This window comes from Pongo pygmaeus, chromosome X (assembly GCF_028885625.2).
Source record: "Pongo pygmaeus isolate AG05252 chromosome X, NHGRI_mPonPyg2-v2.0_pri, whole genome shotgun sequence".
Classification (NCBI taxonomy): Eukaryota; Metazoa; Chordata; class Mammalia; order Primates; family Hominidae; genus Pongo; species Pongo pygmaeus.
This window is the reverse complement of record NC_072396.2, coordinates 139,376,238-139,448,326: the sequence shown is the minus strand read 5'-3', so window position 1 is coordinate 139,448,326 and position 72,089 is coordinate 139,376,238. Positions and strand designations below refer to the sequence as shown.

At 43.2% G+C, this 72,089-nt stretch overlaps 1 protein-coding gene, 1 long non-coding RNA gene and 1 pseudogene across 2 annotated transcripts; 1 reads left to right on the top strand and 2 right to left on the bottom strand.

Moving 5' to 3' along the window:
• Positions 1-11,408: 11,408 nt before the first annotated feature.
• Positions 11,409-12,960, bottom strand: SMIM10 (small integral membrane protein 10). Its single transcript, XM_054471071.2, has one exon. The coding sequence runs from the start codon at positions 12,795-12,797 to the stop codon at positions 12,546-12,548; it is 252 nt and encodes an 83-aa protein (XP_054327046.2). The 5' UTR covers positions 12,798-12,960; the 3' UTR covers positions 11,409-12,545.
• A 28,606-nt stretch (positions 12,961-41,566) lies between these two features.
• On the top strand, positions 41,567-42,273 carry LOC129024205 (high mobility group protein B3-like; annotated as a pseudogene).
• A 6,811-nt stretch (positions 42,274-49,084) lies between these two features.
• On the bottom strand, positions 49,085-52,914 carry LOC129025067 (uncharacterized). The gene is made up of 3 exons (XR_008497164.1): positions 52,808-52,914; positions 51,938-52,274; positions 49,085-49,605 (listed from the first exon to the last, which is right to left on the bottom strand). It is a non-coding gene; the product is annotated as an uncharacterized LOC129025067 (long non-coding RNA).
• Between the last annotated feature and the right edge of the window lie 19,175 nt (positions 52,915-72,089).

Below are 72,089 nucleotides of genomic sequence, written 5' to 3'. Positions count from 1 at the left end.
TGTGGTTACTTTGAAACATTAATAGGAAAGCCCCAAATATTAGCAAACATCCAGAGCAGCACATTCAAAGAGTAATGCACCATGAACAGTTAATAGAAGGTGGGTTAAATGTTCAGAAATTATTAATTTGCTATATTAGGACACTAAATGAAAATAGTTATAGGACATCTTCAGAGATGCTGAAAATATAAAAATAAGCGGGATTGTATTATTTTACCAGAAACATTTGCTTTTAGTGTTTACCAACACCACAAAATTGAATTGCCACTCCGATCATTACATTACTTTCTTTAACATCATAATCACATATATGCACCATTTACTTAGGGCAGCCAATTTTAATGACACTTCTGTTTCTTTCATGAATCATGTGTTTTTATGAGATACTGCTGTGTGTCAACCCCCCTTGGATGCCCAAAACAGCTCAGCCCAAAGAGGATGTGGCTTGAATTTAAAATACATAATTTAATCATGGGTTTAGAGTTAGGATTTTAAGTAAAACTCTTACTAATTTTTATATACATACATACTACATATATACATACATACTACATACTACATATATACATACATACTACATACTACATATATACATATAATATTGGAACATTTAAGAGAAGCTTAGTTTCACTGTTACCGGTTTGCTTTTTTATTTTTTGAGATGGAGTCTCGCTCTATTGCCCAGGCTGGAGTGTAGTGGCGCCATCTTGGCTCACTGCAACCTCTGCCTCCCAGGTTCAAGCAATTCTCCTGTCTCAGCCTCCCGAGTAGCTGGGATTACAGGCACATGCCACTATGCCCGGCTAATTTTTTAATTTTTAGTAGAGACGAGGTTTTGCCATGTTGGCCAGGCTGGTCTTGAACTCCTGACCTCAGGTGATCCTCCTGCCTTGGCCTCCCAAAGTGCTGGGATTGCAGGCATGCAGCACTGCACCCAGCCTGCTTTTTTAAATAAATAGAATGATTTAATAATCATGATGGATTTATCAAGACTGATATTTTTCATCTCCCAAATCTACACTTCCTCTGTCTTCCCCAACTTGGTAAATGGCAACTCTTTCCTTTCTGTTGCTCAAGCTGAAGGCCTTGCTGTCATCCTTGAATCCTCTGTTTCTTTCATGCCCCACATTAACTCAAGTCTACCTTCAACATACAACCAGAATCTGACCACTTCCTGGCACCTCCACTGTTATGACCTCTGTCCAAAACACCTTTACAGCTCTCCTGGATTATTCTAATAGCCTCTTAACTAGCGTATCTAATTCTTCACTTGCTTGATAATGGCCAGTTCTTGTAAATATCTTTTGTTGAACATATGTACATGTTTCCATTGGGTAAAGAACTTGGAATTACATTGTTGCATCACAGGGGATGCTTATGTTTAACTTTACTAGATAATGCCAAACACGTTTCCCATTTGGTTGGACCAATTTACATTCTCACCAGCAGTGCAAATTCATAGCAACAGCAAGGAAAGTAATTGTATGAAGAGAGGAAACATGACCCCAGTCCCACCCCATTAATGCATCCAGTGCATTTATTTTTTTCTCACCTCTTTTTATGTGGAACATGCCTTCTCCATGCTATTTGAATGACACAGTAGCTTCTAGAAGATCTGTGTACATGTCACTATTGGCATGTGTGTACGTGTCTCTATTGGCGGTAGACTATGAGGCTTCAGTGGGATATGACCAACACCAGCCCACAAGACACAGCAGATGGAGTCTCGTGGGCCATGATGAATAGAGCTGCCTTTCATGGGATGTGAGGTCCAAGGTGTGGTTCAGGAAAGGTAAAGCCTGGGCAAACTGCTCTTTCCTGCTGCTCAGCCCTATTTGCCAGTGCATTTATACCATGGAGTTATGGTGAATGTGAACACACAGGAGAGTTTGACAAGGAGCCAGAATTCAGAAAATGGCAATGGGCAGCTTGGAAGATGTGTGTTGGAGAGGGCACAGACCCACCTCTGCACCCTGCTTCCCTGAGGGTGGCTTGTGGACTGCTCGTTTGAACATGGGGTTCAGCAGCTTTTCTCTGCCTCCTGGAAAACAGTCCCTGACCAGCTGCCAGCAATGCGGGGCCCTAGGGAGCCAGGGCCTAGAGCAGTTGATCCTGTGTATCAGATCCAGATGGTAACTCAGTATTTACCAGGTGAGCTTTGCAGGTGGGCGAGAGTGGGGCGGGGCGGTGGGAGGACCTGCCTAGCCTCATCTAGTGCTCAGTAGTTCTGGTTGTGGTATGGTTCACAGGCCTCTATATGTTTCAAGCTTCCAGGAAATTTAGGCTTTCAGCCTTCTCTGTATGGGTAGAGAATGAGAGTGAACACTTCAAAGCCTTTTGAATAGGCTCAGAACTCCCAAAATGTCTCTGCTACCAATTCTATAAGGTCAAAGCAAGTCACCGGCCAGCCCAGATTCATGGGGGTGGAGAAAAAGACTCCACTTACTAAAGGAAGGAGTGGCAAAGTCACAGTGCAAAGAGCTGAGCATCCAGGGATGAGAGGAACTGCTGTGGCCTGCGTTGGAATCAGCCTACTACTTTATGTATATGGAAATGTGAGCCAATACTTAGAGTAGTATCTTATAAAAGGGCAGTAGCCAATATATAGGAACAAAGTCTGTATTTGAGATAGAAGCTTACCCAAGGAGTGTGAATCTCTTCTAATCTACTGGTGTGAACATCAAATCAAAATGTGGGTCTAAAGGAACTATCTCTAGGTTTGCAAGGGGTTGGAATTTCAGCTCACTCTTCCCTCTCTGTACCCTAAGAAGAATTGAAAATAAAGCAGTATCTTCTGTCTGTCTCCAGGAGAGTAGAAGACAAAATAAACATCTGTCTAGGCCATAATTTAAATGTTGTGCAAAGTTCAGAGGTGAGACTGTGATATGGATAGCATTCTGAGAAGGCCCAGAGTGTTAGTTTCTGTTTTGGTTCCCAACTTAATAAAAAAGGACAAACCGCCAAAAATATTAGAAACCATAGTAGTATTTTGTTCTTTGACAATATATTTCATTGGGGGTGCTAAGGACACTTGAAAATGCATCCTTGTAAGGTTGTTCTGTGCTATTTTCCCCATGGAAAATTCCTTAATATCGTGTACAATGATTCATCAAAATAAAATGTTTACTTAGAATCTTTGGAAGTAGACTCATAGTGGCCCTGAATATATCCTAGCCTAGGGTATTCTCAACTGTGACCTGAGGAACACTGATATGCCTCAGCTGTTGGTAGGTGTTGCTTCTATAGTCAAACCCTTCTGTGAATGGCACATTAGATAAATACCTATTGGAGATCTGCACTGTACTTTAGAATATTAAAGGCTTCCAGAAGCCCTGGAATGAGGAGATTTGGTTGCTGTTTATCTTAGTCTGTTTGTGTTGCTATAAAGGACTACCCAAGACTGGGTAATTTTTTAAAAAAAGAAGTTTATTTGGCTCACAGTTCTGCAGGCTGTATGAGAAGCATGGCACCAGCATCTGCCAGCATCTGCTTTCTGGTGAGGGCCTCAGGGAGCTTCCACTCATGGCAGAAGGCGAAGGAGAGCTGGCGCATGGGGATCACATGACAGGAGAGGAGGCGAGAGAGAGAGAGAGAGAGAGAGAGAAGGAGGTGCCAGGCTCTTGTCAACAACCAGTTCTAGCGGGAACTAAGAGCGAGAGCTCACTCACTCCCGTGAGAATGGTGCCAAGCCATTTATAAGGGATCCAGCCCCATGACCCAAATACCTCCCACCAGGCCCCACCTCTAACACTGAGGATTAAATTTCAGCATGAGACATAGAGGGGCCAAAGAAACCATATCCAAACCATAGCACCATTGTTAAAGGAGTACCTATTAACATCTATATCACTGATTCCTTAACTGGGGAGGGCTTGGGAAGCACCTGTGAAATGTTTTTTTGTTTTATACATGTGTCCAGGCCCTGACTCTGCTCCACACCTCCTTCTGAATCAGAGTATCTAGGGTGAAGCATGGGGGTATGTATATTTTCAAGGATCATGGATCATTCTGATGAGAGACTCTAATTACAAACCATTAAAGGCATGCATGTTTTGTGGAGCTGAGTTTGGAAACTACAGGTCTAAGGCAACATTCTCATTTTGCTGGCAAGGATATTGAGATCCCAGAAGGGGAAATGACTTGCCCATGTATGGATAGAACAAATAATCTAATCTTTGAACCCTTTTCCCCACTATATAAACGGACTCTAGATGGCAGTCTATTTCTTGGTTTTAGTCTGTGCCTGCACAAGCAGAAACATTGAGCAATTGATTGGATGAATTTGAGCATGGCAGTGCAATGGTTTAATCAAATGAGTGTCTATCACTCTACAAGCATGTTCCTTCTGTGGAGTCTATTGTGGCCAATAAGCCAATAACTCTGTCCACAGCAGCTTCTCCTGGGAAACCAACCAGAAACCAACCCTGCTAGCCACCTTAATCTTGGACTTCTAGACTCCAGAACTGTGAGAAAATCAATGTCTGTTGTTTAAACCACCCAATCTGTAGTATTTTGTTATGGCAGCCTAAGCTGACTAACACACATGCAAGGATCTCTGGCTATGGATAATTAACTTTGCAGCTCCCAGAAATGAAATCTACCAAAATGATTCTCTGGTCTAACCAACAGAGGTGCCTGGCATTGGAGTCATCACACTAGCCTAGCAGCCAGAGGAATAGCTCACGTACAAGTCCCAGGCGTGAGCCATTAATTAAACAGACCCAGAGCCTCTAGAATGAGGGATGATCAGGAGAACCTGAGTAAGAAATCTGTTACAACACTTGTGAATCTCCCCCTTGATCTTCCCCCAAAAACACTTGTACCTCATTGACCTTAGCAACTTACAGTGGAAAGGATAGCCCCAAACCTTCAGAAATGAATTGGGGCTGTGCACGGTGGCTCATGCCTGTAATCCCAGCACTTTGGGAGGCTAAGATGGGTGGATCACCTGAGGTCAGGAGTTTGAGACCAGCCTGGACAACACAGCGAAATCCCGCCTCTACTAAAAATACAAAAATTAGCCGAGCACAGTGGCCACACCTGTAATCCCAGCTACTCAGGAGGCTGAAGCAGTAGAATCACTTGAACCCGGGAGGCAGAGGTTGCAGTGAGCCATGATCGCTCCACTGCACTCCAGCCTGGGCAACAGAGTGAAACCGTGCCCCCCGTCCCCACAAAAAAAAGAAAGAAGTGAATTGGAAACTGACTTTAAGTTCATGTTAAAGCCAACGGACCAGAACACTCCTGCAGTAGTGCCTACCTCAGAGTGAAGGGAGCATTTACAGAGGTTTGGGGAAACTGAAGTTTTTCTCTGAGTCTGTCTGCCAGTAAGCTGAGTGAGACCCTAAACCCCTTCTCTGGGATTATTCCACAACTGCCTGGACATGCTCAGCATCAGTCAGCATCCACACCTTGCTTCCAGATGGAGTGTTCCTCATCTGGCTAGTGGCTATTGGGGCTGCCCTGAGGTTCTGTTGCTTCCTCTAACTTCTGTGCTGCAACACATGGTATCATGGAAAGCATGCTAGTTATCTTCTGCACCCTTTGAGGAATGCAGAGCGAAGGCATGGAATGGGAGGTTTCCCCCATCTTTTTCTTTCTAGTTCCACCATATCATGTTCCCTATTCACCCTGCTGGTACAGGCAAGGCTCCTGACTTCAGAAATCTCCAGGCAGAAACAGATGCTAGTCTCCAATATATGGCCACATGGGCTACCTGGGCCCTGGAGAAAGGGGTTATAAGGGTAAGCAGGGGGAAAATGGAAGCTATGAGAGCTCCGCCTCCTCATCAACAGAGGAAATAAATGCAATAGCATATTCTTGTGGGAATTTCAGGGATTTTTGCCACTATTCAAGACTTGGAAAATGCAAATGTTATTCCTGCCACATGTAGTTAGTGTGAATCCACAGCTAAAACAAGGCTCTCCAGCTGGTGTAGGCTACCATGCTAGTAGGTCTGCCCGTTGGCCCTTATCATCTAGCAGATCCAATGGTGCCCAAGATGTTTGGAGTAAATCATAATGCTATATGAGTTTAGCAAACAGAAATTCTACAAATAAAGAAAAAAAAAAAGAATGCCATATGGAGCCTGTGGGAAGCCCCGATAGGAGATTCACCATGGAGGCTGCTAGGATGCAATATATACTATGAACCAGCAACCAATATATAGGGCTATTCCTCCCACTGCCAAGATTAGCAAGTCTGGGAGCAGAGGAATGGAAATAAAGGTGGTGTCTCTCATAATTACACCTGACCCATTGCAACAATTTTGCTTACCATACCTACAACTCTGATCTCTACTAGATTAGAGGTTTAAATTTCCTAGGAAGAAACACTTTTAGTAGTAGACAAAACAATGGTTTCACTGAATTTGAAGCCACTCTTAGATCCCCAGAGCCATGCAAAAAAAAAAAGGTGATTTTGTGGTTTCTGCTATAGAAGGAGGACAGAGAGTAATATGGATGATTCTCAGGGGGTCCTCTAAGGTATTTTTTATACTACAATCCTGAGGGGTGCATGACATAATATTGCAACCCTACAAAGGACTCCCAAGGGCTCAGACTCCTTAGGAATGAAGGACTGAGCCTCCCCAGTGGCTAACAAAGGGAATGTGGAATTGATAGAGAAATCGTAAGTAACAGGACCACCACATGGCTATGTACAGAAATGAAGACTCTACCCTCTACTTATATTTCCCTGTTTATTGTCTTCCTTTTTTTTTTTTTTTTTTGAAACTTTTCTCACCTCTTCTTTCTTTAGTATTATAAATAGGGTACAGTGGTGGTGGTGAATTCACCATTTAGATCATGGGATTATGGAATATCAAATTGCGATAATGGCAGAAGTAGAAAAAGAAAAGACATCACTGGGAGAACGTGAACTATAAACAGAGGCCCCATGACTTCACCTGTGACTATGGTAGCTGGAAATGTTTGTATGTGTTGCCTCTCTCTTGGTTGCATGTGGAATAATTAAATTATGCCAAGAGGCATCATATGAATGGGAGAAGGTTGTTTATACATGCTGGGAATACAAGGAATGAAAAGTAATTATTGTCTATGTTACTTTTTTTTTTTAATATCTAACATCTTCTCTTTGGGGGAACTGCTAAAAATCACCGGGATTCACTTCTCCAGAACAAAGGAGTACTTGGAGGATAAATGCAGGTGACAGACAGACATTAGTATCCAGTAAAGCCCCAAATATTGGATACCCTTATTTGTCCTGGAGCCTCTGCCTGTTAAGAATTTGATTACCTTGCCCAGAATCATTTAGATTATTTGGCTCAACAAAACTTGGCTTATGAACCGCACCTCTAAGTTCCCAAGCATGTTTCACGAAAGGTTTGAAACAAAGCTATTAGATTTGTACTAAAACTACTCAAACTGGGGACTTGTGGTAAGCCATGCCTTGGAAGACAGGATATTTATAACTCTCTGACCACTCCCACCCCTATATTGGGAGATGAGGGTTCTAAAAACAGTCTCTCTGAGTTTCTGGAGAAGGAGATCAATGCCAGTATTCATTCAGGTGACCAGTATCTGTCTGAGTCTGAATGCAGTTACAAAACTGCACCCAAGGAAGAGGTCAAGGATGGCAACAGGAAGCCCAGGCTGTAGATCAGTCTGAGGGAAGTTCGGGGCCTGAAACCTGCATCTCTGCCTGTAAAGCCAGAAGTCTGGGAATATCAGGAGAGGACCTAGAGGAAAGGAAACAGGAAATTATAAAGAATCAGGGTAGAACAGGAATTCGCCTTTGATCTGGCATACAAGAGAGGAGATCCCTCCCATTTGGTGCTTTCAGAGAATTGCACCTTTATGAAAGTCTGAGTTAAAGGACATTTTCTGTTGCTCAGAAGCGTGTTAGTAGTGCTCAAGAGAATTTCAGTTAACTCTACGGTTAAATCTATGCCAAAAGTTGCCAGAGATATTCAGCTCATGAAAGCCCAGCAATCACGAAAGAGAGCAGGTCGATAAATCAGAGGATGCTGTAGTTTCACTGGCTGTCTTGCCTTTTTTTGCGGGGAGGTGGGGCAGCAGTACCGTAGTATGAGAGAAATTACACCTGCAGTGAAGTGGAGGAAATGATTTGAAAAGTGAAACATGAAGCCAAAAAGCCTGTACTATTTGCAAGTTAAAATTTTAAACTGTGAGTAACTTTAGAAATGTGTATATTTTAACATGTTCTGTTAATGGGCAAAAAGGTGTGTTTTCTAAGGAAAACGTGACATTTAACTATTTACAATTTCCACATTAAAACCAATTTGATTTGAGTACCTTTTATAAAGAATGCTTTTAGGCCAGGCGCGGTGGCTCATGCCTGTAATCCCAGCACTTTGGGAGACCGAGGCGGGCAGATCACGAGGTCAGGAGATCGAGACCATCCTGGCTAACGCGGTGAAACCCCGTCTCTACTAAAAATACAAAAAATTAGCCAGGCGTGGCGGCGGGCACCTGTAATCCCAGCTACTCGGGAGGCTGAGGCAGGAGAATGGCGTGAACCCGGGAGGCGGAGCTTGCTGTGAGCCGAGATCACGCCACTGCACTCCAGCCTGGGCGACAGAGCGAGATTCCGTCAAAAAAAAAAAAAAGAATACTTCTGATATTTCATTAAAAATAATTTCTTTTGTTAGAATCCTTGACCGGGCGTGGCGGCTCATGCCTGTAATCCCAACACTTTGGGAGGCCAAGGTGGGCAGATGGCTTGAGGCCAGGAGTTTGAGACCAGCCTGGGCAACATGACAAAACCCCGCCTCTACAAAAAAAATACAAAAATTAGCTGGGCGTGGTGGCATGTGCCTGTAGTCTCAGCTACTCAGGAGGCTGAAGTGGGAGGATCACCTGAGCCCGGGAGGCAGAGGTTGCAGTGAGCTGAGACTGCACCACTGCACTCCAGCCTGGGCAACAGAGTGAGACCCTGTCTGAAAAACAAAAAACAAACAAACAAAAACAACATAAAGAATTCCCATCCTCTTTTTTAAGTGACTATGAGTTCCATCAATTCTCCATAGTGCAGTGGTGCAACGGCTTAGGAGTGCTGAAATGAGGCTGCAGGAATGGAGTGTCTAGCCTTGGTTCCACAAATTCCAGGATCCATGGCATCCACTTGTATCATGAATTTTACAAGAAAATTTTAAAGGATGCCTTCCAATTTCTTTTTCTCTTTCTTTTTTTTTGTGTGTGTGTTGTGTTTTGTTTTTTTGTTTTTTGGGTTTTTGGGGGGTTTGTTTTGAGACGGAGTCTCACTCTGTCGCCCAGGCTGGAGTGCAGTGGCATGATCTCGGCTTACTGCAACCTCCACCTCCCGGGTTCAAGCGATTCTCCTGCCTTAGCCTCCCAAGTAGCTGGGACTACAGGCATGTACTACCATGCCCAGCTAATTTTTTTTTTTTGTATTTTCAGTGGAGATGGGGTTTCACCATGCTGGCCAGGCTGGTCTCAAACTCCTGATCTCGTGATCCACCCACCTTGGCCTCCCAAAGTGCTGGGATTACAGGTGTGAGCCACCGTGCCCAGCCCCAATTTCCTAAATAATAAAAATACGACCAAAAGTTAGTCATGCAATGAATGTCTCATATTAGTAGGAAGAATAATATTGTTTGCAATATTTTATTTTATCACTCTGCCACTATACTTCTCTGTGTTTCTCTCTTCTCTTGAAAATTGTTAGTAATAGTCCCTATCTCAGGGTTGTTGTGAGGATTAAATGATGTATATAGGCCAGGCACAGTGGCTCACGCCTGTAATCCCAGCACTTTGGGAGGCTGAGGTGGGCAGATCATCTGAGGTCAGGAGTTCGAGACTAGCCTGGCCAACATGGTGAAACCCCGTCTCTACTAATAATACAAAAATTAGCCAGGCATGGTAGTGCACACCTGCAATCCCAGCTACTTGGGAGGCTAAGGCAGGAGAATCGCTTGAACCTGGGAGGTAGAGGTTGCATTGAGCCGAGATCGCGCCATTGCACTCCAGCCTGGGCGAGACTCCATCTCAAAAAAAAAAGATGTATATAAAATGCTTAGAACATTGTATGGCATATTGTAAGTGTGCACTGTTTCCATTTATTATTTCTCTATAACTGAGTTGAGTATATGAATATATTATATAATATACATGTATCACTCTTTGACTCAATCACTTGAATCATTGATTAGGTGGCTTCACATTTACTAAATTCATTCCACATCAATAAAATATAATTCCTTATCATTTTAATGGCCACATAGTATTCTATTATATAGATGTACTATTTTGATTTAACCAGCTCCTACTGTTGGATGTAGGAGTTTATTTCCACTGTTCTGCTATTGTATGTTTCTTTCTTTCTTTTTTAATTTTACATTAGTTTCTTAATTAGACCCCAGGTGAACTCATGTTTGCTCTTATGGTCAACACTAAAATTTAAGATTATATAAACATCACTGGGCCCCTGTCCGATTTTTTTTTTTTTTTTTTTTTTGAGACAGGGTGTGGCTCTGTCACCCAGACTGGAGTGCAGTGGTGCGATCTTGGCTCACTACCACCTCCACCTCCCTGGCTCAAACCATCCTCCCACGTCAGCCTCTTGAGTAGCTGGGACTACAGACACGTACCACCATGCCCAGCTAATTTTAGTATTTTTATTAGTGACAGGGTTTTGCCATGTTGCTCAGGCTGGTCTTGAACTGCTGAGCTCAAACAATCCGCCCACCTCAGCCTCCCAAAGTGCTGGGATTTCAGGTGTAAGCCACCGTGCCCAGCCTTCAATTTTTAAGTTTTGAAAATTAATCACATATTTATTGTTTAATTTTTATCTTAACTATGACATTCCACAGATTTGCTCATGAAAAGTTTCACGGTGTGAAGAAGCTCTGGGCTACATGAAGACTATTGGCCATTTTTATTTTTATGTTTTTTTTAATTTATTCATTTGAGACAGAGTCTCGCTCTGTTGCCCAGGCTGGAATGCAATGGAGTGATCTTGGCTCACTGCAACCTCTGCCTCCTGGGTTCACGCGATTCTCCTGCCTCAGCCTCCCAAGTAGCTGTGATTACAGGTGCCCGCAACCATGCCTGGCTAATATTTTGTGTTTTTAGCAGAGATGGGGTTTCCCCATGTTGGCCAGGCTGGTCTCTAACTCCTGACCTTAGGTGATCCGCCTGCCTTGGCCTCCCAAAGTGCTGGGGATTACAGGTGTGAGCCACCCCGCCCAGCCCATTTTTAGTTTTAAAGCATTTCCATATGGCCTGTGGTCTGTTTGGAAACAAGACATTTACAAAGTCAAGGAAATCATAGTTTGTGTGATCACCCAGGAACCTTGTAGGATATACAGATACTACTGAAGAAAGATAGGAAGGCACTTATTTTAACTCAGAGTCCACCTGACACTCTTAGCACTGCCCCCCAAATTTCATTCTAAATGCAATAAATTCATTTTAATGTCTTAATTTTTAATCGAAGCAAAAGCAATACATGTGTATAGTTTTTAAAAATCAAACAGTAAAAAAAGGACATATAATGAAAAGTAATAGAACTGTCCCTCCTTCTCAACTCTTGCTTCCCCAAATCAGAAACACAAACTTTTACACGTGCTTGTTTAGAGATTATACCCCTATTTTTCAATAACATGCCTTTATTACTATTTCTTGACTTGATGACATGAGGCATTTTCTGCTGACTTCCTGCCGCCCCCCTCAGCTCTCCTTCCCCCTGAATATAGTCATATCACTAATTTTTAACTCTTCTGTTGGCTACCTGGTTCAATGAATAGCAAAGTGGAATGCTCTGATTGGATTTTCTCATCACCGACTCCAGAGTCTTGATCCATGTGCCAATATTCAAACAGATTCCCTTTCTCACACTTTTGGCAACTGTTCAAAACCATGCCACATTTGAGGTTGCTTCATATGTGAAACATGAGTTTATTGCACAGTTTTTAATGTTTTTCCCTGTAGTTTCTTTCTGTCATTTTTTTTTCCTTTGGGTTGAAGAAATGTATGCCTTCCAGAACATGTTATTAATGTCCTCCAGCTTATTATTCAATCCATCTATTGCTTAGAATTCATTCCATTCAATTGGGTCTATTCACTTCGATTCTAATTGGGGAGATTTGCCTGCTGTCTGAGCCATTCTTGTTCAGTTTATCTTTCCTTAAGTTTTTAGTTACCTTTCCCCGTTTTTTTTTTTTTCTTATTGCATTCTGTGCCCATTGTCATTTCCTAAAGTTCGTGCTGTTTTCTGTTTTACGGATGCAAAAACTTCTCAGATATTTTTAAGGATTTTCAAATTTTTAAGCTGTATTCTGTTCCTTCAAATATTTCCTTGAGAGTCAATTTTTCATTCTATCTTAGACGATTTTGGTTATATTTCAGGCTTTCCACAAATGCTGGGGTTTTTTTTCTTTTTTTTGCCACCCATTTATACTAAAAGATGAGGCAATGGAAAGAATGAGTGGCAAGTCTGCATGCACGAGCGGAGTTGGTCGCTTTGCTCTAGGGTGGGTGAGCAAGTGGGTGGAAGTCAGCCATCCTGACGAGGAGCCCCCAAATGCCACAAAGCTAGTGGCTCTAAATATATACCTGCAGGTGGATGTTGAGAATCACCGAGGCCAGAATATAGAAGTAAAAGAAGTTTTTGCGCAGCCGCCAGGCCAGGTCGAAGAAGGTGAGCAGCGTGCGTGTGAGCGTCTTGCAGAAGGCGCCGTAGGAGCCGCGGGTCCCCTGCGAGCGCGACAGCCGCACCGCCAGGCCAGACAGGGCCGCCGCCGCCATGGACCTGATGCCGCCTCCCACATAGTGCCCAGAGCCCAAGGCCTCCATCAGGCTCCGCTGACTCACCGACCGTGGGACAGAGAGATGGACGCGGGAAAATACGGGCGGGAGGCCTCCTGGGCGGCTGCTGATCCGAGCTGCGCTGCAAGGCGGAAGCCCTCCTTTCCCGGCAGGGCTCTGGCCCCAGCGGTCACTGGCGCCCTGCCAGGTTCCGCCCCGCCCCACGGGGTCCGCGTGGCCTAGAGTCAGTTTAGCCTGACTGTCCTGGCCCGGGCCCCAGAACCCCAGGAGGGGCAGGGCACGTGCTGACGTGGGAGACCTAGCTTCCTAACCCAGGCTGTCTTTTCTTTAAAATTATGTTTAATTTTTAAGTTTTTTTCAGTTTTTTAAGTTTTAACAAAAGCAACACAAAACTTGCTCAAAACGATATAAAATGTCCTTCATAAGCATGATCTTGAGCAACTCAGAAGCACAAACCCATTTCCTGTTGTCTCATCCCTTTAGGAAGGTTTTTCAATCCTCAACTCTGAGCTAGTACAAATATACAAAACCCGCAACTTTTCTGGACATTAAAATGTGTGCATTCTGCTTGAATAATTCAAGCAATACTTCTGTTTTTGCGATAGATCTTTCGTATTCTTCTGATTGGAAAAGTCATTCAATCAAGTTTTTAGAAATTTTCAAAGCAGAAATATGTAAAACAATAGAAAGCAAATTCCCTGCATAGCTTTACTTTCCCCTCCTACCCTTGCCATGAACTACTATTACGTTTGCTGCATCTACTTCCCGACTTTATGTATTGATATATTGCTCTTACCTTTTCAAGAATGTACATCTACTTCACTCTCTGATGACTGAATAGTGGTCTATATATATGTTGACTAATAGTGCTCAATACTTTATTTAACCAGATCCCTATTGATGGACATTCTGAATGTTTCTAGTTTTTCATATGTCAAAAATTGTTTCAGTGAACATCACTGTACATATGAATTTATAAGTGGCAAAACAGTAGGAATAATATGACCCCATCTTTATTTATGAAAACAATTACATATACATATACATTTAGTGTTCAAAGCCAAAACGTTTTACTAATACATGTGATTGATCAAAAAAGTTTAGAGATCAGGGCTCTATGTTACCTTGAGTGTTAACAGTCTTAATTTTTTTTATTACCAATATGATAGGCAGTACATTTCATTATTCTTCTAATTTGTATTCATTTAATTGTCAGTGCAGTTGAGCAACTTTTCTAAATTTCTGAAGTTTTCAATATTGTTTTTCTGATGGCTTGTAAAACATTAAACATCATATTTATTATGAGAAAAGTAAAATTCCTAGGCTCATAACCCCCTAGAGAGAAAGACTACTAACTAATTTGTATATGTTTTTATCAATTGTTTGCATATATTTATAAGCACAAACATGTATACGCACATAGATATATTTACAAATCGTAAAACAAAAATGGAATCAGATAAACATATGCAGTCCGGGCGCTCACGCCTGTAATCCTAGCACTTTGGGAGGTTGAGGCAGGCGGATCACCTGAGGTCAGGAGTTCAAGGCCAGCCTGGCCAGCATGGTGAAGCCCTGTCTCTACTAAAAATACAAAAATTAGCTGGGTGTGGTGGCACTCACCTGTGGTCCCATCTACTCAGGAGGCTGACGCAGGAGAATCGCTTGAACCCAGGAGTGGAGGTTGCAGTGAACCGAGATCGTGCCACTGCACTACAGCCTGGGTGACAGAGCTAGACTCCGTCTCAAAAACAAACAAACAAACAAAAACCAAATAAAACCAAACAAACAAAACAACATATGCCCCCACCTTTGCTTTTAAACATAATGATATGTCTTGCATATGTTCCCATGTTGATACTTTATTGGCTGTGTGTTATTCCTTATGGATGGCCAATAATTAACTGAACTGTTGATGGATTTTTGGATGGTTTCAGATTTTTTGCAATCATAAGCAATGCTGAGATTAATATTTTGCATGCACATCATTGTACACCTTTCTGATATTTTCCAGGGATACGTTCATAGAAGTGGAATTCTTAGGTCAAAGGGTTTTCATGTAAGGATTTTGATACATATTGTCAAACTGCCTTCCACTAGCTTGTACTGATATATACATGAACATACCGTCAGCGGTTCCTAACAATTGGCATTCACATTCTTTTAATCAGTTGACATTCTGATAGGTGAAAAGGGTATCTCACTGTTGTTTTAATTTGCACATTTTGATTACTAGCAAGGTTGCTCCATTTTAGCCAATGTCTCATTAACAAGGCAAGTCACAGAGCAGATTCAAGAGAAAAGAAATAGATCCACATATTAACAGTTCATTTTTATGTGTATGTAGCATTGCACATCTGTATGAAAGGAACCACTCTGTCAAGTTTTGCCGTCTTACCAGGCACAGTGGTGCTTATCTGTAGTCCCAGCTACTTGGGAGGCTGAGGTGAGAGAATTGCTTGAGCCCAGGAGTTTGAGACAAGCTTGGGCAACATAGCAAGACCCCCATCTCTAAAAATAAATAAGTAAATTAATTTTTTTTAAGTTTTGCAGTCTTAATTTTAATAGCTATTTCCAATTCCTACGTAAAAAGTTGTTCCAGGCTGGGCGTGGTAGCTCACACCTGTAATCCCAGCACTCAGGAGGCAGAGACAGGAGGATCGCTGGAGCCTTAGGAGTTTGAGAACAGCCTGGGTAACATAACGAGACCCTATCTCTACAAAAAAAGTAAAAAATTAGCTGGACACGGTGGCACAGATCTGTAGTCCCAGCTTCTCAGGAGGCTGAGGTGAGAGGATTGCTTGAGCCTGAGAGGCTGAGGCTGCAGTGAGGCGTGATTGTGCCACTGCACCCCAGGCTGGGCAACAGAGCAAGACCTTGTCTCAAAAAAATTAAATTAAATTAAAAAGTTATAACAATTCCCACTCCCTCAGGCAATTTACAAAGCTGTTCATTTCTCCACACCCTCGCCCACATTATTATGTATTATTTTAATATCATAATGTAAAATAAAATAATCTTTCTAATTATTATTATTATTATTATTTGAGATGGAGTCTCGCTATGTCGCCCAGGCTGGAGTGCAGTGGTGCAATCTTGGCTCACTGCAAGCTCTGCCTCCCAGGTTCAAGTGATTCTCCTGCCTCAGCCTCCCAAGTAGCTGAGATTACAGGCATGTGCCACCACACCCGGCTAATTTTTGTATTTTTAGTAGAGACGGGGTTTCACTATATTGTGCAGACTCGTCTCAAACTCCTGACCTCAGGTGATCTGCCCACCTTGGCCTCCCAAAGTGCTGGGATTACAGACATGAGCCACCACGCCCGGCCCTAGTTATTTTGAATTTACCTATATTTGATTACTGTTGTGGATTAATATTATGCTTATTGGTCATTTGTAGTGGCGTCAAAAGGAAGAAGAGCCAGATGGGTGGGATGACTGGTGGCTAGGCAGAAGGCTTACAACTAGGCTGTGGTAACCCCAGGGGCGGTGGCTCTGAAAGCAAGGAAGAGGGCTAGGCAGCCTTCTCCTCGCCTTTTCATATCTCCCTGCCCCTCAGATTGCCTAGGCCTTGGCCCCTTGGCTCATTTCTATATTAAAATGTTTGCCTAGGCCGGGCACCGTGGCTCACGCCTGTAATCCCAGCACTTTGGGAGGCCGAGGCGGGTGGATCAGGAGGTCAGGAGATCGAGACCATCCTGGCTAACATGGTGAAACCCCGTCTGTACTAAAAATACAAAAAATTAGCCGGGCATGGTGGTGGGCACCTGTAGTCCCAGCTACTCGGGAGGCTGAGGCAGGAGAATGGTGTGAACCTAGGATGCGGAGCTTGCAGAGAGCCGAGATCAAACCACTGCACTCCAGCCTGGGTGACAGAGCAAGACTCCGTCTCAAAAAAAAAAAAAAAAAGTTTGCCTAAGGCAGACAGAACAGCACAAGCAGCCTAAAATTGATAAAATCCCAACCAGAGCCCTGGGAGAGACACAGAGTGGTCAAAATGGCCTAAAGTAATGCATTAAGCAAAGGAAATGCACCCTTCTCTCTCATGCTACACACCAAATATCAAACAGTAGAATTAGGCCAAAGTTCTTGTCTTTGGAAAATTATACAAGTCATCTTTTGCTCGTCTTTCTCACGGTAGAGTGCATATACCTTGATTCTTTTGTCTGAACCACTCACTCAATATATATGGGAAGAGGCCAGGCATGGTGGTTCACGCCTGTAATCCCAGCACTTTGGGAGGCCAATACAGGAGGGTTGCGTGAGCTCAGGAGTCCAGAACCAGTTTGGGCAACATAGGGAGACTTTGTCTCTATTAAAAAAAAAAAAAAAAAAGAAATCCGCCACTGGTGGTGGCACATGCTTGTAGTAGTCCCAGCTACTCAAGAGACTGAGGCGGGAGGATTGCTTGAGCTTGGGAGATCAAGGCTGCAGTGAGCTATGATCTCACCACTGCACTCCAGGCTCGGCGACAGAGCAAGCTTCTCTCTCTCTCTCTCTGTCTATATATATATATATATATATATATAAAATATACACACACACATATATACATATATGTGTATATATACATATATGTGTATATACACACATATACATATATGTGTATATACACACATATACATATATGTGTATATACACACATATACATATATGTGTATATACACACATATAATATATGTATATATACACACATACATATATGTATATATACACGCATATACATATATGTATATATACACACATATATATGTTATTTACACATGCTTATGTATGTATGTACATATATACATACATATACATGTACATATAGGAAGAATATAGTACATATACATATAATTTTTTGCACTGCTACCATTGATCTATAGATAGTAGATTAAAATGTAATCTGAGGTTGTTGTAGTGCAAGATACTCAATTGAACACAGGTATTTACCTTCCCAAAACAAATAGAAACAATTATAAAGAAGTATAAATTCATTCATAAAAGCAGTGGAGAGGGTGAGGATGGCAGAGCAAAGACTTTGATAGCTTCCTGAAATGAATGCTGAGTGGATCAAACTGAAAAATAAATCAGAGTATAGTGCACCAATGATTCTCAGGAAAAGGCTGCAGCATAGGTGGAAGCAATTTTCATGGAAGAAGCACCCCCTGCTCTCCAGGTACAGAGAGTGGAAGTGGGAGGATCACGTAAAATGAGATGATTATTTGAAGAACTATTTGGATCTATTTCTTTTCTCTTGAATCTGCTGCATGACTTGCTTTGGTCAATGGGACATTGGCTAAAATGGTGCACGCAAAAGCTGGAAAAGTGCTTTTGCATTGGGTCTTGCTAGTCTTGGAAACCTGCTGCCATCATGCAAACAAACCAGATGTTGAGAGATACATGCTCCAACCATCCCTTTTGGCCCAACTCATGGCCAACCAATCGCTAGAAGTAGTGTCACTGAAACCGACAGCAGCAGACATATGAGTGAGTTCAGCTGATGCAAGCAGAAGAATAGCCCAGCTGAGCCCAGCCCAAATTGTCAATCCCCAACAATCGTTGACTAAATAAATGGTGGTTGTGTAAGCTTTTGGTGGTTTGTTTCACAGCAAAAACTAACTGATAACCATGTCCCAGAATAGAGCTACTGAATGACAATCAAAATGGTTTGACCCTCAGTGATCTCTCATGGCAATTAATTAATCATAGGAACCCTAGGACTGATATACAGACTTGATCTGCTTAACCAAAGGAATTTTGGCAAACAGAAAGTTGGGTCACCATGATAGAGTGTCACAGCTTCTCAGTTCATATATCCAGATTCCCTAGAATAAAAGGGAGACTGAGTACCTTGAGGAAGGATGCTATGGCAACATTGCAATTATGTACTATAAATATTCCCAGCTATCCCCAGAAGAGGTCTGCAGCAATTTACCAAGGTAAATGTTCAAATACACACACTCTTCGGGGATTATGGGACAATAGCTCTGAGCTGTCACTAATCCTGGGAACTCAGAACAACACTGTTGCCCACAGTCAGAGTGAGGGCTTGTGAAGATCAAATGATAATTGGAGTTTTGGCCCTAAATTCAACTCATGGTGGGCTCAGTGGGTCTATAAATCCACTCTGGTGATTTCCCCAGTTGCTGGATTTACAGTTGTAATCAATAAAACTAGCAACTGGCAAAACAGCTCAGTTGGCTTCCTGACCTGCAGAGTGAGAATTTTTATGATAGGAAGGGCCAGGTGGAAGCCTGGAACTTACTCTCCCTTCCAATTATAGCAGTGATAGCAAACACATACATAGCACTTATTACATGCCAGACACTCTTTTAAGCACTTTCCATGTTAACATATTATTCCTCAAAACAGCACTACAAGGTAGGTACTATGATTGTACACATTTTACAGAAAAGGAAATTAAGGCATTAAAAGCTTAAGTAACTTGCCCGAGGTCACTACTTAGTAATTGGTAGAACTGGAATGTAAACCAGAAACTAGTTTCAGAGTTCATGCTCTCAACCACTGTACTACACTGTCAAAATAGTAAACCAAAATCAATATTACATGCAAAGGAAACTGACAGAAATTAGGGCCATCATCAAAACTCAAAAAATTAAGGAGTAGTGATCCCTATTACATTCCTTTTTGATGGACCTGTTCGACTAGAGAAGAATACAGAGGAAGCTTAAATTAGAAGTGGTATATATGGATTGGCCTTGAACGGGTTGTGGAGGCACAACAAAGGTACCTAAGCAGTGGCTCACACTACCAGTGTGTTCATACCTGCCACACTGCCTTCTCTTTCGCAACCCACACTTACGGTTTCATGGGGACTGCTTTGGGCTGAGTTGTGTCCCTGCCAGATTCATATGTTGAAGCCCTAACCCCCAGAATCACAGAATGCGACTGTATTTGGAGATAGAGTTTTTAAAGAAGTAACTAAGGTTAAATGAGGTCATTAGGGTGGACCCTAATCCAACATCACTGATGTTCTTCTAAGAAGAAGGGATTAGGACACAAATACACACATAGGGAATACCATGTCAAGACACATGGAGAAGACAGCCACCAATAAGCCCAAGAATAGAGGCCTTCAGAAGTGACTCAGTCCATTCCTGCCACTATGACAAAATACCTTAGACTGGGTAATTTAAAAATAATAGAAATTTATTTCTCACAGTTCTGGAGCCTGGGAAGTCCAAGATCAAGTTGACAGCAAGTTTGTTGTCTAGTAAGGGCCTGGTCTCTGCTTCCAAGATGGCACCTCAAACACTGTTTCCTCACATGGCAAAAGGGACAGAAGCGCAAAAGGGCCTAGCTAGTTCCCTCAGCCCTTTCACAAGGCACTGATCCCATCCATGACAGCAGAGCTCTCGTGGCCTAATCACCTCCTAAAGGCCTTACCTCTTAATACTCTTGCATTGGGGATTAAGTTTCAACATGAATTCTGGAGGGAACACAAACATTCAAATTGTAGCAAAAAGAAACCAATTCAGCTGACACCTTGATCTTGAACTTCGAGCCTCCAGAACTGTAAGGAAATACATTTCTGTTGTTTAAGTCACCTGTTTGTGGTACTTTGTTATGGCAGCCCTAGAAAACTAATACAGGGACCTCTCTATAACCAGCTATTTGAAGAGCAGAACATTTAAACCTATTTTAGCACATTTCTGCATGACCTAAGGGCACCAGCCAGAGCACATTGTTGTAGATCACAGCCCCACACAGGGGTAGCCCAGAAGGTCACTGAAGAAGAAGAGTCTTTTCTGAGAACATAATTTCAAGTGGTATATCTGGTTGTTCACTTTGCTTGGAAGGAGAAGTGGCCTAAGGTATGGCTCTACACCATATGGTTCAGGGACTTGGAATAAACAAAATTTATAGTATTGGTAACAAGGAGGTTTTGGGGAAGTGGTATGTGGTTGGACCTCTACTAATGGTAAATACATTTGTGTTCCATATAAGTGCCCAACAGAGGGCATCAACTGTGATGGAGGGTCTCAATAACTATATGAACAAGATTACTTGCATTAGAATGTCAACCTCTTTCCCCAACTATCTTGAAGCTTACTCAAGGGGCCAATGTACAAAATGCCCATGGCTGCAGAGATGAAGGCTCTACATGGGCTCAATTGCATGGGCTTCCCCTCACCACGGCTGGTCATAAAAGTTGTGTGTCCGATCCCAACTTCCCAGCAGCAGAGGCCAATACTGAACCCCCAATATATACCACTTCCTTGTGTGGGAGGGCGAGGGGACTACAACCAGCCATCTTGTGGCAGGCTGTTCATAAGATAATAACTTATGGGGCTGCTCTGCCTAAGGAGTAGCCATTCTTTATTCTTTTACTTTCTTAATAAATTTGCTTTCAGTTTGCTCTAAAACAAAAGATAATAACTTATGGGACTTTGGGTATCCTTTTTGGGGGAGAAGTCAGGTTTGATTTGTTTTGGTTCCCTTCCATTGTGCAGGGGACTGCAGTATCAATTTGCTTTCCTTGACTGCAACACTTCAACCAGCAACACTTTCATGGGCGTATTCACAATTATGATATCTCATACCATACTGCTTATGAATAAAGAACTCATTTTATAGCAATAGGAGGTAAGAAAGGCCTAAACAGAATTCACACTAGTTGTACCTTATTCTTCATCATCTAGAATGGTACATTGCCTATTTAACATCCGTTTTCAAATATTTTCTTCCTGTCCCCTTGATTTTGTCCTCTGCTGATTTAGAGATCTGATTAAGGACGGATAACATCTACCAGTAGAAAAAACAGTCATTCCATTGGATTGGATGTTAAGACTTCAACCTAGTTATTTTGAGCTATTTATGTCACTGGACCAACAGGCAAAATATAGGTTTGATCGATGTGTTTGATCCTGGTCATCAAGGGGTTAATTGGTTGGTCTTACATAGGGCAGGCAGGTAAAACTATGAGACTCTGGAAGTCCTCCAAATACTGTCATGTTCAATGGTAAATGTTAATAAAAGATAAGAGCCCTTGAGACCACCAAGGGCTCAAGCCTGTCAGTAATGAAGCTTTATCTCAGCCCACCAGGCAAAGAGAATAAGATAGCTAAGAAACTGGAAGAAGGCAAGGGAAAATGGAATTGGTAGTTGAAGAAAGAAGTTACGTAACTACCAGCTATGGCCTTGTGACTACTTTCAGAAACAAGGTGGAAGTAGCTGTTCATTTTTTTTTTCCTTATTGTGTCTGCGTGTGTGTGTGCATGTGTGTGTGTGTGTGTGTGTAGGGCATTTTCTTCACCCTGCCACTTTACATAAGATACTTTGATTGATGGTAGCTAAACTTCATAATCCAGTCTATAAATTACAGAGTATCAATACAAGATTTTGATGACCTAACGAGGAATAAACATTGTTCAACAATCCTGAATTTAGAGCTGGATTTAATAACTTATGAGACTTATGAGACTTTGGGCATCTTTTAGAGAGAAGTTGAGTATGATGTGTCTTCTACAAGGCATAGTTGAACTATGTTAGGTGGCAGCATGTTATTATTGCTGTTGTTGTTATTTATAATTATAAGTATGGAAAAAGAGTGTATCGGTACCTATGGTTATTTAAATGTAATCTGTTGCTAAAAATGTGTTGGATATCAAATTGTTTGGATAGCAGTGGCCTATATTTCATTAATTTAAATGGGAAAAAATAATAATGTATTCACAGCTTATCCAAACCAATTTTCCCAAATGTCATTAAAACACTCTTTAAAAGAAATCATAGATGACACAAACAAATGGGAACATATCCCTTGCTCATGGATGGGAAGAATCAATATTGTGAAAATGACCATACTGCCCAGAGCAATCTACAGATTCAATGCAATTTCCATGAAAATACCATCATCATTCTTCACATAACTAGAAAAAACAATCCTAAAATTTATATGGAACCAAAAAGGAGCCTGCGTAGCCAAAGCAATACTAAGCAAAACAAATAAATCTGGAGACATCACATTACGCGACTTCAAATTATAGTACAAGGCTATAATTATCAAAACAATACTGATATAAAAATAGGGATGTAGACCAATGGAACAGAATAGAGAACACAGAAATAAAGCCAATTACTTCAGCCAACTGATCTTTGACAAAGTATACAAAAACATAAATTGGGGAAAGGGCACCCTATTAAATAAATGATGCTGGGAAACTCGCTAGCCATATGTAGAAGAATGAAACTGGTTCCCCATCTCTCACTTTATACAAAAATCAACTCAAGATAGATCAAATACTGAAATCTAAGACCTGAAACCATAAAACTGTTAGAAGATAACATCAGAAAAACTCTTCTGAACATTGGCTTAGGGAAAGAATTCATGACTAAGACCCCAAAAGCAAATGCAACAAAAACAAAAATAAATACATGGGACCTAATTAAACTAAAAAGCTTCTGCACAACAAAAGAAATAATCAACAGAGCAGACAGACAATCCACAGAGTGGGAAAAAATATTCACAAACTATGCATCTGAAGAAGGGCTAGTACTCAGAATCTATAAGGTACCCAAGCAAATCAGCAAGAAAAAAACAATCCCAACAAAAAGTGGGCAAATGACATGAATAGACATTTCTCAAAAGAAGATACCCAAACAGCCAACAAACATATGAAAATATGCTCAACATCACTAATCATCAGGGAAATGCAAATTAAAACCACAAAGAGATACCACCTTACTCCTGCAAGAATGGCCACAATTAAAAAGTCCAAAAGCAATAGATGTTGGCATGGATGTGGGGGAAAAGGGACCACTTTTACACTGCTGGTGGGATATAAACTAGTACAGCCACTGTGGAAAACAGTATGGAGATTTCTTAAAGAACTAAAAATAAAACTACCATTCAATCCAGCAATCCCACTACTGGATATCTACCCAAAGGAAAAGAGTAATTCTATGAAAAAGACACATACACTCGTATGTTTATAGCAGCACAATTTGCAATTGCAAAGATATGGAACCAACCTATGTGCCCATCAACCAACAAGTACATAAAGAAAATGTGGTATAATACACCATGGAATACTACTCAGCCATAAAAGGGAATGAAATAATGTATTTTTCAGCAGCTTGGATGGAGTCGGAGGTCATTCGTCTAAGTGTGGTAACTCAGGAATAGAAAACAAAATATCATATGTTCTCGCTTATAAGTGGGAGCTAAGCTATCAGGACACAATGAGAATGATATAATGAGGCCAGGCGCGGTGGCTCACGCCTGTAATCCTAGCACTTTGGGAGGCCAAGGCGAGTGGATCACCTGAAGTCAGGAGTTCAAGACCAGCCTGGCCAACATGGTAAAACCCCGTCTCTACTAAAAATACAAAAATTAGCCAGGCATGGTGGCGGGTGCCTGTAATCCCAGCTACTCGGGAGGCTGAGGCAGGAGAGTCCCTTGAACCCGGGAGGTGGAGGTTGCAGTGAGCCGAGATCGCACCACTGCACTCCAGCCTGGGCGATACAGCGAGACTCCATCTCAAAAAAATTAAAAAATTAAAAAATTAAAAAAGATCAAAATCATATCAAGTGCCATTTCTGACCGCAATGATATGAAACTAGAAATAAGTAACAGGAGGAAAATTCACAAATGTGTGGAAATTAAACAACATGCTCTTGAGCAGCCAGTGGGTCAAAGAAAAATCAAAAAGGAAATGTAAAAATATCTTGAGACAAATGGAAACACAGCATACAAAAACATATGGGATGCAGCAAAAGCAGTTCTAAGAAGGAAGCATATAGCAACAAACACCTACATCAAAAAAGAAGAAACATCTCAAACTACCTAATGTTACACCTCAAGGAACTAGGAAAAAGAACAAACTAAACCCAAAGTTAGCAGAAGGAAGGGAGTAATAAAAATAAGAACAGAGATAAATCAAACAGAGAATAATAAAGCTATAGAAAAATTAATAAAACTAATTTTTGAAAAAATAAAATTGACAAACCTTTACCTAGACTAAGAAAGAAAAGAGAAGACACACAAATAAATGAAATCAGAAATGAAAGTGAAGACGTGACAATGGATGCCTCAGAATTTTTTTTAAAAAGTATCATAAGGGACTATTTTGAACAACTATATGCCAACAAATTGGATAATCTAGAGGAAATGGATGAATTCCTAGAAACATACAACTTACCAAAATTAACTTAGGGAGAAATAGAAAGCCTGAACAGACCAGTAACAAATAAAGGGACTGAAGTGGCTATTAAAACATCCCAACAAAGAAAAACCCAGGAACAGATCGGCTGAATTCTACAAGGCATTCAAAGGAGAATTAATATCAATCCCTTTAAAAACTTTTCCAAAAAAAAGAACTAGGATGGAATACTTCCAAATTTATTTTATGAGGCCAGTATCATCCTGGTACCAAAGCCAGACAAAGACACAACAAGAAAAGAAAACTACAAGCCAGTATTTCCAATGAAAATTGATGCAAAAAACCTCAATAAAATACTAGTAAACCCAATTCAACAACACATCAAAAAGATTACACATCTCGTTATTTAATACTTAATAAACTCACTAGTTTATATGTTTGCGTGCAGTATGTAATACTATACACAGTGTGGAATATGAATTACACTGTCATTCCACACTGTAGCAAATACATTCTGTAATGGAAATATGCCATCAAGTTTTATGTCTGCATTTTAATTTGTTTCACTTTTTAAATTATCATGTATATAATGTCATAGTAATCACACAGTATGGTATTAAAGAAGAGATAAACAAACATATCAATGGAACAGAATAATGAGTCCAGAAATAGACCTGCACTTATATGGCTAATTGGTTTTTTACAAAGATGGAAAAGGAATTGAATGGAGAAGGATAGCCTTTCAACAGATGTGTTGCTATAACTGGAACATCAATAGGCAAAAAGAAAAAGAAACATTGAACCTTGACCTAAAATAACACTTTATTTAAAAATTAATCCAAACTGGATTATACATCTAAATGTGAGACATAAAGCTATAAAACTCTAAGAAGAAAACACAGGCAAAAAGAAATCTTTGGGACCTGGGATTAGGCAAAGGATTATTAGGTACGACACAAAAGCACAATCCATAAAAGAATTGATAAATTTAACTTTATCACAATTAAAAACTTGTGCTCTTAAAAGACATTGTTAAGAAAATGAAAAGACAAGATATTGTAGAGAATTATACAGGGCATGAGATTTTCCCCTACTTATCAGTTAACCTGTTACTGTTTTGTGGATACTGGCAAAAGACATGGGACTCCTGAGTCAGAGACAAATGGCCTTATTACTTATGGCAAAAGCAGTAGCCAGGGCATCAGCATGATGCACATACTGGCTACCCATGTTCCCACTGGTTATCTGTGCTCCCCAAGTCTCACGTTGGTGAAACAAATGACCTATCACGGATAGGGACACAGAGTGGGCTACATAATAGGGGATGAACAGTGAGCTTGGGGAATTCATTACTGTTACAGCAAGTGGAAACAAACCCTCTCTGTCTGAGGGAAGACATCATCTCATTCCTCAAGGCTGTTTCCAGTAATTCAAATACAATCCTGTGAAATGGCCAGGTAGAGAGTGTCTGGGGTCTTCCAGTCTTGTCATAATCAGCAAAAATATGTGCAAGTATACCCACAGCCCATGGTGGATTGACTCTCTCAACAAGCCACCCATCAGCCCAACACATTCTTGGCCAAATATGGAATTATACATGCATATGTCACTCTGATTAATCTGACCAACAGAATCTGGGACCAAATCTGTTTAATTAATCTCAGAAATCATTTTCAACAGAACTCCGTGCTGCAGGACGAGGCCACCTTGCTGTAGTGACCCCATCCACACCTCATAAAGTCCTGGTCTCATTTAACTCTGAAGAAATCCCATGAGGACCACTGGGTCTTCTTTCAAACAGTAAGAATGTGATCTAAGGCTAGTCTGTTATCAACTACAACTCACATACAGAGTTTAGGCTCTCTTGATCAGCTTTGGTGTCATTGCCAATAATTATAAGGAGCAAGAGATGGGCCAAAAAGCAATCCCTATCACCAATGGAGAGACATTCTGTGGCCCACTCTCCCTCACATATAAACATGTAACCCAAAGGGGCACAGTTCAGGATTTATTGTCATCATTACATTGGTTTGATTAAGTCACATGGGTGGTGTCACTAAGTATTTACAGCCTGAATATTCATACATGGTATAACCCAAGGCCATTCAGTTATCAAGAGAAATATATGGCCAGGTGCAGTGGCTCACTCCTGTAATCCCAGCACATTGGGAGGCCAAGATGGGCAGATCACGAGGTCAGGAGATCGAGACCCCGGCTAACACAGTGAAACCCCGTCTCTACTAAAAAAAATACCAAAAAATTAGCCAGGCATGGTGGCAGGTGCCTGTAGGCCCAGCTACTCGGGAGGCTGAGGCAGGAGAAAGGTATGAACCTGGGAGGCGGAGCTTGCAGTGAGCCGAGATCGCGCCACTGCACTCCAGCCTGGGCAACACAGCGAGACTCTGTCTCAAAAAAAAAAAAAAGAGAGAGAGAGAGAAAGAGAGAGAAACATAACTTTGCATTACAATGAAATGCTCTTGCACTGGATCATGTGTCTGTACATATTCACTTTACAGAGCTGTCATTGATGGCATCAGGCATAACAAAATAGTTCCAGATCAGTCATTCCACGTAAGTTTTTCTGTTTTCATAGCACATAGAAGGAAATTACAAACTCAGCAGCAGGTCAGATTGCCAGCACAGCTGCTGCTTGACTCAGGTGGCAGTCAGTGCTGGATCTAGAGGACAAAGAGAACATTAATTGCCTTGCCCCTGTTCCTTGCATCTCCCAATATCTAACGTGTTCTCTCCCAAAGTACCAGGGTCGGCACTTTCCCTCCACTGCCACATAATCAGTGTGTCCCATCCGAGTACCTATAGCTTCACCTTTTCCCCAATCACTCCCCACTTGCCTCCCGAGCTTGTATTCTGATCCTTGCACAGAAGGCAGCCAAGAGGTCACTTTTTGGGGACATCCACATTCAGTGACCAAATTGCCCTACTACTCTGTGTGGGCCAAGTAGAAGTAGAGTCAGAAATTGTTCCATCACTCAGCAATACCAGATACCAGTGGATGGTAAGGAGTGTGGAATGTTCATCAAGTACTTTGACTATCGGCTCATTACTGGGTGACATTTGAGAAAAAAAAAAAAGGTGCACCATTGTCAGACTGAAAATAGGTTGGAAAGCTGAAAACATAACATAGCTAAGACTCAGGAGCCTTAATGGTGTCGTTGGAGTTGGCTGATTACACTGGAACAGCAACATGTAAACTGGAAAATTATTAAAAGTGAAGAGAACATTGGTAGCACTAATGGAGACAGTCAATGTAGTAGTCACTCTGATGTAGCCAATCTGTCAGAAGCCAATAGGGGTCACTGCCCTCAGGCAATGTGGCCTCTTTTGTTGCAAGAAAAACAGGTCAACTTTTGGCAAGAGTCATAAGTCTGACATGTTGTAGTGGCTTCTGCATTGGAAACATCAGGTCCTTTACTCTGTGCCCAGTCCCTGATACCAGATGTGTTGCCATGTGTGATGGCAGTCTGGGCAGTGCGGATCTGATGGCCTGCTTGAATTTAGTTGATCTCATCAGAAAGCAGGCCCTTACTTTGTGCGTCTCTGTGAGTGACCCACATTGTCCCATTAGCATCCACAATTTGTTTCTACAGTTACGATCCCAAAGAGAGGTGTCTTTAGTCTACCAGTCTGTAGTCTTTCTACTGTCTTTGAAAGACAAAAGTCTAGACCATTAGCAACAGTCACACGTCAGTAAAAATATAACAAGTGTTATCAAGGGCAGTATTGGTCAGACTTATGAGAGCAGCCTTGAATTCTGCCCATTGAGTGGAAGTGTAATAACAGCGCAGTCAGGGCCGTTAATTTGGAGGATTCCAACTTGCCAACCACCAGGACATGATCTATACAGTGAAAGCTCTGGACATCAGAGAATAAAGGCACTCACAATAAATGCTGACCCCCACTCCACCCCCATGGTGGCAAATGGCAGGGGAGTTTGTCCCAGTAGTACTTCTCTGCTTGTGTCAGTGCCCTAAATGGGAGAATTTCCTCTGACGCTTTACGAACATTTCTAGTATAAGCATTTATCATATCAATTTCCTCCTATGTTTTAATAACGGTAGATTGAATTAGCATAGAGGCTGTCACCCATAAAGTCACTTTAACTGCTTTTCTTCACTGAGAGTTTTGCTCACACCTTATCAGTTGAGTTCAGATTTTTTTGTTCCCTGTGGGAACACAGACAAAGGAGTTTAACACTTGCACTTCGGGAGTTACAAAAGCAGCTACCAGGAGTTTATCTCCTGTCCAGGAGTTCCAAGTACGGGAGGGGGAACGGGAAGAGGGAGGAGTGCAGCCCATGAGGAGTGGCTGGAGCCATCAGGGAGGCTCCTAGCCTCAGGATGGGTGCCACCTCCTCAGGGACACTTATTTTCTGCCTCCTCACATGCCACAGCTTTACCCTGAATACCTCGATGCCAATGGCTACCTCTGTGCCCAATGCCATCTGGATGATGACTTAGATGCCTGTTTCCAACCAACCCATAAATGTTTGAGTTCCACCCTATCCCACAACCTCGTTCCTCTGCATACTCTTTTTTGGTTGTTGTTCTTTAAAGCACATGAAATCAGAATAGAGTGGCCGGGCACAGTGGCTCACACCTGTAATCCCAGCAGTTTGGGAGGCTGAGGCGGGTGGATCACCTGAAGTCAGGAGTTCGAGACCAGCCTGGCCAACATGGTGAAATCCCATCTCTACTAAAAATACAAAAATTAGCCGGGCATGGTGGTGGGAGCGTGTAATCCCAGATACTTGGCAAGCTGAAGTGGGAGAATCGCTTGAACCTGGGAGGTGGAGGTTGCAGTGAGCCGAGATCACACCACTGCACTCCAGCCTGGGCGAGAGTGACACTCCATCTCAAAAAAAAAAAAAAAAAAAAAAAAAAGAAATCAGAGTAGAGGAAGAGAGAGGCAGCAGGGTGTGTCGAGGGAGAGAGCAGCTCTGCCCCAGTAAGCAAGGCTTTTCGTTTACTTGCAGTTTGGAGTGGTTGCCCACTCAGGCTCACCAAATAAACTTCCAATGTTTCCCATCTACCTAAATCTCTACATTCTCATTTCTGACTTTCTTTCAGCTTAGCTAACCCCTTGACTCAGCAGCCATAGCCATATTCTTTTTTAACTAGGGCTCCTAGGCTTACTGTTCCCATTGTCATGATAATATCCCTTCCTCTGCCCACCTGGAGGAGAGGGATCAAGGAATAAGGTACCAATGAGGTGGCTTGTTTCAGTCTTACTTATTCTCATTAGTTTCTAACATTCACGATCAGGTAATAGTGATATGGTTTGGCTCTATGTCTCCACCCAAATCTTATCTTGAATTGTACTCCCATAATTCCCACTTGTTGTGGGAGGGACCCAGTGGGAAATAATTGAATCATGGAGACAGTTTCCCCCATACTGTCCTCGTGATAGTGAATAAGTCTCATGAGATCTGATGGTTTTATATGGGGAAATCCGTTTCCTTGGCTCTCATTCTGTCTCTTGCTGCTGCCATGTGAGACGTGTCTTTCACAGTCTGCCATGATTGTGAGGCCTCCCCAGCCATGTACAACTGTAAGTCCAATAAACCTCTTTCTTTTGTAAATTGCCCATTCTCAGGTATCTTTATCAGCAGCGTGAAAACGGACTAATGCATGTAATGTATTAGTGCGTTCTTGCCCTGTTACAAGGAAATAACTGAGACTGGGTAATTTATTTATGTATTTATTTTTGAGAGACAGAGTCTTGTTCTGTTGCCCAGGCTGGAGGGCAGTGGCATGATCTCAGCTCACTGCAACCTCCGCCCCCTGGGTTCAAGCAATTCTCCTGCACTAACTTCCCAAGTAGCTGGGACTACAGGCATGTGCCACCATGCCCAGCTAATTTTTGTATTTTTAGTAGAGATGGGGTTTCACTATATGTTGGCCAGGCTGGTCTCGAACTCCTGACCTCAGGTGATCCGCACACCTTGGCTTCCCAAAGTGCTGGGATTACAGGTGTGAACCACTGCACCCAGCCTGGGTAATTTATTTTAAAAAGGGGTTTAATTGGCTCGTGGTTCCACAGGCTGTACAGGAATCATGATGCTGCCGTCTGCTCAGCTTCTTGGGAGGCCTCAGGAAACCTACAATTATGGCAGAAGGTGAAAGCAGGCACGTCTTAAATGCCTGGAGCAGGGGGAAGAGAGAGAGGGGGAAGTGCTACACAGTTCTAAACAACCAGATCTCGTAAGAATTCTATCATGAAAACAGCACTAGGGGGATGGTGCTAAACCATTCATGAGAAACTACCACTATGATCCAATCACCACCCAGCAGACCCACCTCCAGCATCAGGGATTACATTTCAACATGAGATTTGGGTGCAGACACAGATCCAAACCATATCAGGTAGGATAGCAGTGATTCCTACTCCTTCTCACTTCCCCACCATTTGGGCAAAAGAAGTCACTACTGGATCCCAGGAAGTCTTCTTATATCCCCTAACCTGGCATGTGTGGGCATTCATTCTTTCTCTTCCAGAAATCTATGTCTCTATCAATATTCCATCCTTATTGCCAAAACTGTCAAGCACTGTGCAAAATCTAAGATTTTATGCTACTTACAAACTGACAAGTTAGCCTGTTACTGTTTCATGGATGCTGGCAGAAAACATGAGACTACAGAATCAGTGACAAGGGACTTTATTATTCACTGTAAAAGAAATAGCCAGAGTTTGTATGATGCTTGTGCCAGTCTCTATGCACCTCAAGTCCCGTGGGGGTGATGTGAAGGGCCCATGATGGGTGCCTGCACATGCAATGGGCTTGTGTTATAGAAGAACACTGAGCTTGGGAGATTCACTGCTCTTATAACAAGCAGAAGCAAGCCTGTTCATTGCCTGTGGTGAGACAACTCACTCCTCAAGATTGTTCACAGCTAACACAACCCTGATAAATGGCCAGGGTAAAGAGTGGTTGGAGCCTTACCCAGAAAGAATGTGCAGGGATACACATGGCCCATGGTGACTTGCCTCTCCCAACAGATACAGATCAGGGAAAAATGCTGCAAATCACATATCTAACAAAGCACTTCTATCCAGAATATCCAAGCAACACTCAAAACACACTAAAAGAATAACCCAGTTTAAAAGTGAGCAAAAGGCTTGAACAAATGCTTCACCAAAGAGAATATACAGATGAAAAATAAGCACATGAAAACATGTTTAGCATCATTCCATTAGGAAAATGCAAATTCCAAACCACTATTACATTCCACTACACACTTATTAGAACGACTAAAATTTAAAACAATTCCAAATGCTGGCAAAAATGTAGAACAACCAGAACTGTCATATATTGCTGGTGGGAACACAAAATGGTACAACCACTGGAAAAAAGTTTGGCACTTTCTTATAGAGTTAAACATGCATATACCATACATGACCTAGCAATCCCACTCCTAGGTATTTACTTAATGAATTGAAAACTTATGTTCACACAAAAACCTGTACATGAATATGTATAGCATCTCGATTCATAATTGCTAAAAACGAGAAGCAACCCAAATATCATTTGACCAATGAATGGATAAACAAGCACTGGTATATCTATAAAATGGAATACTATTCAGCAATACAAAGGAATGAACTCTTGATATACTTGACAACTTAAATGAGCCTCAAAGGCATTATGTTAAGTGAAAGAAGCCAGTCTCAAAAGGTTGCATACTATATGATTCCATTTATAAAGCTTTTTTTTTTTTTTTTTTTTTTTTGTGAGATGGGGTCTTGCTTTGTCACCTGGGCTGGAGTGCAGTGGGCATGATCTTGGCTCACTGCAACCTCTGCCTCTCAGTTCAAGCAATTCTTCAGCCTCAGCCTCCCAAGTAGCTAAGACTGCAGGCACATGCCACCACACCCAGCTTTTTTTTTTTTTTTTTGGACTTTTTTTTTTTTTAGATGAAATTTTGCTCTTGTTGCCCATGCTATAGTACAGTGGTGCAATCTCAGCTTACTGCAACCTCCGCCTCCCAGGTTCAAGCGATTCTCCTGCCTTAGCCTCCTGAGTAGTTGGGATTATAGGTATGCACCACCATGCCCTGCTAATTTTTTGTATTTTTAGTAGAGACGGCATTGCATCATGTTGGCCAGGCTGGCCTCGAACTCCTGACCTCAGGTGATCCACCCACATGGCCTCCCAAAGTGCAGGGATTACAGGCATGAGCCACGGCACCTGGCCTTTTTTTTTTTTGTATTTTTAGTAGAGATGGGGTTTTGTCATGTTGGCCAGGTTGGTCTCGAACTCCTGACCTCAAGTGATCCTCCCACCTCAGCCTCCCAAGGTGCTGGGATTACAGGCGTGAGCCACCGTGTCCGGCCCTATATGGCCTTCTTAAAAAGACAAAACTAGAGTATTAGAGAGAATGTCAGTAAGTTGCTAGAGTGTAGTAGTTGGGGGAGAGTGTGACTATAAATGGATTATGAAAGAGAATCTTTTGGGGGAGGTAATAGAAATTTTTGTAATCTGATTGTTAAAATTCATAGAACTATATGTCCCCCTGTCCCTCTCCCAAAAAATTCGGTGCCTATCCCAGCTTCTCTTGCCACTAAAGTGTAGACCTATGACTTAGGTTCTACCAATCAGATGCAAGTGTGCTAGGCTTTGATTTGAAACTAAGTTAAATATGGACAGAGGCAGGCCATGGGGGCATCCACTTTCTTGGTGTGCAGCAGCAGACTCAGATTCTGGGAGCGAGGCTCATAGCAGCAGCTTCCTGTGGTAGTAGCAGATGAAGCATGGTTGTGAGCTCTCCCTGGCAACTCCACCAGAGTTGGCCCAAAAAGTCCAGCCTCCAGTTTGTTCCATTAGTTGTTCCACAGATTCTGTATCATACCTAATACCCTGTAATAAGTGTCTGCTAATTTAAACTAGTTAAGAGTGGATTATGTTGTCTGAAAGCAAGAACGCTAATGAACATATTTATGTATGACTAATGGTACTGCTCAATTCCCAGCCCATGTTTCTCATGGCCTGTTTCTCAGACTTACCATTTAACCATGAGAATCAATTATTAAGCTTGACAAGCAACCATTGCCAGAGGGAAACATCTGAATGTCATTTAAAATGGATAGAGAAGGAGTGGTGAGTCCTTAAATGGCTTAGTACTCCAGAACAATTCTCTGGCACTTGAAGTGGTAAAATACTGATTCCAAGCAGACTGATAGACTGATTGCAATAAAGGCCACAGCAGTTTCTCCCATCCCTGGATGCTCAGCCCTTTGCACTGTGACTTTGCCACTCCTTCCTTCAAGAGATGGAGTCTGTTTCTCCACCCCCATGAATCTGGGCTGGCCTGTGGCTTGCTTCAACCTATAGAATGTGGTAGAAGAAACATTTTGGGAGTTCTGAGACTATTCAAGAAGGTTTTGAAGCTTTCACTCATTCTCTTTAAACCCATATGGAGAAGGCTGAAAGCCTATTTTTTTCTGGAAGCATGAAACATATAGAGACCTGTGAACCATACCACAACCAGAACTACTGAGCACTAGATGAGGCCAGGCAGGTCCCGCACCTCCCCATCCCGCTGCCCACCTGCAAAGCTCGCCTGATAAACACTGAGTTACCATCTGGATCTGATACACAGGATCAATTGCTCTAGGCCCTGGCTCCCTAGGGCACTGCATTGCTGGCAGCTGGTCAGGGACTGTTTTCCAGGAGGCAGAGAAAAGCTACTGAACCCCACGTTCAAACGAGCAGTCTAAGAGCCACCCTCAGGGAAGCAGGGTGGAGAGGTGGGTCTGTGCCCTCTCCAACACACATCTTCCAAGCTGCCCATTGCCATTTTCTGAATTCTGGCTCCTTGTCAAACTCTCTTGTGTGTTCACACTCACCATAACTCCATTGTATAAGAGCATTAGCAAGTAGACCGGGCCGAGAGGCAGGTAAGGGTACCCAAGGTGGTTTGCCCAGGCTCTGCCCTTCCTGAACCACACCTTGGACCTCACATCCCACGAGAGGCAGCTCTATTCATCTTGGCCCAGGAGACCCCATCTGCTGTGTCTTGTGGGCTGGTGTTGGTGTCATACCCCACTGAAGCCTCATGGTCTACCGCCAATAGTAACAAGTACACAGATCTTCTAGAAACTATTGTGTCATTCAAATGGCATAAAGAAGGCATGTTCCACATAAAAAGAGGTGAGGAAAAATAATTGCACTTGATGCATTAATGCGGGGGGATTGAGGTCATTTTTTCTCTCATGCATTTTCCTTGTTGTTGCTATGAAGTTGTTATGCAGCAATTTAAAAAAAAAATTAGCTGTGAAAAGCATGTTCTCCTCAGTCAACACTTCCAGACCCAATGCAAGTCTACAATGACAGATGCAATCCTAAACGTAATTAATGTGACAAGCTCTGTCTAGAAGGTATAATTAACCCTCCAGAGCTCACTTTATCTCTCGACTACTTAGGAATTCAAGGAAGAGCAGTGACAGGACTTTTGACGGAGGTATTTTAGAGGCTGTAGGCCATCCTCAACTCTTACAAATTTCCCACAATAAGAATACACATTGCATTTAAAATCCCCCATTTTGAGGCTTGAAGCTTCCCACCTATGGGTTCATGTAAGGATGGAAGTGGGTTTCAGGGCTTCTGCTTAGGGACTTGGGGTGATCATTTCTGTCTAATCCCATCAGGAACAATGACTTACCTTGGTGTATGCTGTGTGTGTGTGTGTGTGTGACAGAGAGAGAGGCGGGGAGAGAGAGAGACAGAGAGAGAGAGAGAGAGAGAGAAAGAATGTATCCATACTGGGCCTGCTGTACTGGTATCTGCTTTTGTGTGGTGAGATAAGGAACAGATCTCCTACTAGTCCAAGGCCACCTCAGCATTTCAGAGTTGCCACCCCAGAGAGAATGGTGTAGGAGTTGACTGTGCCCTTTACTAAATGTAAAACATCATCTTTATGGCAGCAAACTTCCTATCAGCCTCCCTTTACCCGCACCTCTATTTCTCCCTGTTTCACGAAAGAAGAAACATGGTAGCTGATGAGCATAAAGGATAGAATTGTTGAAATTATCAGAAGCCAATGAGCATGTCCCTTACTATCTGTAGTACACTACCCTGTTTCTTTCCTCTATGACGCTTCCTCCAATCCACAACTACTTGTGTATCAGTTTACTTTGTTTCTGGCATGCCCTTATCTTTCTAGAATGTGAGATTAAAGATAGCAAGAACAATATCTGCATTACTCCCTCCTGGATTCCCAGGGATTAGCACAGTGCATGACAAATAATCCATGCTCAATAAATATTTCTTTTACATTTGATTTTTGAAGAGGTACAATTAAAAACAACCACAATGCAACATGTTACCTGTCAAATTGGCAAAAATTTCAAAAGATATGAGCAGTGTTGCCAATGAGAGAGTCATAGCAGCATTCTCTCAGGATGCTAGCGAGACTGTAGTTGTCACCCCCTTTCTGGAAAATAACTTGGCAATACATGTCCCAAACCTAAAAGGATTGCATTGCCTTTGAGCCAGCAATTCCTCTTTTAGTTATTGAGAAGCTAAGCCAAGGAGTTCATCAATGATGTGCAAAAAAATTTAATCATGATAAATTATATTGTCCATGTTTTTTATAATAATTAAACATTAGAAAGATAATGTCACAGCCAGGCACTGTGGCTCACACCTGTAATCCCAGCACTTTGGGAGGCCGAGGCGGGTGGATCACGAGGTCAAGAGTTTGAGACCAGCCTGACCAACATGGTGAACTCTCATCTCCATTAAAAATACAAAAATGAGCTGGGCGTGATAGTGGGCACCTGTAATCCCAGCTACTCAGGAGGCTGAGGCAGGAGACTCCCTTGAACCCAGGAGGCGGAGGTGGCAGTGAGCCAAGATCATGCCATTGCACTCCAGCCTGGGTGACAGAGTGAGACTCTGTCTCAAAAAATAATAATAAAATAAAAAGAAAGAAAGAGGCTGGGCATGGTGGCTCACGCCTGTAATCCCAACGCTTTGGGAGGCCGAGGTGGGCAGATCATGAGGTCAGGAGATTGAGACCATCCTGGCTAACACAGTGAAACCCCGTCTCTACTAAAAATACAAAAAAAAAAAAAAAAAATTAGCCGGGTGGGGTGGCGGGCGCCTGCAGTCCCAGCTACTTGGGAGGCTGAGGCAGGAGAATGGCGTGAATCCGGGAGGTGGAGCTTGCAGTGAGCCGAGATCGTGCCACTGCTCTCCAGCCTGGGCGACAGAGTGAGACTCTGTCTCAAAAAAAAAAAAAAAGAGAGAGAGAGAAAGAAAAAGAAAGAAAGAAAGGAAAGAAAGAAAATGCCACAAAAGAATATTTAAAATCTTGGAAAGGTTTTATTACAAAGTAGACAAGTACTACACTTAGTCAAAAAGCCAAGAAGAGATCAAAGTAGACAAGTAAACAAGATTTTATTATAAAGTAGAAACCAGATAATATGTAGAGAAATACCAGATTAATTTTTTTTAATTTACATTTAGGTAGAGGAGGACAATAATGTAAACAAAATGCCATAAAGTCCTGAGTGGTTATCTGAGGTATGGGATATCAGGTGATTTTTATCTTCTTTTATTGGTTTATCTCTATTTTCCTTGTATTCCACACTTTTTTCTTTTTCTTTTTCTTTTTTTTTTTTTTTTTTGGAGACAGTCTTGCTCTGTGGCCAAGCGGGAGTGCAATGGCGCCATCTCGGCTCACTGCAACATCCACCCCTCGGGTTCAAGCGATTCTCTCCTGCCTCAGCCTCCTGAGTGGCTGAGACTACAGGTGCACGCCACCACACCCAGCTAGTGTTGTTGTTGTTGTCGTTGTTTTGAGATGGAGTTTCGCTCTTGTTGCCCAGGCTGGAGTGCAATGGTGCAATCTTGGCTCACCACAACCTCCACCTCCCAGGTTCAAGCGATTCTCCTGACTCAGCCTCCTGAGTAGCTGGGATTACAGGCATCTACCACCATGCCCAGCTAATTTTGTATTTTTAGTAGAGACGGGATTTCTCCATGTTGGTCAGTCTGGTCTCGAACTCCCAGTCTCAGGTGATCCGCCCTCCTCTGCCTCCCAAAGTGCTGGGATTACAGGCGTGAGCCACCACGCGCGGCCCACACTTTTGTAATAAGAAAGAAGCAATTTGGGCCGGGCTCGGTGGCTCATGCCTGTTATCCCAGCACTTTGGGAGGTCCAGGCAGGAGGATTGCTTCAGCCCAGGAGTTCCAGACCAGCCCAGGCAACATAGTGAGACTGCATCTTTACAAAAAATACAAAAAATAGCCGGGTGCAGTGACAGTCGCCTGCAATCCCAGCTACTGGGGAGGCTGAGGCAGGAGAATCGTTTGAACCCGGTAGGCGGAGGTTGCAGTGAGCCGATATCGCGCCACTGCTCTCCAGCCTGGACGACAGAGTGAGACGCCGTCTTAAAAAAAAAAAAAAAAAAAAAAGCAGCAATTTAAATTTACTAAACTAAAGCAGCTTTGCCCCCTAGTGGCTTGTTCATTAAACTGCGTTTAGTCTGAGAAAAGAATGTCATCCACTGAGATTGCAGAGCAGATACCACTGCAGGCTTTTGTCCCAAGGCAGAACTTTCTGGAAGATGTACTTGTCCTTTGGTAGGATAAGTGGTTATATTCTAGAGGAGCAGCCTCAAGCTGTCCCTGCCTTAGGATGCCTGGATAGTTAGGTTTGACAAAGGGGAGAAAGATGAGATTGGAATGGGGAGAACTCACTGTCACAGGAGCACCCTCCGATGACTCAGGGTTTAATGGCCTGGCAAGGACACGTGGTGCCAGTACTAATATGCTGCTAGGATTGCTCCTTGAAGCTAGGGAATGGGGGAGTGGGGAGGACAGTGTTCTATAATAAATGAAGTGGGCATACCAGAACTGATACTGGAGAAGGTATCTTAAAGCTCAAAATACAAGGTATGTGGATATGTGAGAATGGAGTTTGATATGGTTTGGATCTGTGTCCCCACCCAAATCTCATGATGAATTATAATCCCCAATGTTGGAGGTGGGCCAGGTGGTACGTGATTGGATCATGGTGGCGGATTTCTCATGAATGGTTTAGCACCATCCCCCTTGATGCTGTTCCCGTGATAGTGAGTGAGTTCTTGCAAGATCTCGTTGTTTAAAAGCGTGTGGCACCCGCCACCCCGCTCTCTCTCTTGCTCCTTCCCTGAGCATGTGATGTGCGTGATCCCCCTTTGTCTTCCACCATGATTGTAAGCTTCCTGAAGCCTCCCCAGAGGCCAAGTAGATGTTGCCATGCTTCCTGTACAGCCTGCAGAACCACGAGCCAATTAAACTTCTTTTCTTTGTAAATTACCCAGTCTCGGGTATCTCTTTATAGCAATGCGAGAATGGCCTATTGCAAAGTTACAACGTGGGACCAGATCCGTTAGACCACGGATCCAAACCATATCAAACTACCTCCTGACCATGTTCCCTGGGAAGGCTGAGAAGATATTCCTTCACCAGGAGTGCACTGGTAAGCAGATGCGACAGCTTTTTTGAGACCAATAGTGGTTGTCTTCTGCAGACCAGAGAGACAGTAAGAGATGCTATGGTGCAACTGGGCCTCCCAGTATCAATGCAGATTATAGGATTCCAGAATACAGAAGCCAAATGATGATATTTAACTGACCTAGGCAAGATTGAAGTAATCACCATAATGGGCTGCTATGAAATGGGCTCAGTTGTTTCCTCCCAAAATTCCTGTGTTGAAGTCCTAACCCCCAGGACCTCCGGATATGACTGTATTGGGGATAGGGCCTTTAAAGAGGTAATCAAGTTAAGATTGCTAAGAGACAATCTTAGCATTGCTTTGATAGCACCTGTGAAATTGGACTGGGTTAAAAAATAGTGTTGCTACTAGTTTTTAAATCTTCATGAATGAATGCTGAGTGTTGCTATTCATTATGTGAATGTTCTTAAGAAAGGAATTTTAGCATTAATGGAATTCCTGTAGGTACTTTAGTAAGTCATAACCCATGCAGATACTTAGCAAGAAGCTTAGGGCAGAGATTTATTTGCCCTTGCTAGGGCTACAGTAAACATCTGTATAAGATTTTTTTTTTTTTTTTTAAGACAGAGCATTACTCTGTCACCCAGGTTGGAGTGCAGTGGTGCCATCTCGGCTCACTGCAACCTCCGCCTCACGGGTTCAAGTGATTCTTCTGCCTCAGCCTCCTGAGTAGCTGCGACTACAGGCGTGCACCACCACTCCTGGCTAATTTTTGTATTTTTAGTAGAGACGGGGTTTCACCATATTGGCCAGGCTGGTCTCAAACTCTTGACCTCGTGATCCACCCACCTCAGCCTCCCAAAGTACTGGGATTACAGGCATGAGCTATGGCACCCGGCCAAGATTATTGTTTTCTATCGTAGAAGAAGAGGTTTCTGTTCTGCACATATGGGCTGATGGACCTTGAATAAATTACCTAAGCATTCTGAATCTCTAAAAGTGTTGGTATGAGGAGTCTGTGAGTTAATCCAGGTAAAGTGTGGTGACTGGCAGAGTAAATGTGTAATAAATGGAAGCTATTAAAGTATTTTTATAAGATAATCTATTGCTATTATTAATGGTGGCTGAAGAGCAATTTCATATCCTTAAAACCACTAGCTCAGGAAACTGGTGCTCTGAAATAGGGAACTAGAAGATAAATTCTAGCCACAAATATTTGTTGAGATTCTAACTCATGCTAAGCTTTGAGGGAACAAAGAGAGAAAATGTGACCTATGCTCTCCAGGGACTCACAAATCTAGTTGTGGGGAGAATGGATGTATAGACAAAGAAAAAGTTAACCGTAATTTATGCTACAGGTAATAGATCAATTTACTCTGTGTATGAATGTCCAGGAGAGTTTTCATAGAGAAAGATGACCTCGGCTTTGAAATATGGGTAGGATTTAGACCGGCAGGAAACAGTGGGAAGAGCTTCTCAGGGAGAGGAAATGGCTAAGCAGAGATCCAGTGTCTGGAATATAACTGGGTGAAGTGGTCTGACTGAAACAAAGGGTTTGTTTCAGGAGACAGTAGGGGATAAGTATGGAGAGGAAGGTTAGGGAAGAACGTGAATCCCAGATAGAGAGTTGTGGACTATACCCTATAGGTATAGGTCCTTAAGGTAAAGGGGTGTGTGTGTGTGTGTGTGTGTGTGTGTGTGTGTGTGTGTGTGTGTGTGTGTGGTGTGATGGGATCCTCTTCAATGGAAAGCTATGTACATAATAGGGAAGGGGATCAAAGGTGCTAATTAATCACCTTCCCTATGGAATCTGAGCCAATAAAGACATATATACAGGAGGACCGGACATGGAGGCTCACGCCTGTAATCCCAGAACTTTGGGAGGCAGAGGTGGCCGGATCACGAGGTCAGGAGTTCGAAACCAGGCTGACCAACATGGTGAAACCCTGTCTTTACTAAAATACAAAAATTAGCCAGGCGTGGTGGCACACACCTGTAGTCCCAGCTATTCAGAAGGCTGAGGCAGGAGAATCGCTTGAATCCAGGAGGCGGAGGTTGCAGTGAGCTGAGATTGCACCACTGCACTCAAGCCTGGGCGACAAGTGAGAGACTCTGAAAAAAGAAAAGAAAGAAAGAAAGAGAGAGAGAGAGAAAGAAAGGAAGGAAAGGAAGGAAAGGAAAGAAAGGAAAGAAAAGAAAGAAAAGAAGGAGGAGGTAGCTCTCCTGGACACAGCTAGCATGAGGCTGGGGAGCGCAGAGCTGCGTATCATGCCCTGCGCTGCCCAGACTAGTGAACAATACAGTCAGGATGGCTAAAGGTGACCCCAAGAAACCAAATGGCAAGATGTCTGCTTATGCCTTCTTTGTGCAGACATGCAGAGAAGAACGTAAGAAGAAATACCAAGAGGTCCCTGTCAATTTTGCAGAATTTTCCAAGAAGTGCTCCAAGAGGTGGAAGACAATGTCCGGGAAAGAAAAGTCTAAATTTGATGAACTGGCAAAGGCGGATGAAGTACGCTATGATTGGGAAATGAAGGATTATGGACCAGCTAAGGGAGGCAAGAAGAAGAAGGATTCTAATACCTTTAAAAGGCCACCATCTGGATTCTTCCTGTTCTGTTCAGAATTCCACCCCAAGATAAAATCCACAAACCCTGGCATCTCTATTGGAGACATGGCAAAAAAGCTGGGTGAGATAACTTAAATGACAGTGAAAAGCGGCCTTACATCACTAAGGCGGCAAAACTGAAGGAGGAGTATGAGAAGGATGTTGCTGAGTATAAGTTGAAAGGAAAGTTTGATGGCGCAAAGAGTCCTGCTGAAGTTGCCCAGATAAAGGTGGAAGAGGAAGATGAAGAAGACGAGGAGGAAGAAGAGGAGGAGGAGGACGAGGAGGATGAATTTAAAAACTGTTTATCTGTCTCCTTGTGAATACCTTAGAGTAGGGGAGTGCCATAATTTTTTGGTTTTGTTTTTGTTTTATTTTTGAGACGGAGTCTCACTCTTTCACCCAAGCTGGAATGCAGTGGCACTATCTCGGCTCGCTGCAACCTCTGCCTCCCAGGTTCAAGCAATTCTCCTGCCTCAGCCTCCCGAGTAGCTGGGGATTACAAGCATGAGCCACCATGCCTGGTTAATTTTTGTATTTTTAGTAGAGACGGGGTTTCACCACGTTGGCCAGGGTGGTCTTGAACTCCTGACCTCAGGTGATCTGCCTGCCTCGGCCTCCCAAAGTGGAGGATTACAGGCGCTGCCTGGAGCACAGTAATTGACACATCTCTTATTTGAGAAGTGTCTGTTGCCCTCATTAGGCTTAAATGCAAAATTTAATCACGATCATATTGTAGTCTCTCAAAGTGCTCTAGAGATTGTCATTGGTTTACATGATGTGGCCATGGGTGTCTAGAGCACCCTGAAACTGTATCAAAGTTGTACATATTTCCAAACATTTTTAAAATGAAAAAGTACTCTGCTGTTCTCCTCACTTTGCTGTTGGTGTGGGAAGGCACTTAATGACGTTTTTGGCTTTTTTTTTTCGTAAGGTGGTGTTAACTATATGGTTATTGGTTAGAAATCCTGAGTTGTCAACTGTATATATCTATAGTTTGTAAAAAGAACAAAACACCCAAGAAAAACTCTTGATGCTCCTTGCTTGGTGTTGAGGCTGTGGGGAAGATGCCTTTTGGAGGGGCCATAGCGCAGGGCATGCAGTGTAAGGCTGGACCTGTTGACTCTGCAGGGGGCATCCATTTAGCTTCAGGTTGTCTTGTTTCTGTATATATTGACATAGCATTCTGCTGCCATCTTAGCTGTGAACAAAGTGGGGTCAGCTGGCATGAGAAGTTTTTGGGTTTTTTTGTGTGTGTGGTAGTTTTTAAACTGTTTGCTTTAAAACAAACTATAGAACTCTTCGTTGTCAGCAAAGCAAAGAGCCACTGCATCAATGAAAGTTCAAGAACCTTCTGTACTCAAACACGATTTGCAACATTCTGTTATCCTTTTGTATGTTTAGAATGCTGAAATGTTTTTGAAGTTAAATAAACAGTATCACATTTTTTTTTTAAAAAAAGAAATATATACAGAATGAGATGGGAGTTAAAGTATGAGCTTTGCTAATATTAATGCTGTATTGGAGAACATAGAAGAGCCCCAAGGCCAGAATGGACTTCCTACTTCTTCCTCCTAATTTAGACAGAATTAGCCATCCAGCCACAGGCAGCAGAAGCCATGACCTGGCCACAGAAGCAGGAAACAAAATATTTGCCATTTGTACAGACAAATGGAGCAAGAGGTCAGATCATTTATTTGCAGTGACCTTGAACATATTAACCTGGCCCAGAATTGGGACCAATGAAAAGCAGACCATCATAAGTATTAGTTACTCCTCCTCCTGTGGGGAGAAGCAAATAAAGGGTGGAGAGGAAGTAGAAATGTGCCTCCTAGGCTGGGCGTGGTGGCTTACGCCTGTAATCCCGGCACTTTGAGAGGCCAAGGCAGGTGGATTACCTAAAGTCGGGAGTTCAAGACCAGCCTGGCCAACATGGTGAATCTCCATCTCTACTAAAAATGCAAAATTAGCCGGACATGGTGGTGGGTGCCTGTAATCCCAGCTACTCGGGAGGCTGAGACAGAAGAATCACTTGAGCCCAGGAGACAGAGGTTGCAGCGAGCTGAAATCACACTACTGGACTCTAGCCTGGGTGACAGAGCAAGACTCTGTCTCAAAAAATAAATAATAAAATTAAATTAAAATAAAAAAAGAAATGTGCCTCCTAAAGAGTACTGAAGTCACCTCTCCTCTATGGAAACATGAGTACTGGAGTAAGAGTCTCTCTCACCTAAAGCAATGGACCCTCTTCAAAGAAAAACAACAAGTTTGAATAGAATTTTAGGATGTTAATGGACTCCCTAGGAGTTCATGGACTCAAGTATAAAGATCACTGATGTAGACAATAAGTCAACTTTTTTTAAGTAGGAAAATGAACTAGCAGATTTATTCATGGCAGTCCAAAATTGGAAGCAACCAAAATGTCTTTCACTTTTTAAATGGTGAAACAAACCATGGTACACACATACCATGGAATATTACTCAGCAATAAAAAAGGAAAGAACTTTTGGCATATAAAACAACCCAAATTACTCTCCAGGGAATTACGCTGAGTGAAAAAAAGGCAATCTCAAAAGGTTACATACTGTACAATTCCATTTATATAATAGTCCTGAAATGACAAATTATAGAGATGGAGAACAGGGTTGTGGTTGCCAGGGCTCAAGGATGTTGGAGAAGGGAGGGGGATGCCTGTTGCTTTAAAAGGTTAGCACAATCAGCCAGCACGTTGGCTCATGCTTGTAATGCCAGCCCTTTGGGAGGCTGAGGAGTTCGAGACCAGCCTGGGCAACATGGTGAAACTGCATCTCTACAAAAAATACAAAAATTACCTAAGCGTGGTGGTGTGCATCTGTAGTCCCAGCTGCTTGGGAGGCTGATGCTGGAGAATCGCTTGAGCCCAGGAGGCAGAGGTTGCAGTAAACTGAGATCATGCCACTGCACTCCAGCCTGGACGACAGAGTGAGACCCTGTCTCAAAAAAAAAAAAAAAAAAAGTTACCACAAGGGATCTTTGTGATGGAACTGTTCTGTCTCATGACTGCGGTGGTGGTCACGTGTATCTACATGTGATAAAACTGCATAGGACTAAATACACACGCACACACACACACATAAAACTGATGAAATCAAATAAGCTCAATGGATTGTACCAATGTCAATTTCCTGGTTGTGACAGTGTCCTGTAGTGACACAAGATGTGACCAGGGGGGTAATTTGGGTGAAGGATATATGGGATCTCTCTGTTTCATTTCTTACAACTGCATGTGAATCTACAATTAAATTAAAAAGGTGTTTGTTTTTGTTTTTGAGACATGGTCTCACTCTGTCACCCAGGCTGGAGTACAGTGGCGTGATAATCTTTATTTTTTTAACATTTTTTTTTAAAAGTTTTTTGGCACCAGGCACAGTGGCTTATGCCTGTAATCCCAGCACTTTGGGTGGCTGAGGCAGACAGATCACTTGAGGTTAGGAGTTCGAGGCCAGCCTGGCCAACATGGTGAAATCCCGTCTCTACTAAAAATACAAAAGTTAGCTGGGAGCAGTGGCGGGTGCTGGTAATCCCAGCTACTCAGGAGGCTGAGGCAGGAGTATCACTTGAACCCGGGAGGCAGAGGTCACAGTGAGCCGAGATTGTGCCATTATACTCCAGCCTGGGTGACAGAACTAGACTCTGTCTCAAAATAATAATAATAATAATAATAATAAACAAATAAGGTTTTTGGAGAGATGAGGTCTCGCCATGTTCCCCAGGCTCGTCTCAAACTTTTGGCCTCAAGCAATCCTCCTGCCTCTGCCTCCTGGAGTACTGGGATTACAGGTGTAAGCCACCGTGCCCAGCCTGCAACCCATTTTTTATTGACAGTTTTACCGTAATCAATACCCTTTAGGGTTAAAAACAGTAATTCTCTTCTCATTTAATTAATAAAACTGTAGGTGGATCTATATGGAATTATATAGAAAATATATATCTATAAGAGGTGTTCTTTATTTCTCTTTGGTTTCTTAACACAAAAGACATGCATTCTCTAAATAAAAAGAAATAAGATTTTCTGGGAAACAGCAAATTGGGACCAGGCACGGTGGCTCATGCCTGTAATCCCAGCACTTTGGGAGGCCGAGGTGAGTAGATCACCTGAGATCAGGAGTTCAAGACCAGCCTGGCCAACATGGTGAAACCCTGTCTCTACTAAAAATACAAAAAAAAAAGAAAAAAAGAAAAGAAAAGAAAAATAGCTGGATGTGGTGGCAGGAGCCTGTAATCCCAGCTACTGGAGAGGCCGAGGCAGAAGAATCACTTGAAGCCGGGAGGCGAGGGTTGCAGTGAGCCAAGATCGTGCAATTGCTCTCCAGCCTGGGCGACAAGAGCAAAACTCCGTCTCAAAAAAAAAAGAGTGTGAGAATATTGGTGTTTGCTCACTTGTGCTCAAAGCCCATCTCAAAGCACTGGCTTCATCTCACTTGGAAACATTGACCTCAGAAGTTACACCGACATAGCAGTGTAACTTCTACACCAAGAGGTAAGAGTGGACTCAAGAAGGTCACTACAAGAGCAGCATACTGGTTGGGCAGGGTGGCTTATTCCTGTAATCCCAGCACTTTGGGAGGGTCACCTGAGGTCATGTTGGCCATTCTGGCCAACATGGCGAAACCCCATCTCTACTAAAAATACAAAAATTAGCCCGGCATGGTGGTAGTCGCCTGTAATCCCAGCTACGCTGGAGGCTGAGGCAGGGAGAATTGCTTGAACCTGGGAGGTGGAGGTTGCAGTGAGCTGAGATCATGCCATTGCTCTCCAGCCTGGGCAACAGAGTGAGACTCCATCTCCAAAAAAAAAAAAAAAAAAAGAAAAAAAAGCAGCATACTGTGGGAAACTGAAAACTGATCTTCCCCAATGGCAAAATCTAGGCTAGCCTCCTAAGGACCAAGCAAAGCCCACTTCACAATCCAGGCTTGTCAGTACTACTTTAAATTCGCAAAAGTAAGGGGCTTATGATAATAAGATGAGCACTGATACGGTCCTAACAGGAAACGCAGACCACAATCTCCTTCTGAGTCTACCTCTGTAGGCAAACCAGGAGGGAGGGAGAAATGCTGGAGCTCCACCATGAGCCATATTGAATATCAGATTGTTAAGTCTTTTAAAATGAAAACATCATTTCTAAGTGCCTGTAGCAGAGGCCCAGCTCCTGAGTTGCAGATGAGAAAAAAAAAAAAACACTTCCCTCTGAATACATGGCAATTGCCTGATGGTCTTGGGATCCCGGAGATGCCCTAAGCACCACATTGTGCTTTTCTTAGCAGGCTTCCAAGCCAGCGCAGGTAGATAGCAAAGAACAGGAAAACAACCAGGTGGAGATTGAGAACCCTAAGGAATTGTATCATCTTTTAGCCTCTACTGGAAGAATTTTAGACGACCAGATTTTGGCAGCAGCAGCTGAAAGCCCCACAGCCCAGAGCACTGGTAATAGAAAATGTGCACCTCTTTGGGTCTCACTGTGCTACATTAAGGTCCCATACAGGGAGAAAGAGAAAGTAGCATGGAATCTCTTCAAGAGGTCATTTGTCAAGATTAGAAGAAGAAACATAAAATTTGTTCTTTGCAGCAGCAAGAGATTGTTTCAACCTTCAGTTCTTCTTGTTATAAAGCCACCTTTGCTTGAATGTAAAGGTCCATCTTCTTGCTGGTCAGCCGGCCAAGGACTGAAAGCATGCTACACCACTGGAATTGGTGAATGGAAGCAGGAACAGTGAAATAGCAGGCAGACAAGGTCACCAGACAAAGCCAGCCCGTGGCTGGTTAGAAGAAGCAAGCCCTGGCTGGGCGCAGTGGCTCAAGCCTGTAATCCTAACACTTTGGGAGGCTGAGGCGGGCAGATCATGAGGTCAGGAGATCGAGAACACCCTTGGCCAACATGGTGAAACCCCATCTCTACTAAAAATACAAAAATTAGCTGGGCATGGTAGTGCATGCCTGTAATCCCAGCTACTAGGGAGGCTGAGGCAGGAGAATCACTTGAACCAGGGAGTTGGAGGTTACAGTGAGCTGAGATTGCCACTGCACTGCAGCCTGGGCAACAATGCGAGACTCCCTCTCAGGAAAAAAAAAAAAGAAGAAGAAGAAGAAGAAGCAATCCCTTGCTTAGGTTCTAGAGGTACAGAAGGTCAATGTGCCACAGAAGCATCACAATTGAGAAGAATCATCCAAGAGCGATAGACAGGCAAGTGAGAATCTGGCCAGTCCTGCTGTTTCCTGCTAGTCAAAAAAGGAAGAAGTGTAACTGACCGTGAGGAATCTGAATGAGTATCACAGGAACATCTGGGGCCTTCAGCAACAGCTGAGAGTTCCCACCTAGAAGAGTGGCAGTAATTTGGCCGGTTTGCTAAGCCTGTGATTTAAAAAGTCCTCTAACAGTGAGTTTGAAGACAAACCCCATGAGCACCTTACTACAGGACCAGTTGAGAATGTATTGATTCCAGACATGTAAGGCCTCAGGACTCTGGGATCCGAATCTGCAAGTGGATACTGCTTTTCTCTTGGTTGATGGTTTTCCATTTAAACACACACACACACACACACACACATACATATTTTTTAAGTTCTGGGGTACATGTGCAGGGCATGCAGGTTTGTTACATAGGTAAACGTGTGTCTTGGTGGTTTGCTGCACCTATCAACCCATCACCTAGGTATTAAGTCCCACACGCATTAGCTATTTATCCTGATGCTCTCCCTCCCCCTGCCACCCCAGCAGGCCCCAGTGCGTGTTGTTCCCTTCCTTGTGTCCATGTGTTCTTACTGTTCAGCTTCCATTTATAAGTGAGAACATGCAGTGTTTGGTTTTCTGTTCCTGCATTAGTTTGCTGAGGATAATGGCTTTCAGCTCCATCCATGTCCCTGCAAAGGACATGATCTCATTCCTTTTTATGGCTGCATAGTGTTCCATGGTGTAAATGTGCCACATTTTCTTTATCCAGTCTATCATTGATGGGCATTTGGGTTGATTCCATGTCTTTGCTATTGTAAACACATAAATTTATTTGCCCCTAGTGTCCTTTATATTTTTTCTTCCTGCAAAATATGTTAATGTTAAAAAAGAAAAAAAAATTCTTTTCAGTTTATTTCAAGTGTTTCTTTGTTTAAATGTCCTTCAGTTTATTTCAAGTATCTTTTTTTTTTTTCCAGTTTCTCCTGGACAAGATGAAAAAGACGTTACTAAAAACGCAAAATTAGGCATGAGAAAAACTTCTGTTCCCCCTCCTTACCCAGTGATAAGGGAATTCTTCATGCCCTATAATGGAAGAAGGAACAGGCTTGTGAACAGCCGGTACATTGCTGTAGCTGCATCATCACAGGCAGTAAGAACATTTGGAGTGTGTCCTTTCTCTCCCAGCTACACTGCACAGTTTCCAACAGTCTTGGCCACTGCAACCTCATCATGGCAAATTGGCCACAACATGGCTGGAGAACAAGCAGGCGAGAAGAAGTGTCAGATGGAAGGCCTTCTGCAAATGGGCAGCCTGCAGAACTGTGATGGGTAGGAGCCAGGCTTGGATGGAGGCTGTGTCTGTGTGGACCAGCAAAGCAGTTCCATGTCACCAGGTGCAGGACTAGAGGGGCTTCTGTCCTGTGCTGTGCATCTTGATGACCTAGGCCTGAAGGTCACAAGGGCAGCACAGTGAGGACTTAAGCACCTGGAAAAATCAACATCCAGCGAGCTCACGTTTCACAACATCTTCTGGTCCACCAACTCTCCAAAGAGGAATTGTCCTTGGAAGAACGCACTTAACATTTGTTCAAAATTTTTTTTTGTCAGGGGAGGCAGACAGAGTCTCACTCTGTCACCCAGACTGGAGTGCAGTGGCACAATCTCGGCTCACTGCAACCTCCACGCCCCAGGCACAAGTGACCCTTCTACCTTAGCCTCCCAAGTAGCTGGGACTACAGGCATACAACATCGTGCCCGGCTAATTTTTGTATTTTTAGTGGAGACAGGGTTTTGCCATGTTGCCCAGGCTGGTCTCGAACTCGTGACCTCAAGTGATCCACCTGCCTCAGCCTCCCAAAGTACTGGGATTACAGGTGTGAGCCACCGAGCCTGGCCAAAAGAGATTTATTATTATTTTTTTCTCTGGGTGGTAGAAATGCCAGTGGTTTTATTTCCTTTTTACTGATACACATTTTCTGCAGTGGTACAGTATTAATTGTGTTAAAAAAAAAAACATAAGAAATGATAAAAGGTGTTTTTCAAAGGACCCCAGTCCCATTTCCAAGGCCGATAATGGGACTGGGGTCCTTTGAAAAACACCATCAATCATTTCTTTTTTTTTTTCTTTCTTTCTTTTTTATTATACTTTAAGTTATGGGGTACGTGTGCAGAACGTGCAGTTTTGTTACATAGGTATACACGTGCCATGGTTGTTTGCTGCACCCATCAACCCGTCACCTACATTAGGTATTTCTCCTAATGTTATCCCTCCCCTAGCTCCTCACCCCCCGACAGGCCCCAGTGTGTGATATTCCCCTCCCTGTTTCCATGTGTTCTCATTGTTCAACTCCCACTTATAAGTGAGAACATGCAGTGTTTGGTTTTCTGTTCTTGTGATAGTTTGCTGAGAATGATAGTTGCCAGCTTCATCCATGTCCCTACAAAGAACATGAACTTATCCTTTTTTATGGTTGCATAGTATTCTATGGTGTATATGTGCCACATTTTCTTTATCCAGTCTATCATTGATGGGCATTTGGGTTGGTTCCATTTGGGACCCACTTGAGGAGGCAGTCTGACCCTTAGCAGAGCTCGAATGCTGTGCTGGGAGGTCTGCTGCTGTCTTTCAGAGCTGTCAGGCAGGGACCTTTAAGTCTGCTGAAGCTTCGCCCACAGCCACCCCTTTCCCTAGGTGCTCTGTCCCAGGGAGATGGGAGTTTTACCTGTAAGTCCCTGACTGGGGCTACTGCCTTTTTTTTCAGAGATGCCCCGCCCAGAGAAGAGAAATCTGGCAGTCTGACCACAGCAGCCTTGCTAAGCTGCAGTGGGCTCCACCCAGTTCGAACTTCCCAGTGGCTTTGTTTACACTGTGAGTGTAAAACCGGTCTACTCAAGCCTCAGCAATGGTGGACGCCCTTCCCCCCACCAAACTCCAGCATCCCAGGTCGATCTCAGACTGCTGCTGTACTGGCAGCGAGAATTTCAAGCCGGTGGATCTTAGTTTGCTGGGCTCCATGGGGTGGGACCCGCTCAGCCAGACCACTTGGCTCCCTGGCTTCTGCACCCCTTTTCCAGGGGAGTGAATGGTTCTGTCTCACTGGTGCTCCAGATGCCGCTGGGGTATGGAAAAAAAAGAACTCCTGCAGGCCAGGCGTGGTGGCTCACCCCTGTAATTCCAGCACTTTGGGAGGCCGAGGCGGGCAGATCACAAGGTCAGGAGATCGAGACCATCCTGGCTAACACGGTGAAACCCCGTCTCTACTAAAAATACAAAAAATTAGCTGGGCGTGGTGGTGGGCACCTGTAGTCCCAGCTACTTGGGAGGCTGAGGCAGGAGAATGGCGTGAACCCAGGAGGCGGAGCTTGCAGTGAGCCAAGATTGCACCACTGCAATCCAGCCTGGGCGACAGAGCGAGACTCCGTCTCAAGAAAAAAAAAAAAAAAAAAAACTCCTGCAGCTAGTTGGGTGTCTGCCCAAATGGCCGCCCAGTTTTGTGCTTGAAACCCAGGGCCCTGGTGGGGTGGGCACCGGAGGGATTCTCCTGGTATGTGGGTTGTGAAGACTATGGGACAAGCGCAGTATCTGTGCTGGAGTTCCTCAGGCTCAGTCTCTCATGGCTTCCCTTGGGTAGGGTGAAAATTCCCCCACCCCTTACACTTCCCGGGTGAGGCAACGCCCCACCCTGCTTCGGCTCGCTCTCCATGGGCTCTACCCACTGTCCAACCAGTCCCAATGAGATGAACCAGGTACCTCAGTTGGAAATGCAGAAATCACCCACCTTCTATGACGATCTAGCTGGGAGCTACAGGCCGGAATTGTTCCTGTTCGGCCATCTTGCCAGCAATCGAGATTTATTTTTATAATGAATTGGTTCACACAATTATGGGGTCTGACAAGTTGAAAGATCTGCAGGGTGAGTAGACAACCTGGAGGCCCAGGAGAGCTGATAATTTAGTTCCAGTCCAAGGGCCCACAGGCTGGAGACCCAGGGAGAGCCAATGTTTCAGGCCAAAGGCAGAAAAAAAGTCAATGTCCCAGATTGAAGATCATCACGCAGGAAGAATTCTCTCTTACTCAGGGAAGGGTCAGCTTTTTTGTTCTATTCAGGCTTTCAACTGTTGGATGAGGCCCACTCACATTAGAAAGGGCAATCTGCTTTACTCAGCCTACTGATTTAGATATTATTCTCATGCAGGGACACCCTACAGGCTGGGTGCAGTAGCTCACACCTGTAATCCCAGGGCTATGTGAGGCTGAGGCAGGAGGATCACTTGAGCCCAGGAATTCGAGACCAGCCTGAGCAACAGAGCAAGACCCTGTCTCTACAAAAAAAAAAATTAAAATAAATTAGCCAGAGGGGTTGGCATGCACCTGTAGTTCTAGATACTTGGGAGGCTGAAATGGGAGGATTGTTTGCACCTGGGAGGCTGAGGCTGCAGTAAGCTATAGTCATGCTACAGCACTCCAGTCTAGGCAACAGAGCAAGAGCAAGACCCTATCTCTATATTAAAACACACACACACACACACACACACACCTACCTTTACAGACACACCTAGAATAATGCTTGACCAAATCCTCTTGACTCTATGGCCCAGTCAATTGACACATAAAGCTATCACCTAAAAATGATTTGAACATCACTGACCTAGTGATGAGAAATGTGAAGCCAGAGAGAGGAAGGTCTTTGATCTTCAAATCTTCCTTATTGAATTTATTTTGCTGGTTGAGTTTAGATGCCAGCCTTCATTCCCTTGTGGAGGCTGCACAAGAGAATCAGTTTCCTGGCTTTGTCTAGCTTCTAGAGGTCACCACATGACTAATGACTGACCCACTTTCTCTATCTTCAAAGGCATAGGTTGAGCGTTTCTCATATCAAATCACTCTGACACAAATTTCCCTGCCTCCCTTGTTTATTTATAAGGATCCTTATGATTATATTGGGCCCACCTGGATAATCCAGGCTAATTGCTCCATCTCAAAGTCAGCTGATTAGCAACCTTAATTCCACCTACAAACAATTCTTCAGTTAACAAAAAAAACAAACTCTAAAATATTTTAAAGAGACTTATTCTAAGCCAACATGAGTGATTGGGGCCCAGGAAGAAACACAAATCCAAGAAGCCTTGAGTAAGTGGTCGTGATGCAGTTAGGTCACAACTCCGCTTCTTATATTTCAGGGAAGTAGAAGTTACAGGCAAAGTCGTAAATCAATACATAGAGTTTATACATTGGTTTGGCCAAAAAAAGCTGGATATTTTGAAGTGGGGGTTTACAGGTCATAGGTGGCCTCCGAGATTCTTTAACTTGCAGTTGGTTAAAGGAGTAAAGCTCTGTCTAAAACTTGGGAGTCAACAGAAAGGAATGTTTTAAGATAAGGATGCTATGTCACAAGATCAATGACCGGCAACTGCAATTTAACCTTTGACTTGCATAGCCTTAGGTCTTGTTTATAATTGGGTATCTTAGTCATAAAGAGTCTGTTTTGTCAGTGTTATGATCTCTATTTTAACCTTAATGCTGGTCAGTTGTTGTGCCTAAGCTCCAAAGGGGTGGGGGTATAACGAGGCATGTTCAGTCTCACTTCTTGTCATGGCCAGGAATTCAGTCTTTAAGGTTTTTGTGAGAGGTCCCCTTGGCCAAGAGGGAGTCCCTTCAGTCGGTGGAGGGACTTTGGATTCTTTTAGCTTACACCTCCTTGCCATGTAATATATTCACAGATGCTGGGAGTTACAAAATGGGTATCTTTGGGGCTCCATTATTCTGCTTGCCACAATATTCATGCCAGGGACATCTGAAAGAGCCTCTCCCTTCACACTACTGACCTGTTTCCAGAGTGACATTGGCTCCCTGGCTCAGGGCCATTTTCTGGCATCTGGGCCCTTCTACAATAGAGCCTTCTGGTAACAGAGCCTTCCCTACTTAGCCAGTGTTATCTTCTCAGAATTTCTTCTTTTATTGGTTTTCTTGCCTAGAAAGTGGTCCTTGCAGCCAGGTGTGGTGGCTCACGCCTATAATCCCAGCACTTTGGGAGGCTGAGTCGGGTCGATCACGTAAGGTGAGGAGTTCGAGACCAGCCTGGCCAACATGGCAAAACCCCGTCTTTACTAAAAATACAAAAACTTAGCCGGGCATGGTGGCAGACACCTGTGATCCCAGCTACTTGGGAGGCTGAGGCAGGAGAATTGTTTGAACCCAAGAGGCAGAGGTTGCAGTGAGCTGAGATAGTGCCATTGCGCTCCAGCCTGGGCAACAGAGTAAGACTCTGTCAAAAAAAAAAAAAAAGAAAGGAAGGAAGAAAGGAAGAAAGCAAGTAAGAAAGAGAAAGTGGTCCTTGCTTTTTGGGCTCAGATTATAGAACCAACCAACCCACCTGAGGTCAGCTTCTCATTATTGAATGGCACATTGAACTTCTAAATAGCTTTTATACACTTCAGGGCCTTTGCAATTACTATTCCCTCTGCTTGGAATGCTCTTCCCCCAGACTTTCTTTTTTTTCTTTTTTCTTTTTTTTTTTTTTTTTTTTGAGACAGAGTCTCGCTTTGTAACCCAGGCTGGAGTGCAGTGGCATGATGGCTCACTGCAAGCTCCGCCTCCCAGGTTCACGCCATTCTGCTGCCTCAGCCTCCCGAGTAGCTGGGACTACAGGTGCCCGCCATGATGCCCAGCTAATTTTTTGTATTTTTAGTAGAGATGGGGTTTCACCGTGTTAGCCAGGATGATCTCGATCTCCTGATCTCGTGATCCGTCCGCCTCGGCCTTCCAAAGTGCTGGGACTACAGGCGTGAGCCACCGCGCCCGGCCTCTTTTCTTTTTTTTTAATTTTCATTTTTTAGAGACAGGGTCTGATATGGTTAGGTTTTGTGTCTCCACCCAAATCTCATCTTGAATTGTAATCCTCATAATCCCCACATGCCAAAGGAGAGACCAAGTGGAGGTAATTGGATCATGGGAGTGGTTTCCCCCATGCTGTTCTCGTGATAGTGAGTGAGTCTCTCGAGATCTGATGGTTTTATAAGGGGCTCTTCCCCCTTCACTCAGCACTTCTCCTTCCTGCTGCCTTGTGAAGAAGGTGCCTTGCTTCCCCTCTGCCTTCCACCATGATTTTAAGTTTCCTGAGACCTCCCCAGCCATGCTGAACTGTGAGTCAAACCTCTTTTCTTTATAAATTATCTAGTCTTGGGCATAGCAGTGTGAAAACTGACTAATACAGGGTCTCACTCTGACCCCAGGCTGGAACGCGGTGGCCAGATCATGGCCCAATGCAGCCACAACCTTCTAGGCTCAAGCGATCCTCCTGCCTCAGCCTCCCGAATAGCTGGGATTACAGGCATGTGCCACCACACCCGGCTAATTTTTTATTTTTTGTAGAGACAGGGTCTCACTATGTTGCCCAGGCTGGTCTCAAACTCCAGAGCTCAAGTAATCCTCCCACCTCAGCCTCTTGAGAAGCTAGGATTACAGGCGTGAACCACCACAGGCCCCCCAGGTTTTCTTGCTGCTTCCTCACTTCCTTCAGTCTTTCCTCCACTGCTTCACAGAACACCATATCATAAATGGCATGTCTCTACTTTCACTCGCATCCATGTGAAGAGACCACCAAACAGGCTTTGTGTGAGCAACAAGGCTGTTTATTTCACCTGGGTGCAGAAGGGCTGAGTCCGAAAAGAGAGTCAGCGAAGGAAGATGGGGTGGGACTGTTTTATAGGATTTGGGTAGGTAAAGGAAAATTACAGTCAAAGGGGATTGTTCTCTGGAGGGCAGGGGCGGGGGACACAAGGTGCTCAGTGGGGGAGCTTTTGAGCCAGGATGAGCCAGGAGAAGGAATTTCACAGGGTAATGTCATCAGTTAAGGCAGGAACAGGCCATTTTCACTTCTTTTGTGATTCTTCAGTTACTTCAGGCCATCTGGATGTATACGTGCAGGTCACAGGGGATATGATGGCTTAGCTTGGGCTCAGAGGCCTGACATCTACCCTACTTGATCTCTGCCTCCTTATTCTGCTTTATCTTTCTTAGTATCTAGTATGACCTCACAAAGGTAATATATGAAATTGCTGTTTATTTTTCTTCCTTCCGCCCCTAGAATGTGAGCTCCATAAGGGTAAAACTTTGTGTTACTCACTGCTGCATCCCCAGCATCTAGGACTAAGCCTGCCACCTGCTAGGTGCACAATAAATATTTGTTTGTGTCGACAAAAAGAGTCAAACTCTAAAATATTTGAAGAGATTTATTCTGAGCCAAATATGAGTGACCATGGCCTGTGACACAGCCCCCAGGAGATCCTGAGAACATGTGCCCAAGGTGGTCAGGGAGCAGCTTGGTTGTATACATTTTAGGGAGGCCCGAGACTTCAATCAAATACATTTAAGATGTACATTGGTTTGGTCCAGAAAGGTGGGACAACTCAAAGCAGGGAGGGGGGCTTTCAGGTTATAGGTAGATTTAAAACTTTCTGGTTGACAATTGGTTGAGTTTATCTAAAGACCTGGGATCAACAGAAAGGAAATGTCTGAGATGTGATAAGAGGTTGTGGAGACCAAAGTTTTATCATGCAGATGAAGCCTCCAGGTAGCAGGCTTCAGAGAGAATTGATTTTAAATGCTTCTTTTTTTTTTTTTCAATTGAGACAGAGTCTCACTCTGTCACCCAGGCTGGAGTGCAGTGACAGATCTCCACTCACTGCAACCTCTGCCTCCCAGGCTCAGACGATTCTCCTGCCTCAGTCTCCCGAGCAGCTGGGACTACAGGCGTGCGCCACCACGCCCAGCTAACTTTTTGTGTTTTTAGTAGAGACGGGGTTTCACCATGTTGGCCAGGCTGGTCTCGAACTCCTGAGTGTCTCATGCATCCGTGTGAAGAGACCACCAAACAGACTTTGTTTGAGCAACATGGCTGTTTATTTCACCTGGGTGCAGGCGGGCTGAGTCCGAAAAGAGAGTCAGCAAAGGGTGGTGGGATTATCATTAGTTCTTATAGGTTTTGGGATAGGCAGTGGAGTTAAGAGCAATGTTTTTGGGGGCAGGGGGCGGATCTCACAAAGTACATTCTCAAGGGTGGGGAGAATTACAAAGAACCTTCTTAAGGGTGGGAGACATTATAAAGAACCTTCCTAAGGGTGGGGGAGATTACAAAGTACTTTGATCAGTTAGGTTGGGGCAGAAATAAATCACAATGGTGGAATGTCATCAGTTAAGGCTGTTTTCACTTTTTTTGTGGATCTTCAGTTGATTCAGGCCATCTGGATGTATACGTGCAGGTCATTGGGGATATGATGGCTTAGCTTGGGCTCAGAGGCCTAACACTGACATCAGGTGATCCACCCACCTCAGCCTCCCAAAGTGCTGGGATTACAGGCATGAGCCACCGCGCCTGGTGGTAAATGCTTCTTATCAGACTGCATTGATGTTAATACCAGAGAAGTATAAGAAGGCATGTCTGGCCCCTACTTCCCGTCAAGGCCTGAACCAGTCTCTCAGGTTATATTTTGAGAGTGCCCTGGCCGAGGAATAAGTCCATTCAGATGATTGGGGGCGGGGGGGTTAGAATTTTATTTTTGGTTTACATTTGAATCAATTCCCATCTCTTTATCCCCATTGCCACAAATTTAGTTTAAGCACTGATCATCATCTCTCATTTGGATAATTGAAACAATCTTCTAACAGGTCTCTAGACTTCCTCTAACTGCCCATTCTGCAGTCAAAATGATCTTTCAAAACTACAGATCCAATCATGCTTCCCCTTGCTCAAAAAATCTTCAGTGACTCCTCATTTTCTTCAGGATAAAATAACTTGGCACCAAGGCCTTCCGTAATTTGGTCCCCTTCATTGGATCATGAAAACTTCACGAGCACCTACTCTGTGGCAGACACTATTCTAGATTCTGGAGATACGACAGTGAATGAGACATGTCCCCCACCCTCAAAAAGTTCATAGGACTAACTCATAGGTCTTGAAGTTCACAGGTACAGAAAGCAAAGTAGATTGAGGGACAGAAATCAAGGTGGAACATCTAGGACTGAAGGTTCCTCCCTGTTTCCAAGGTATATGAAGCAGCATTTGTAACCAGCACCCACTCAATAACTGCTTCTTTATTGGAGTAGGTAGTTTATCTTGCCAGCCCTAGAAATGGGACAAAGGAGAGAGGCAGACAGAGCCTGTGGTTACTTCCAGCCTCCACGGCAGACCCAGAGGGAAGAAAGGAAATGAAGCAGCACACAGGGGTAAAGTACACAAAGAATAAAGTCCTCCTTGCTTTAGCAATGAAGATGTTGGGAGGATGACCTGAGCTGGCTTCACTGCCCAGTACCCAAAGGCAAGCCTGCTCATTAAGGGACCCATCTGCTCTTACAGAGGCTGCAGGCAGATAGTCCTTACAGGAATGATGACCTTAGGGTAAATAGATCTATTCAAAGACAAGCTATTTCTCCTATTCATCAAAGTCCTCCAATTATAAACAAATGGTCAACTAAGGAACACCAACAATTTGAAGGAAAACAACACAAAAGAAGTTCAAGGCCGGGCGTGGTGGCTTACGCCTGTAATCCCAACACTTTGGGAGGCTGAGGGGGGCAGATCACTTGAGGTCAGGAGTTCGAGACCAGCCTTCCCAACATGGTGAAACCCCGTCTCTACTAAAAATACAAAAATTAGCTGTTCATGGTGGCGCATGCCTGTAGTCCCAGCTACTCAGGAGGCTGAGGCAGAAGGATTGCTTGAACCCGGGAGGTGGAGGTTGTAGTGAGCTGAGGTCATGCCACTGCACTCCAGCCTGGATGACAGAGTGAGACTCCATCTCAAGAAAAAAAAAAAAAAGAACAAAGAAACAGCTGATCCTGAAGGAAGCAGACAATGAAAAAATCAAAAACGACCCCCAGAAAGATGAAAAAATGTATTACAAACATAAAACCAGAAAAAGCAATCAGAAAATGAGAAAGTTCTGGGAAAATAAAGATATGACTTGAAAATACAACAAATGTTAAGGAGACAGCACAAGAGTTAAAGTTGACTTTTAGGAATGCATAGGAAGTATGAAATAGATTTTGTCTTTAACATCAATCTTGTATTTTTTTTTTCAGATGGAGTCTCGCTCTGTCGCCCAGGCTGGAGTGCAGTGGCGCGTGTGATCTCGGCTCACTGCAAGCTCCACTTCCCGAGTTCACGCCATTCTCCTGCCTCAGCCTCCTGAGTAGCTGGGACTACAGGCGCCCACCACCATGCCTGGCTTATTTTTTGTATTTTTAGTAGAGATGGAGTTTCACCGTGTTAGCCAGGATGGTCTCAATCTCCTGACCTCATGATCCACCCGCCCTGGCCTCCCAAAGTGCTGGGATTACAGGCGTGAGCCACCGCGCCCGGCCTCAACCTTGTATTATAAAAGAGAAAAATATTTATTTTCAAAGTGGTTTCCACAATTGTTTAGGAGAATCCCCACTTTTGCATTCAGTGTTGATGGGCTCTTACAAATGGTTTATATACCTACAACTTGTTTTCTTGTTTGTTGGCACAAACATATCACTGTGAAAAACAACATCTCAAATTTTGAAGAGCTCTTTGAAAGTTTTACTCTTCATATTCTAGGTGATATTTAGACAGTAACTGATGAAATAAAACTTAGCCATTTATAAGGACCAGAATTATCCAGGTATTTAAGAGAAACCAGGAATATTTCAATTCATATAATAGAGCTGGATGGAATCCTAAAATACCATCTCAAATTTAGGAAAAAACTTAGGACCATCTAGAGGAGGTGTGTTGGCCACAGTCACCCAGAGCATTTGCAGAAACTGGCCTCCAAATTTCTACTTTACTGTAGAAGAGAAATCAGTTTAAAGCTCATGGACAAACTCTTATCAGAGTTTCTAAAGTTACATGATTTTTGAAACTTCAGGCATTGCTTCTGTTGAACAGATTTTCATTTTTAGATAAAACAATAGCTACCTTACAAAATGACATTTATTTATTTATTTATTTTAAGATAGGGTCTTGCTCTGTCACCCAGGCTGGAGTGCAGTGGCACAATCTCAGCTCACTGCAACCTCTACTCCCCAGGCTCAAGTGATCCTTCTACCTCAGCCTCCTGAATAGCTGGGACCACAAGTGTGCACCACCACACCCAGCTAATCTTTGTTGTTTTTTGTTGTTGTTGTTGTTGGTTTTTTGTGGGTTTTTTTGTTTGTTTGTTTGTTTTTGAGACGGGGTCTCCCTCTGTTGCCCGGGCTGGAGTGCAGTGGCTCAATCTCTGCTCACTGCAACCTCCGCCTCCCGGGTTCAAGCGATTCTCCTGCCCCCACCTCCTGAGTACCTGGGAGTGCAGGCGTGCACCACCATGCCCGGCTAATATTTTTTTTTGTTTTTAGTAGAGACGGGGTTTCAGCATGTTGGTCAGGCTAGTCTCGAACTCCTGACCTCATGATCTGCCAGCCTTGGCCTCCCAAAGTGCTGGGATTACAGGCGTGAGCCATCCCGCTTGGCCTAATTTTTGTATTTTTTATAGAGATGGAGTTTCACCATGTTGCCCAGGCTGGTCTCGAACTCCTGACCTCAAGCAGAACTCCTGCCTTGGCTTCCCAAAGTGCTGGGATTACAGGCGTGAACCATCTTGCCCAGCCAATAACTTTTTAAAAGGAACCTATACAAATAATTTTAGAGAAACAATACTTTGGCTCAACAACTGTCAGGGTGACAGCAAAGCCATTCTGGTCTTGTCCAGGATTTAAATGCATGTTCTCAAACAAATACATCCATTCCAAATGACATTCTAGGGCTTTTAGATACAACTTCTCATAGAGATATGATGACCAATAAGAAATCACTTCTCGGCTGGGTGCAGTGGCTCACCGCTATAATCCCAGCACTTTGGGAAGCCAAGGCGAGCAGATCACCTGAGGTCAGGAGTTCGAGACCAGCCTGGCCAACATGGCGAAACCCCATCTCTACTGAAAATACAAAAATTAGCTGGGCGTGGTGGCGTGTATCTGTAATCCCAGCTACTCAGGAGGCTGAGACAGGAGAATCGCTTGAACCCAGGAGGCGGAGGTTGCAGTGAGCCAAGGTTGTGCCACTGCACTCCAGCCTAGGCAACAGAACGAGACCCTGTCTCAAAAAAAGAAAAAGAAAGAAATCACTTCTCAATGCCTCTCACATTTTATGAGTTCTGTCTGTGTAACTTCACCAATGTGGGTTGTAACTCTGGGTCTGATACTTAAGAGCGGTTAAGATTTTGAACAAGTGACCTTTCTGAGCTATTAGACTTTAAAAAGTTTGCAGCTTTTATTATAATACTATTATTATTAGTATCATAAATTCCCAAAGAAAATGGGGATAATTTAGTACCTATTCTTATAGGATTCTTATAGTAATTAAATAAGGTAATGCACTTTAAAAATAACTTAACACTTCAACATGTAGTAATCTGTAAACGATACTGTTAGTAGTAGCAGTAGCAGTAGTATTGCAGTGTCATATCTAATGTGAAAATTAAGCTACAGAGTCAGCATGTCAAGCCAAAAATCACATTAAAATTATTCTTGGCCAGATGCGATGGCTCATGCCTGTAATCCCAACACTTTGGGAGGCCGAGGTGGGCGAATCACGAGGTCAGGAGTTTGAGACCAGCCTGGCCAACATGGTGAAACCCCGTCTCTACTAAAAATACAAAAATTAGCTGGGCGTGGTGGCGGGAGTGTGTAAACCCAGCTACTCAGGAGGCTGAGGCAGGAGAATCGCTTGAACCCGGGAGGCAGAGGTTGCAGTGAGCTGAGATCACGCCACTGCACTCCAGCCTTGGTGACAGAGTGAGACTCTGTCAAAAAAAAAAGCAAAAAAAAAAAGATATTAGCAGCCCGCGCGCAGTGGCTCATGCCTGTAATCCCAGCACTTTGGGGGGCCAAGGCAGACAGATCACTTGACGTCAGGAGTTCAAGACCAGCCTGGCCAACATGGCAAAACCCCATCTCTACTAAAAAATACAAAAAATTAGCCAGGCGTGGTGGCAGGCACCTGTAGTCTTAGCTACTTTGGAGGCTGAGGCAGGAGAATCACTTGAACCTGGGAGGCAGATGTTGCAGTGAGCCGAAATTGTGCCATTGCACTCTGGCCTGGGTGACAGAGTGAGACTCCGTCTCAAAATAAAAAAGAAAAAAAAATTATTCTTGAAAGAACTGGGCACAATGGCTCACACCTGTAATCCCAGCATTTTGGGAGGCCGAGTCAGGCAGACCACTTGAGGCCAGCATTCGAGACCAGCCTGGCCAACATGAAGCCTGTCTCTACTAAAATACAAAAATTAACCAGGTTTGGTGGTGTGTGCCTGTAATCCCAGCTACTTGGGAGGCTGAGGGATGAGGATTGCTTGAAAACCCAGGAGGCAGAGGTTGCAGTGAGCCGAGATGCCACCATTGCACTCCAGCCTGGACAACAGAGCAAGACTCTGTCTAAAAAAAAAAAAAAAAAATATATATATATATATATATACACATTTCTTGAAAGTTCCAATAATTTCCCATAAAGTATACTATCCATGCCCTTGCATATATGCTGTCCAACTGATTTACTCCTGTCTCATGATCATTCTGTGGCGTATGCTTACTAAATGGAATGGCAAATGGATTTGCTTTTTCTATTTCTTTTATTTTCCTGTATTGGTAGAGCATACCCACACAGTTAAATCTGCGTAAATTAAATGCACTAAATGGAACACCACTGATTTATTAGTACAGACGGCCCTCTGTATCTGTGGGTTATGCATCTGTGGATTCAATCAACTTCAAATCAAAGATATTTGAAAAAAAAATGCCTATGCTGAACATGTACAGATTTTTTGTTGTCATTCTTCCCTAAACAATGCAGTGTATGTATTTACATAGCATTTACATTGTATTGGGTATTATAAGTAATCTAGAGATGGTTTATATAAAGAAGGATGTGCATCAGTAATATGCAAATACTACACCATTTTATATCAGAGACTTGAGCATCTGAGAATTTTGGTATCCATGAGGGTCCTAGAGCCAATCCTCTGTAGATACAGAGGGACGACTGAATGTGAGCTCTACCCTTTGCTACTTTCTTGAGACAAAAAACTCAAAGTTTTTAAAATGCTGACCGTGAGATTCATTTATATTGAAACCACAGAATTTTAGAGTTGGAAAGGATCTTGAAGGAGTTGATCAATGCATGGGGTGGCAGAATATCAGAGTTCCAGATGTGACTGTGGTACTTACAAGCTAGATGAGCCACTTAACCCCTCTGTCTTTCATATGCTCACAGGTAAAATGATGGGAGGGCCTATGCTGCCTGCCTTCCAAGGCTGTGGAGGAAATTTCACAAGATAGTAATTATAACAATAAAGATGTCGAAAAGCAAACTTTCAACAAGTTGAGTTGAAAAGATCTAAATGGCTTTTATTAATGATTCATGAATTGGGCAGCATCCCATCCGTAAAATAGAAGGAATTCCAATGAGCAGAGCAGAGAGGGTTGGTTTTATAGGCAGAAAAGTGGTAAAGAAGCAAAAATAGAGAACAAAAAGTAGATTGTTCATTTTTTTCACTTGTTTTTATTTATTTATTTATTTATTTATTTATTTATTTATTTATTTTTAATGATAGAGTCTCACTCTGTCACCCAGGCTGGAATGCAGTGGTGTGATCACAGCTCACTGCAGCCTCATCCTCCTGGGCTCAAGCAATCCTCCCACCTCAGTCTCGTAAGTAGCTGGGACCACAGGCACGCATTACTGCACTCAGCTAATTTTTTAGTTTTTTGTAGAGACAGGGTCTCCTTATGTTGCCCAGGCTGGTCTGAAACTCCTGGGCTCAAACAGTCTTCCCACCTTGGCCTCCCAAAGTGCTGGGATTACAGGTGTGAGCCACCACACCCAGCAAATTGTTCATTTCAAAGTTACTTTCCTTACAGGGTTAGAATAGAGGGGACTTCATTATCATACTGGCTCAGATAAACTGGGCCCCTTCTGATTGGCCACTGTGAATATCTTATTTTTTGGAAAGTTGGCTCATTTTAAAGTTCAGTTCGATTACATGGCACCTAAAACTAGTGACTCCATTCTGGTTTGGTTTGCTCTGTTAGGCCTAGTCCAGGATCTCAGTCCAAAACAACGGCTTCCCACAATTTTTATTTAAGAAGATAATAACAATTGTTAATGCTTACTGGAGGCTACTTCATTTAATTCTCACAGTAGTCTTGAACAAGGTAGTTTCCATAATTAACCCCAATTTGTACATGGAGAACCTGAGACACCAAGATGTGTGTCAATGCACTTTGAAAACTCAAGCCCGAATTAGCCAGGCATGGTGGCAGGCACCTGTAATCCCAGCTATTTGGGAGGCTGAGGCAGGGGAATCGCTTGAACTCAGGAGGCAGAGGTTGCAGTGACCCGAGATCGCACCACTGCACTCCAGACTGGGTGACAGAACAAGACTCCATCTCAAAAAAAAAAAAAAAAAGGAAAGAAAAAAGAAAAACAAAATTCAAGCCTGGTGGCCGGGCACGGTGGCTCACACCTGTAATCCCAACACTTTGGGAGGCCAAGGTGGGTGGATCATGTGAGGTCAGGAGTTCGAGACCAGCCTGACCCCATCTCTACTAAAAATACAAAAATTTGCCGGGCCTGGTGGTGTGTGCCTGTAGTCTCAGCTACTTGGGAGGCTGAGACAGGAAAATTGCTTGAACCTGGAAGGCAGAGGTTGCAGTGAGCTGAGATCCCACCACTGCACTCCAGCCTGGGTGAAAGAGTGAGACTCTGTCTCAAAAGAAAAATAAAGAGAACTCAAGCCCTATGCAAGTGTGGAGATTGATTGGGATGAGGCTATTGAGGGATAGAAATAAAAATGTGATTTTGGAGAAGTCACATCCCCAAACTGGGATTAATTTTCTCATCTGTAAAATGAAGAAGTTGAACTCTTTCAAGGTACATTCAAAACTCCAAGAGTCTAAATAGAAAAGTTGAATGTGGTTCATTGTCCATACACTATAAATAAATTATTCCATGAAAAAATTCTAATAAATTTACTTGTCAAGCTCTCTACAGCAACTCTATTAGGTTCACATGTTGAAGCCTGAATGGCATTTCACCCATTGCCAAGTTGCCCCTTTCTTTTATGTTTATTTGAAGTGTGAATGCTTCAAAGTGTTCTGAATATTTTCTCCTTATAGTGCAATAAAAGGACCAAAGAACATTCCCAGCAAAGCCTGCTTATAATTTATAATGCCAGATTATAATTTAATAATACATCTCTGGCTCCTTTGGCCTGCTTGACTGAAATTTTTAATGTGCATTTTTTCTGTAAGGCAAACAGAATACATTCATTTTCCCATGTTTCAACTGTAAATATATTTTAATACTTGAAAAATTTTTAGAAAGAAGAAAGGAAGGAGGAAAAGAAAGAAGAAAGGAAGGGAGAAAAGAAAGAAGAAAGGAAGGGAGAAAAGAAAAAAAGGAAAGAAGGAGGGAAAGAAGGAAGGAAGGAAGGGAGGGAGAGAGGGAGGGAGGAAGGAAGGAAGGAAAAGAGAGTCACATCTCTGCTCTAATCCAATCCCAGTATTTTTTACTCCTAGATGCTTCCTTCTGTCCTTGTACAGCTGCTTTCAAATTTTTCCATAGTTTGTTCATTCCACAGGTATTTATTAAGTCATACCACTTACCAGGCAACAATCATTGTTCTAAGGACTGGAGATACAGCAATGAGGGAGACAGAGGCCCAGTCTTGGTTGTAAGTTCCATGTACACGCACTTTTGTTTCCCTTCACCTTTTTTTTTTTTTTTTTTTTTTGGCTTAACATTATATCTTAAGCATTTTTCCATGTGTTTACCCTGAAAGAATGTGGACAAAAAGAATAAAATAGGCTCTGTTGTTAGAGGGAATTAGTAAGTTAATAAAACATTTGTTGATTCCACTGAAAGCATTAAAGTAGTAACAAAAGAATTTTTACAAAAGTAAAGAAGAATAAAACATTTGTGCAGTCCTGCTGGGAGAGAGATTTGAAGGTGATAATAATCACCGTTTTTCAGCCGGGTGTGGTGGCTCATGCTTGTAATCCCAGCACTTTGTGAGACCGAGGCAGGAGGATTACCTGAGTCCAGGAGTTCGAGACCAGCCTGGCCAAAATAGTGAAACCCTGTCTGTACAAAAAATACAAAAATTAGCCAGACGTGGTGATGGGCACCTGTAGTCCCAGCTACTTGGGAGGCTGAGGCATGAGAATTGCTTGAACCCGGGAGGCGGAGGTTGCAGTGGGCCGAGATCGCGCCACTGCACTCCAGACTCTGTCTCAAAAAAAAAAAAAATCACATTTTTTTGAGTACCTCCTTTGTGATAGGCACCATCTAGATGATATACACATATTATCTCATTTACATTAATCTTCACTACAGCTCTATGAGGTTGGAAATAGTATTATCTTATCCCTATTTTGCATGTAAGGAAACTGAGGCTCAGAGCGTCTAAATTGCAAAGCCAGAATTAGAGTCCCAGTCTGAGTTGCATCAAACATTTCCCTTTACTCTGGGGATGGAGTGAGGAACTTTGATTTCATTCCATTTCTTTCTTTTTGGAGAATAGGGAGTGGGCAATCATTTTGAACCAATTTGCCCAATTTCATAACTACATTCAGGTTTGAAAGGAGCTGAAAATGATATGCAATTTGGAGGAAGTGAAAGAAAATAGAAATTATCCCCCTTTTTCTCTTTCCTCACCTTAAGACCTGCCACTGCATCTTTTTGTTTGGAGAAACAAATGAGAAAATTGTCCAATCTTTTAGCAACAGCTTAAAACACAAATTACCAAGATACAGTAACTAGACTGAATAGTCAAGAAACGCCAAAGATGTCTAGTTTTATTGCCTACATGCGCCAGTGGTTTAAGGGAGGTTAGGATCACCTTGAGTCCTTCAAATATCTCCAAGGTAATAACAGCAACAAAAACAAAATTCTAACAAAAATAATTCCCGGACAGTCATGCAGCTCTTTACAGTTTTCAATGCCCTGTATGGCAGATTCTCAAATAGGAACAATGTGTGGACACTTTCCATCAGAAAATAATTATTTCGGGCCCTCAGTGTTGATCTTCTATTATAATATTACTTACATATATGATAACATAAAACAAGACATAAACTCCTTATACTCATAGCATTTAAACAACTGTAAACCCAGAGTGATTTCACACATTAAATGCAAACAAAACTAAAAAATCAATACAACTCAAATCACTAACACTAGTTAAATATAATGGATGGTGTTGTTTTGCTAAAATGAAATCACTTGCCCCAGTGTGAATATTAGTATGTGCATTATTAAAACAATTCCTCTGAATTAACTTTGATGTTATCTGGCTTCATTTGAAGGAAATACATCACTTATACTTTATGTCTACCTCTGTTCTTTTCCCTTGGATCCAAAAGAATTAAAGTAGTAATCTTTGGTACCATTATGATTGTAAACAGAAATGCAAATTTTAGTGCTGAAATTGCATGACAGTATTTGGTTATAAGATGGTCATTCACTTAATACCATTCTGTGGGACAACTTGAGGACCACAGTGTCAGAAACACTAGTGATTAAGAGCATAAGCTTTGAAACCTGACAGATCTGAGTTTGCCACTTCCTAGTTGTGTGAACTTGGACAAGTAATTTAACCTCTCTGTTCCTCAGGTTTCCTTCCCCTGTAAAATGGGGATAATAATAGTACTTTAATTTTGCAAGCAGAAACAGGCACCATGACCCACTTTTTAGACATGATGTTTAAGCCTGAAACTGCTGAGAAACTAGAAGTCACTCAGTGTTCCTTCAGAGCTCCTCTGTAATTCCAGAACTACATGAAGGTAGACAGGTTTTAAAAAGATATTTCTCTGGACTTTCACCCTCCCCTCCCAATATCTGCATTTGCTATCCCAGGTTCATGTTTTAGGGTGGAACTGGAAAATGTGATTGAGCTTTAAAAAGGAAACAGCAAAATGGCAATGCCAGTAAATAGACAATTGAGAATCAGCTGAACTCATGCCACAAGACAGCTGTTTCTATATGAAGCCCACCAATGAAAGCCTGCTTTTCTGCTTCCTGACCTGGCACGAATCCCTTGATTCCTGAGGCCCCCAAGGTTGAAAATAGCCCAGCCACCTGCCAAGGGTTGGTATATTTTTAGGACCAACAGGATTGGAAACAGGGCTCTGTATGCCTGGAACTTGAGCCAGGCTGCTGGGTGGGTATCTTACCTTCATTGGGTTGCTGGTTTCTGTGCTGCTGGATCAAATCCAGCAGCCAGTCACAGAAATGGACAGAGAGCTGTGAGAGAAGCAGATTGGAACAGTGAAAGGAGGTGGGGTTTGTCTGGGGAGGGGGTGAATACAGGGAGAATGGAGTGAGTAGAAGGTCATAGCTAGTGGATGTTGGGTTAAAAGATATAGGAAAGGGGCTGGGTGCGGTGGCTCATGACTGTAATCCCAGCACTTTGGGAGGCAGACGCGGGTGGATCACTTGAGGTCAGGAGTTAGAGACCAGCCTGACCAACATAGTGAAACCCCGTCTCTACTAAAAATACAAAAAATATCTGGAAATCGCTTGAACCCGGGAGGCAGAGGTTGCAGTGACCCGAGATCATGCCACTGCACTCCAGCCTGGGCAACAAAGCGAGACTCTGTCTCAAAAAATATATAAAAGATATAAGAAATTTCCATAAATGATAGGACCCCACAACAAGCAGAAATCACAGTGCTAGACCCTTTCCTTGTTTAGAAAAAAAGTGTAGTTAAAATTTATCTCAATATCTTCCACCAGTCTCTCAAACAGCTCAGAAATTGTCCCAATAACAGGTATTTGTCAAATTATAACAGATGAGACTGGGCACCGGTGGGTGCACGGTGGCTCATGCCTGTAATCCTGGCTGAGGAGGGCAGATCACTTGAGCCCAGGACCTTGAGGCCAGCCTAGGAAACATGCCAAAACCCTGTCTCTACAGAAAATACAAAAATTAGCTGGGCATGGGTAGTCCCAGCTCCTCGGGAGGCTGAGGTGGGAGAGTCACTTGAGCCCAGGAGGTCGAGGCTGCAGTGAGCCATGATGGCGCCACCGCACTCCAGCCTGGGCGACAGAGACCCTGTCTCAAACAAACAAAACAAAACAAAAAACAACAAAAAAACAAGTTATAGCAGATGAATCTGAAGCTTTTATTCTCTCCTTCCTTTTATCTGCATCCCACTCAAGAGAAAAAATTATTTTCCTTATGTCTCACTGTGGGTCTCACTCCCTCCCCTGAGTAATTTATCAGTCATTCTTCCAAACCAACACAACATTCCTTCTAAGCAACGCACACACAGAGAAGAGATGAATGGATGGAAGAGCAGAACACAAAGGCCTAACTAACCTCGTTTGAGAGCCAATTAATCTGCTTGAGAAAATATTTTTTTTGAATTTCATTTGAGACCTGAAGGATAAATCATGCAAAACTGTGGTGCTGGTGTGGGGGAGGGCTGGTGGGATGAGGGGGAGAGCACTCTAGGACAGAGAGCACAGTATGCAAAGGTTCTGAGTGGAGAAAGCAAGTCATGTTTCAGGAGTTTGGAAAAGTCCTGTTTGGATAGAGTTGAGAGATCAAAGGGAAATGTTGCAGGGGATGTTGGGAGACGACAGCAGCGGCCAGATCAAGGAGGGCCTCTGTGGTGTTATGATGTACATGTACATATTGGTTTTCACCCATGGTTCTCGGCTCATAACTCCCATAGCCCTTGTTACACTCTTGTTATAATATTTGGTGTGCTAGGCTTCAGAAGCTGGCCTCAGGAAACAGAATCTGATCTCCCACTCTCCTTTCACCTGCCGCAAGGCAGAACTCGAATCTTTCCCCCACTTTTCTGATTATGGGTCTTAAGACCCTCTCCTGACAGAGTCTTGCCACATACCTTAGGGGAAGGAATGCTGACATAATGACACGTCCATCAAAACCCAAGAAGACTGGGTTTGGAGAGCTTCCCGATAGCCGAACACATAAAGGTTCCTGGAGGGTGCTGCACCCAGGGAGATCGTAGAAGCTCCGCGCCCCTTGCCCCATACCTTGCCCTATGCATCTCATTACCTGTATCTTTTTCAATACCCTTTATAATAAACCAGTAAACTTGTTTCCTGAGTTCTCTGAGCTGCTTCAGCAAGTTAATGGAACCCAAAGAGGCGATTGTGGGAACCCCAACTTAAGCCAGTCAGTCAGAAGTTCTGGAGGCTTGGACTTGCACCTAGTGTGGGTGGAGGGGCAGCCTTGGAGACCGAGCCCTCCCTTTGTGGGATCTGACAGTGTCTCCAGGTAGAGAGTGTTGGAGTTTAATTGGAGGACTTGGTGTGTGGGGGAAAACCCCCCCACCACTTTTGGTCATAGAATTCTTCTTCTGTTGTGATGATTGCTGTGGTGGTGTGAAAGCAGAGGAAAAAACCAGTTTGAAAGTTTTCCAAAACAGCCTTACATTTATCTAGTAATATTTGCTGAGTGCTTACTATGTGTTAGGAGCTGTCCTAGGTGTTTGGGAGTGTATTCGTTTGTCAGGGCTGCCCAGTAACAAGGTACCACAGACCAGGTGGCTTAACAGAAATTTATTTTCTCACAGTCCTAGAGGCTGACGTCTGAGATCAAGGTGTCAGTACGGTTGGTTTCTTCTGAGGCCTCTCTCTTTGGCCTGTAGATGGCCACCTTCATCCTGTGTCTTCACATGATCGTCCCTCTATATGTGTCTGTGTTCTTATCTCTTTTTTTTTTTTTTTTTTTTTTTTGAGATGGAGTCTCACTCTTTTGCCCAGGCTGGAGTGCAGTGGCACAGTCTTAGCTTACTGCAACCTCTGCCTCCCGGGTTCAAGCAATTCCCGAGTAGCTGGGACTACAAGTGCACTCCACCACGCCCGGCTAATTTTTGTATTTTTAGTAGAGATGGGGTTTCGCCATATTGGTCAGGCTGGTCTCAAATTCCTGACCTCAGATGATCCACCTGCCTTGGCCTCCCAAAGTGCTGAGATTACAGGCATGAGCCACCACACCCAGCCCTCATCTCTTCTTATAAGGACACCAGTCAGATCAAATTATGACCCATCCTGATGACTTCATTTTACTTAATTACCTCTTAAAGACCCTATGTCAAATACAGTCACATTTTGAGGTACTGGGCGTTAGGACTTAAACATATGCATTTTGGTGGGGTGGGGGGCAGGCTTGAGGGGGCAAATTTGGTGCAAACTAGTGATATAGCTGTGTGCAAAACAAAGATCCATGGACTCATGCAGCTTACATTCTAGAGGAGGGAGACAGACAACAAACAATAGTCCGAATAAAGTATATAGACTGTTAGAAAGTGATTATGGAGGCCGAGTGTGGTGGCTCACACCTGTAATCCCAGCACTTTGGGAGGCCAAAGTGGGTGGATCACTTGAGGCCAGGAGTTCAACGAGATCAGCCTGGACAGCATGGCGAAACCCTAAAAAAAAAAAAAAAGAAGGAGAAGAAGAAGAAGAAGGTGATTATGGAAAAAAAAAAAACGTAGGGAAGGATGAGGGGTTGGGAATATGAGCCGTGTGACAGAGGGTGGAGGTGCAGACAGAAGGAAAGAGGAAGAGCTACAGATTTTGTTCTTTATCCTAGAGGCAATGAAAAGCTCTTAAAGGGTTTTAAATAGAGATGTGACATATTTGCTTTTGAAAAAGATCACTCAGACTGCTTATAAGAAAATAAAGGGTGGGAGAGGAAGGTAGGAGGATATAGCAGTAGTGCAGATGATAATACCGGCCTGAATTAAAGTGGTAGTAGGGGGAATGAATGATATGGATAGATTTAAGATTTGTGAAGGAAACTGAATTAATAGGACTTGGTAATTGGTTGAAGATAGAGGGAGAGGAAAATTGACAAAACAAGGATGACTCCTAGGGTGCTGTCTTGCATAAC

Coding starts and splice junctions, on each gene's coding strand:
- SMIM10 (XM_054471071.2), bottom strand. CDS start 12,797: ATGGAGGCCTTGGGCTCTGGGCACTATGTGGGAGGCGGCATCAGGTCC.